The sequence below is a fragment of the Urocitellus parryii genome, chromosome Y, assembly GCF_045843805.1.
Source record: "Urocitellus parryii isolate mUroPar1 chromosome Y, mUroPar1.hap1, whole genome shotgun sequence".
In the NCBI taxonomy this organism is placed as follows: Eukaryota; Metazoa; Chordata; class Mammalia; order Rodentia; family Sciuridae; genus Urocitellus; species Urocitellus parryii.
The window spans coordinates 34,343,640-34,415,728 of NC_135548.1; the positions used below are offsets into that span (position 1 = coordinate 34,343,640).

Genomic DNA, 72,089 nt, shown 5'->3' on the forward strand with positions numbered 1-72,089 from the left:
CATAATCAAAAAAAATTTGAAATTTGAAATATTTTTGGTCCCAAGTATTCAGATAAGGGATACTCAACTTGTAAAAGGAATAGAAATCTTCCATACATAAGCAGGCTTATCTTCATGCATTGTATCTAATAAACTAAAATATTTTAAATGTACTTGACACAATTTTTAACTACCTTGTACTCTAAAATTAAAAAGCATTTTAATTAATTTATACCAAATCCCAAAGTACTAGAAATCAGGATACTACAGTGAAAGAGCCACATCAATGATTATAGCAGCTCAACTCACAATAGCCAACCTATGGAACCAAACTCAGTGCCATTCAACTGATGAATGGATAAAGAAAATGTGGTTTGAATACACAATGGAATATTACTCAGCCTTAAAGGAGAATGAAATTATGGCATTTGTGGATTAATGGATGGAGTTGGAGAATATCATGCTAAGCAAAATAAGCCAATCCCTAAAAACCAAAGGCCAAATGTTTTGTTATGCAGATGATGATTTATAATGAAAAAGCTAAGATAGTACAGTCTTGTAATAAATGATAATTCAAATGATACAGTCAAATACTCACATTCATTCAACTCACAATATTAATCAAGCACCTACTCTGTACTAGCCACAGTTTTTGGCACTGGGATTAAAAGACTAACAATAGAAATAAAACAGTCCACAGTCCAGTAGATGTAACATGTCATATACACCATGAGTACAAATAACATATGATATATGTACTTACAATAGAAACAGTTACAGGCAAAAGCAGTGAATATAAAAACAAACACAAATAAAATGCAATGGGACATCTATTTAATTTTGGAGACAAATATAGAATTGTTGCTTTTTTCAAAAACTTCTGACCTGGTATTTATTCTGTAACTAGCATAGAAAAATTCCTGTACTGTGTACATTTATTTGTCTATCATTTCTTTTCAAAAAAGATTAGGAAGTTTTTAGATGACATATTACCTCTGAAATACTATAGGAAAGAGTGGTGCACTCTTTCACAAAGCCATCTCCAAATGTCTGATAACAAATACTGGTTTTCCCATACAGAAAAACCTCAACTACCCAATCACTAAATTAATTATATCCATATCATTGCCTTATGACAGTATATAAATAACCACCCAGCAGTAGGTTTCTACAATCTCATAAAGGTTCACTTAGGTTCCCAACCAATCAGTACCCACAGCACATTTTACTCTCTTAAATAGTAAGTCTTTACAAATGTTCTTGATGTTTGCTCAAGGGGCTATAAAGTTCACTGAAAACATACAAAACAAGATGCATATGGTATACACATCTACACACACACAGATACAGGCACACAAAGAAGTGTGAGAAAAGAAGATATCGATCAAGGGAAGAATTCTACGAATATATTCAGTATATCAGACTATGACACTCATGGTTACCCATGACTTTGTGAAGGCAATGGAGAGGCTAAGGCCTAATTCAAAGACTAAAAATGCATGAGTTTAGCCTAATGTTTTTCATTTATATCTCAAAGTTCAAAGGCAATTACTAAAAAATGTTATTTTGGGGGTATAGCCCGAGAAGGGGAATAGCTGGGTCAAATGGTGGTTCCATTACCAGCTTTCAAAGAAATCTCCATACTGCCCTCCAAATTGGCTGCTCCAATTTGCAGTCCCACCAGCAATATACAAGTGTACGTGAGAGCATACTACAGGGACACAGCCACATCAATGTTCCTAGCAGCACAATTCACAGTAGCTAGATTGTGGATCCAACCTAGATGCCCTTCAACAGATGAATGGTTAAAAAAATGTGGCTTTTATACACAATGGAATATTACTCAGCACTAAAAAATAAGAAAATCATGGCATTTGCAGGGAAATGGGTAGCATTAGAGCAGATTATGCTAAGCAAAGTTAGACAATCCCTAAAAAAACAAATGCCGAATGTCTTCTCTGATATAAGGGAGGTGACTCAAAACAGTGTAGGGAGGAAGAGCATGAGAAGAAGATCAACACAAAACAAGAAAAAGAGGTGGGAGGGAATGGGAGGGAGAAGGGAATTGCACGGAAGATGGTTACACAAAATACATATGAGAAGGTGTGAGAGGGAAGGGAAGAAAAGAGAGAGAAATAAGTATCACAGTAGAATGGGTAGAGAGAGGTGATGGGAGGGAGGAGCTGGGAGGGGGGTGGATAGGGAGGGCAGCAGAATACAACTGACACTAAGATAGCTGTATGTATACATATGGATGTATAACCAATGTGATCCTGTGCCACAGTCCGGCTGCAGCAAAATAGCCGGGGGGTGACGAATAACTTGTGCATGTTGATACAGCAGGAATAGGAGCCCTTTATTGTAGGACAACAGAGCTATTTATACATTTTGCACAGCTTATCTTAATTAGCATAAACTAGATACATCAGTCAACTAATAAGGAATCTCCACACTTAATGGCTTGCTTTTGTTACTTCTCAAACCACTCCCTCTGGCATTTTGCCAGGCACCATCCAGACTTGTTTACGAACTCTAACATTCCCCTGGCAAAATACCAGGTGTTATTTTGACTTGTTTACAGACCTTAACAATCCTGCAATTTGTACACGTGGAAAAATGAGAATTCATACCCTATTTGAATCAAACGTATGATATGTCAACATCATTGTATTGTCTTGAGCAACTAATAAAAATGTTATTTTTTAAAACCCTGAGTTCTGTTTTTTTAATATTTATTTTTTAGTTGTATTTAGACACTCTATCTTTATTTTATTTATTTATCTTTATGTGGTGCTGAGGATCAAACCCAGTGCTTGCACATGCTAGGCAAGCACTCTACCAGTGGGCCACAACTCCAGCCCCCCCCAGTTTCTTCATAAAGAATGTCTTCCTCATCACCACCAAAGAAAGCCAAACTGTTAATAACAATATTGGAAGAAGGGAAAATGTAAAGACTAAGAAAATGATAGCTCTTAACCTGAAAAGGAACAGATTATCAAATTTGATAATAACTTGTAGCTATGAATGTGAACAAGTCCACCAAATGTTTGAGATTAAAAAAAAAAACAATCATTGAACTGATTCTCCAAATACTCCAACCTGATCAAAAATAATTCATAAAGTAAAATAAAACATTCACTAAAGTTGAAAAGAATATTAACATGTAGAATAGTAGTATATACAAGAAACATAAGACTCAATAGAAATACATTCAGAGCAAGTAAAGATTTGAACAAAAATCTTACAATGTTAAAATCTGAGGATTTGAAATGGTCTCAGAAAGCATGCCATGCAAATGACAAGTCTTCTATAATGTATGATGTTGTTTATGGCTCCAAAGGGGTTCTAAACACATTTTAAACCAATAAAATTCTTTTGATATGTACATTAATCCTTAAAGTAGCATTCTTCAAGGGACCTACTTTTCTATATTTAAAGCATCCATTCTCTATGTACAAACCTACAAATATCAGATGTCATATAAAGTCCAGCCTGTTGAGAGACACGTCCCAGTCAGAATGACACCTGGCATTTGCCAGAGGGAATGGATGAAAGGTGTTGCCAGTGAACCATTGAGATGATGATTTGAGTTAAGCTGTGTATAATTGCTGTGATGCTGGATTGATTGAATTGTATATTTGACCTTTACAGTTGGGCAATGGGGCGGCTCTTGCTGCCTCAGGCGCCTGCTACTTTGGAGTTCCCATGAGTTCTTGGGGGAGGGGTTCGGGGAGATTGGAAGGAGCCCAGTGGAGTGAGTGTGTTCCCGTGTGGTGTGTGCAGTGCCGGTGACAGTTGAGGAATAAAGCGTGGCTGTTTGAATCTACAAGGCTTTGTGGCGGCTCGGTTATTTGTGCCCAGCCAGACTGTGGCACCAGCGTCTTCCCAGCAGAATAAGGATATCCACAATCTGTCCCAGACTACTCTTTCTAGCTTCACTTTTCATAATCCCTACTCACACACTGTGCTTCAACTGATGCAATTAATCTTCAGATAGAACTGAACTTTTCCAGGTCCATGGCTTGCTATTTGCCTTTCCCTTTTCCTGCTAACCTCCCCCAACACCTTTGCTTTTCATATTCTACCAATATTCAAATTTGAGCCCACTAAGCTCATAGTAATCTCTCTGAAACTCAAGAGCATTTATTATCATTTAAAAACAAATCTCTACATGTAAATATCCTTTTATGGAACTTTTAGTGTTTAGTCAAAAGAGAAGAAAATAAGCACTTCAAAGTATTTACCATGTATTAGGCACTCTGTTAAACACTTTATATAATTAATCTCATTAATCCAGGATTATTATGTAATTATTTTCTTGCTTTCATTTAATTTTCCAAGTGTTTATGGTTCATTTCATCTCCAACCAGATTATAAATCCCCTACGAACATATATCTTCATTTATACATTCAATAGGAATTCATTAAATTCCTACTAATGTTGGGGTGCAGCGGAGCGTCAGAGGGAGAGACCGCACAAGAGACTCACTCCATGCAATCGCAGGGGGGAAGTTTATTAGGGATCCGTTCCAGCGCGCTGGGGCTCTGTGCTCACTCAAGAAGGGAGAGCAGCCCAGAGCCCAGAACGGAGGTCAGGTGGAGCTTAAGTACACTTTTTGGAGAGGGCGGGGAGGGGGGGGGCTTAGCATACATCAGAACAAATCATCATGAGGCGTGGGAAAATTGAACAACAATTCTGAAACATGATTAGTGCATACATTGGCGGGAACAGATTGGACAGGGGTGATTGGTGCTCCTAAGTGGGATACACATTCAAACTGATTGGTTCTGGGGCCTAGATGCTTACCTGCCAAGCTACCTAGAGCCCTTAGCTATTAAACAACCAGAAAGTCAGTGGAAATATTTACTGGGCAGTTCCAGCATTGTCCTAACAACTTTACAGAGATTACAGGTTCCGGGGATAGCAGAGGAATTGTAACAATAGACTTTTACAATTGTAACAATTGTCTTTTACTTTTTAGCCCAGGCCTTGTAATCTAGAAGCTTTACAATGCCCTAGTCTCTTACACTTTAACTCAGATTTTTGCAGCTTAGAATCAGCTTAGAAATTTTACCTTTACACTAAGTGCTTCCAACTTGGCTTATATTGAGGATACAAAACCAGAATTCTTGCACTTTATGTACTAGATTATATAGCTGTTATGCTCAGTAGATTCATAAACAAATACACTATTCTGTCCCCAAACATACTATCTTGCAATGTTGTAAATATTCAATGTTATTTGATCAAAAAGATAAAATTTTCATTGCACTAAATGAAGAAACTAAGACAAGAGTGTATAAAATATAAAAAAAATGAGTACTATAAGCTAAAAGCGTTTTTCCCACCTTTAAAGATTTGAAATTTTTTCAAATTCTTAGTTCTTTTGTTTACTATATAGGTGACCATAAAATGTGAATTACAGCTTCTTCTACTAATATAAAATAAGAAAAAAGTTTTAGAACATGAAAACCATAAATATTAAATATCCAGGAAAAAAATGATAAATAAAATCAGACTGAAAAAAAATTCTTTAAAAAAATTATAATGCCTAACCCCTTGAATGAAGACATTTAAGTCATTTTTTGTTTCATATATAGACAAAATCTTCGTTTCTATTTTCTCTGAAGAATATAAGCAACCAGTTGCCCCCTTCCACAGTAAAAAAATGCTATCCTTGGTGTATAAAGATATAATTGCTTTAATAATCTATATTAATAAAATAACTATAAAAATTTAAACATTAGGATTAATTCTGTTTGGGTTTCTTATTTTCCTACAGTCAAAGCAATAAATTAAAGTCTTTTATCTAATGATAAAGGTCAGAAAATTAGATGAGATTAATTGAGAAATTTATGTTTATGGAACACAAACTATATTGTGTGAAATATTAACAAGGATTAAGAGACTGAACTAGTAATTAGCAATCATCCCACATGCGAGGTGCAGGATGTATCATTCCCAGCTACTAAGAGGACTGAGGCAGAAAAACTCTTTCAGCCCAGGAGTTCTAGTCCAGCTGGGGCAATGTAGTAAAATCCCATTTTTAAATAATTATATAAATACAGATACCATCCTTTAAATTAATTGATATCATATGTGTGTATGTGTGTATATGTGTGTGTGCATCTATACATTTTGCAGTATACTGTATAGGACTTAACTATATATGTGGGAGTGACTAATAAACAATCTTTCATTATGATGATGAAACCCAGAAAAAAAAAAACTATCAATGCTGTACTTAAGAAAAATGGAAGGTGGTGATACAGATAAGCATGGGTTGTCATCTTCTAAATTATAGGAAAAAATATGACAAGTGCATAAATTATCTCACATTTGTTTTTATTTGATGTTATTAAATGTATAACTAGCCTTCTGATTCTGATCACAGGCTTTTTTCTTTATTTTTTAATACATTACGTATCACATTTTATAAGCAAATTTTCTAAAAGAATGTCTTAAAATTCAGTAAGATCCTGAGTTCAAAGCTAGCCTCAGCAACAGTGAGGCACTAAGGAACTCAGTGAGACCCTGTCTCTAAATAAAAATTCAAAATAGGGCTAGGGATGTGGCTCAGTGGCTCAGTGGCCCAGTGGCCCTGGGTTCAATCCCTGGTATCCACCATAGCTTCCCCCCCAATAAAAAAGAATGTCTTAAAATTCTCCTTCTGAAATAATCTATGTTGTTGTATACAAGGCTTAGAATATGACTTATGATGGCAGAATTTTCCAGGCCAACATACTAAAATTCTCGGATCAAGACAGTTGGACTGGGCTGGGGTTGTAGCTATGTGGTAGAGTGCTTGCCTAGCATGTGTGAGGCACTGATTTTGAAAATCAGCACTAAATTTTAAAAAAGACATTAGGACTCAGAAAAAGTTGGAGAAAGCAAAAATAAAAAAAAAAAACAAATTAGTGTGTGTGTGTGTGTGAGAGAGAGAAAGAGAGAGAGAGAGAGAGAGAGAGAGAGAGAGAGAGAGTTTTTTTTCTCTCAAAAGATCATATCTGGTATAATCAAAAGTTTAAGAAAGTAAGGAAAGTTGATTCCAGGAATTGGACTCGGGATGTGGCTCAAGCTATAACGTGCTCACCTGGCATGCACGGGGTGCTGGGTTCGATCCTCAGCACCACATAAAAATAAAATAAAGAAGTTGTGTCCACTGAAAAACTGAAAAAATAAAGATTAAAAAATTCTCTCTCTCTCTCTCTCTCTCTCTCTCTCTCTCTCTCTCTCTCTCTCTGCCCCCACCTCCGTCTTAAAAAAAAAAATCCCGGAATCATGTCCAACTGAGCTGCTCTCTCAGCCCCGAGAAACCTTTTGAGAGGCAGTGCAGGTATAGCCAATTAAACCTAGTTTAAATCCTTGCCATGTATTTAATAGATAAAAGCCTTGAGCTCACCTGTTATTTGCTATTTGTATTTATTTTCATAAAGTGGCCTATAATCTTTTTCCCAGTGCTTTCAAACTTAAAAGTTATTAAAACTACTACATTAATACTGTGTTTAATATTTTAGAACATACAATTACTTGATATTTTAAATATTGTCCGTCCTGTCACTGTTTTATGGATTCTGATTGAAACTTTCTATGATTTTTCATGTAATCATCCTTTATCTCTTATCTCTTCAGAAAGTACTTCTGCTAGATTTGAAGAGAAGATTTCAGGGATTGAACCCAGAACCTTAACATTCTAGGCAAGTGCTCTACTACTGAGCCACACACCCAGCCCTCTCTCTTCTTATCAAGTTCATTAAACTAGATAAATGTCTGCCAACTTAAATATAATTCCAGATATCTTTGCCCATCTATTAGATATAAACTGTATTTGTTTTTGCAAGAAACATTTGGAGAAAGCTTTAATACCTAAAATAAAACCAATACTATAAACTTTATTATTTTAGGTATGTGAGTTTAATTTTTAAATACAAATAACACATTCTACTGTAATTTTTTTTCCAAAGTCACTTTTGCCATTTTCGCAGACCAAATACCTAACATAAATTATACTGAAATATACTAACAAGAGGCAATGATAACATCTATCTTCTGCACTCTTACAAAGCAATTTCATATACCTATATTATGAATATGAATCTTTTCTGTTCTTCACAATAGTGATACAAAGTAGAAATCAAATTTCAAAAAAGTCAACTCAACATCTAGTCACTTTAAATCTTCCTTTGCCATTTAAAAATGGTAAATTATTTAACCTTGTTAGACTTTCATTTCCTTATTAGTAAAAATGGAATAATGCTCCCAAACTCACAATGTTACTGCAAAGATTAAACTAATTACTATAATGTATACAAAAGGATCTAGCACAGTTCGTTATTCAAAACATCTGTTTATATCCTACCTATGGGTTTGGGTCATGATCCTGAACACACAATCTGGAATGACATAATCCTAAATGCTGAAATCCTGAAAGACCAAAACTCCAAAAATATAATTCTGGAAAAAAACAGTTTAAAATTTTATTAAAACAGCAATTACATTTTCATAATGGGATTCAAGAAACACAAAACATGTCAGATTACTTCATTTTACAAATTATAATAGGCAATAATATATATTTTTTGCAAGAACACTCAAATATACTACAAACAACTGCACAGATAATGAATTATGAGCATACAAACTACTCAAATAGGTTAACAAGCTAAATGTACAAATGCATATCACTATAACTGGTAATTCTGTGTACCCAGAGTTAGAACAATGGTTGTATGAAATACAAAAATGAATAATCTAAGTTTCTTGATGAACTCAATCAAGACCCACAAGAGGTCATGACCTAAACAGTGGAGATTCTGATAGAGTTAATCTTTCATAAACACAGATGTACAAAAAAGAACACCTCTTCATTTACCAAGGAATTTTTTACATTTTTACACATTCCGTGCTCCCATACAGTCAATGTTGTGAAAATGCAAACAACAAATTAGAACTCAAAAAATTCTTTACACAATGTATACCTCCCGTATTAGAAATGATACTAGATGAAATACCCACCATAGCAAATTATTTAAAAATGCATTTCAATTTAAAAAAAAATATTATAAAGAAAATCTGACATGTGAAAAACAATGTATCACAAGAATAGAGAATTGGCAACTGCAAGAGGAGTCTATAAGATCTGACAATCTTTAATTATATTTTGAAGTCTTATATCATAATAATTAGCTTGTTTTTTCTTTTAGGGCACATGGTGTTCCTCAAAAAATCCATTCATGCTCATTTTCTAACTAGTACTGCTCTGTTTAAAAAATTCTTCTGCAATTCATTTATGCATGAAAGGAAGTCCCTATTAAATTGTCCCACCCAGTGTGCTATGCTTCTGGATCTTCTGATTCTAGTCCACTCAAGAATCTCTTACTAATCTCCACTGGAAATACCCTCACAGACACACCCAAAATAATGTTTCACTGGTTTTCCGATATTCATTCCATATATCATTATGCAGCTATCTCGTATACAACTGTAAAAGCACCAATCCCTTTCCTACCTATCATCAAATTTCTACTATTCTCATATAAATACCCCCCTACCCCCGTGTATCCACAATGGGAACTGTGGTTTTGAGAATTTCAACTTTTAGTATTTCGAAATTCAGAAAGTTAACTTTTGGGGATTGCCATTTGGGGGACTTTAGATGCTCAGAACTGGTATCAATTAACTTAAGGTAGGAGACCTAAAGATAAACCAAACTCCATTAACATACTAATAAAAATGATTATGCAACAGTATGTTTGAACTATTGAATAGGAAAATAATAATTTAACAAAAGGGGAATGTATTAATTTTTAGAAATAGAATGTATACTTGGAATACTCAGGAAATTAGAAAAATTTAAATACAATAATTTAACAAAATAGCAGGACATAAAACCAGTTCATATAACCAGCACTGTCCCTCTTATCTACAGTTTAGATGGTCACCTTCCAACAATAACAATGAAAGCAACATAAGGTAGCAAAATAGTTATTATAGTTCTCTATGCTAAATGCAGTCTGTTAAGTACCTCACTAACAGAACCTTGGAAAACTCAAGTTCAGGTATGATAGTCACGTATTTTGAGGCCTAAATTGTATAACAACTTATTTTTCAAAGCACTGATGTAGAATACAAGGGTGGGATTCTGCATGGAGAATATAAAGATTGACACAAATTACAAGAATTTTCCATGTATATTTGATACAATTCAAGCAAAGGAGATGCAATTAAACTGGAGGACATGAGGTTTGGGGTCACTGCACAGGCCCAATCCAAAACCAAATTTTTATCAGTGCATATTAATTATACAGAATAACAAGTTTCATTGTGGTATGTTTACACATGTATATTCATAATTGCCCTTTCTCACCCACTTTCCCTTCAATCCTTCCCCCCATGATGCCCTTTTTATTAATATTCTCCCTTCTACTTTATCTTTTTCCCTCTAGATCACACATGACAATACATGTGATATTTGTCTGAGTCTATCTTATTTCTTATACCATGTTTTTCTCCAGTTCTATCCATTTGCCTACAGATCACGATTTCATTTTTCTCTATAGTTGAATAATACTCCATTGTGTATATAGCCTCCATTTTCTTTATTCATTCGTAAACAGGCACCTAGGCTGATAGCACATAACAGTTAATGTGATATGTGCTGCAATAAACATAGGTATGCAGGTATCCTTCAGGTATATACCCAGGAGTAGTACAGTTAGATCATATGATATTTCTATTTTTAGGTTTTGAGGAAACTCCCCACTGGTTACCACAGTGGCTGTACTAGTTTACACTTCCATCAACAGTGTATAAGAGTTCCTCTTCTCACAGGTCCGTACCAGCATTTATTTTTTGTTTGTCTTTGTGTTTGTACTGGGGATTGGACACAGGGGCACTTTACCATTGAGCTGCATCCCCTATCCTTTTTATTTATTTTGAGACAGGTACTCAGTAAGTTGCTGAGGCTGGCCTCAAATTTGTGATCGTTCTGCCTTAGCCTCTCAAGTCACTGAGATTACAGGCATATGCTACAGTGTCCAGCTATTTTTTATATTCTTGATGCTAGCCATTCTGACTGGGGTAAGATGGAATCTTTTCTCTTTTTTTTTTTTAAGTTGTAGATAGACACAATATCTTTATTTATTTATTGTTGTGTGGTGCTGAACATTGAAGTGCCTCATATATGCTAGGCAAGTGTTCTACCACTGGACCACAACTGCAGTCTGGAGATGGAATCTTCTTCTTGTTGTTGTTTAAATATATATATATATATTTTTTAGTTGTAGGTGGACACAATACTTTTATTTTATTCTTGTGTGGTGCTGAGAATCGAACCCAAGGCCTAATGCATGCTAGGTGAGCACTCTACCACTGAACCACAACCCCAGCTCCAGCAAGATGAAACCTTAATGTAGCTTTGATTTGCATTTCCCTGACAGATATAGATGCACATTTTTCCATGTAATTATTGGACATCTGTACCACTTTTGAGAAGTGTCTGTTCATTTGCTGATCCATTGATTGGGCTATTTGTTTTTTAGGTGATAAGTTTTTTGAGTTCTTTATATATTTTGAGTTTTTTATATGGATATTAATCCTCTGTTGAAGGAGCTGGCAAAAATTTTCTTCCATTTTATTGGCTCTCTCTTCACTCTAATATCAAATTTTTGATTAATTTGACTTCCCAGGTTCTCTACAGTAGTACTTGGATATAGGTTATAAATATTCTAGTCACAAAAAGGGCAAAAGCCCCACAAATATTAAAATTAGTATTTAATCTCTTATAAGCTTAGTTAATAAGACTCAATTCCCTCAGAATCTGAAATGGTTAAGACAAAATAATAAAATAAAAGTTTTCAACCTCACAAAGCAAAAGACCAACCTGGAGGCAATGACAACTCTTCATCGCACATGTGGCCTGTCCACATTTCTCTATAATATCCTTTTCATATAATGCCATTTATTATCATTAGACACTTAATATACTTTATAGTAGTGATGGATAACAAATGAATCCACTGATTTTAATTTCATCAAGGACAAAAGATATATTTAAAGAAAATATTAAAATTCTAGAATAGTACTGCCAATTCAACTTTCTATAATAATGGGAATGTGCTCGATTTATGTGGCATGATATGACAGCCACTAGCCATAGATGGCTACTGAGTATTTAAATTGTGACTAGTGAGACTCAGAAACTTAAGTATTATTTTTATTATTATTACTTTTGATGGTATCGGAACTGAGCCCAAGGACTCACACATGCTAGGCATGTAAGTGCTCTACCATTGAGCTCCATCTCCAGCCTAGGAACTAAAATTTTTATTTTATATAATTGTGCTTAATTTAAACTTAAATAGCTTCAGAGAAATAAAGGAAGGGATCACTAACGCTCTTGATTTGTAAAATTTAACAAAGATAGCACCATTGAAGTTAATGTATAGATTTTGCTACAGCCTCTCAAGGCACTGAGATTACAGGCATATGCTACAGTGTCCAGCTATTTTTTATATTCTTGATGCTAGCCATTCTGACTGGGGTAAGATGGAATCTTTTTTTTTTAAGTTGTAGATAGACACAATATCTTTATTTATTTATTTTTATTTATTTTGTAAAAGCCTTTTGGGATAACTCACAGAACTTGATAGATTTATGAGAAAACTATTACAAAAATAGGAAATCCAAAGAATCCTAGGAAATAAAAAATAAAAGGAAAATTAACAGTGATGAAAACAAATACATACTAGATTTTAAAACATGCTAGAACAGCCCCTTCCCAAAAACTTACCAAAAATAAACATTAAAATTTTTTTTAAAAAACCCACAACATCAAGAGAGAATATTAAAAAAGACAAATGTCAAGTGATAACTACCTATTTTTGGAAGATAGAAAACAGATTCAGAAAAAGTCATTAAACGGGGCTTGGAGGCTCAGTTTACCAGAAAGGCTAAAATACAGTTCCAAGTTCAAGTGTTGGGAGACATGTCTCAAAATAAAATGTAAAAAAGGCTGGGCATGTAGCTCAGTGGGAGAACTCCCCTGGGTTTCAATTCCCAGAAATACAAAAGAAAAAAAATTAAATATTTATTTCTTTAGTTTTTAGATGGACACTGTATCCTTATTTCACATTTATGTGGTGCTGAGAACCAAACCAAGTGCCTCACACACTCTAGGTGAGCACGCTACCAATTGAGCCACATCTCCAGCCCCTGAAAAATTTTTTAAAAGGTCACTAACTCAGCAGCTCAGAAATCCAAGGGAGTTCCTAAAAGAAGCTAGTATATTTTCTCCAAAGTGCCTTAAAAGCTCAAAAGTTAGAAATATGAAATGCATAGATGAATCGTGTATTTACAAGACTTAAAACTTTTATATGAATGTACGTAAAGTAGTCTGATCTCCAAGGAACCTGCCTCACCTTGCAATGTCTCTACGAGACATCAGACTTTGGTCTCTGAAGAAACTGAAAGGAACATGCTCCAACTTAACAGAGTCAGGTATGGTATAGGACAAGAATGAGGCACATCACCAAGAAATAAATAAATAAAATGTTTTTTGGGGTGAGATCTATAACCTACTATCCACATAGGTTCCAATAATACCTATTATCTAAACTCCTTCTCCCAAGGAAAGTAATTGGAAAATATTTTTTCTGGAAAAGTGAATAAATCCAAAGAGGGGGCACTTAAACATGACTGACATCGAGGGCTCTCACGGCAGAATAGGGAATTCACATAAATCACACTGTCCAAGAGTGAAGGCGTGAACATCCTTTAGGGAAAAGTCCAGGGCAATCCACCAAAACCACAACTAGAGAGCTTTGGGTAACCTTCTTAGTGTCATGGTTTTAAAAAACTGTTCACTTATTGAACCCCTTAGACACTTGAGAAAAGGTTCCATCCAATAAGAAAGACAAAAACAACGATGACAAAACACCCACAACAGAAAATACAGACATAGAACTTCAAAAGATCTCTGATACCCTTAAAGAAAAAAAGCTAAAACGACTGAGTGCTTTCTGTGTACCAGGGACTTTTCTAAGTGACGTACTGGTATGATTGCTCTTAATTTTAATACAGCTCTTAAAAAAAGTCTATTGTTATCTTCATTGCTGAAATTAGAGATAATATCACATAAACCAAGCAAAAGGATGTTAAGAAATGTTTAAAGATCAAAACACTGAAATCAAAATGATGACAATCAAAACAGGAGGAAAAAACAAATCAAGACAAAATGAAGGATTCTCCTGAAAAATAGAACAAAAGGCAAAGAAAATGGAAAACAGATGGAAAATATGAAAATAAATAAATAAGCCTAATATCCAATTATAATCATTCCAGAAGGGGAGACCAGGGAAAATCAAAGAGGGGAATATCAAAGAAATAATGTTTAAAAGAATTCATAGAACTGAAGGACAGCCAGGATGGCAATTATCAAGAATACAAGTAATAACAAATATTGGCAGGGATGTGGGGAGAAAGGTATACTAATATATTGCTGGTGGCACTGCAAATTGGCGCATGGAGATTTCTCCGAAAACTTGGAATAGAACCACCATTTGACCCAGTAATCCCACGTCTCGGCATACACCCAAATAACGTAAAATCAGCATGCTAGAGTGATGTGGCCACATCAGCAGTTACAACAGCTCATTTCACAATATCTATGCTCTGGAACCCACCTACGTGCCTTTAACAGATGAATGGATAAAGAAATTGTGGTATAAATAGACAATTACTCAACCATAAAGAAGTATAAAATCATGGCATTTGTGGGTACGTGTATGGAACTGAAGACTATCATGCTAAGTGAAATGAGCCAATCCCTAAAAACCAAAGGCTGAATGTTCTCTGCTCTATGGGTGCTATCACGCAATAGGGGGCAAGGGAAACAACAGAAGTTCATTTGATTAGGCAAATAGGAATGAAAGGAAGGGAGGGAAATAGAATAAAATGAATTGGACATACTCTATACAACCATAAGAATGGAAAGTTATATTTCATATATGTATAATAAGTCAAAATACATTTTACTGTCATATATAACTAAAAATAAAATAAATCTTAAAAAAAGAACTGAAAGAAACAAATAGACAACTATATAAAAGAATAAGTGAAAATTTTTAAATGTATATCATCCAGAAATGTTAGATCAGAGATAAAAAGCTTCTAAAAGAGGAAAAAATAAGACAAATATAAAGTCAAGAATCAGAATAATATTGAAACTGCCAAAAAATATCAAGCAATGTATTTAGATTATATTCAACCTGAAATTCCATCAACTAATCATTTTCATATAGATTTCCAAATCTTATGTCCCAAATATCTTTTCTCATGAGACTAACAATATTACTAAAATGAAGGGATGGGGCTGGTTCAGGGGCAGAGAACTTGCCTTGCACACGGGAGTCAGTGGCTTCAATCCTTAGCACCACATAAAAATAAATAAACAAAATAAAGATATTGTGTCCATGTATAACTAAAAAAAATTATTATTTTTTAAATTAAAGGATAATCCAAAAAAGAAAACATGGGATGCAGGAAACAGGAGTTCTAAGAACAGAGAACAGCCAAAGGAAGTTCTAAGACAATGGCTGGGTATATACATATATAGTTTATGTATATGAGGCTTATATATTTGAGGTCCCGGGAGGAGATTAGCACAAATCCCAGAGCTTGGGAGGCGCTGAGCCAGGACTGGAGTCTGAGTGTGCTGGGTCCTGAGTGCCACAGCCCTGGGCACCAGAAGGCAGCCCAGGCTTCTGGGCCTAAGCTGGACGGTGCCAGGCTGCTGCAGAGCAGGGCCAAGGGCGGCGAGCAGGGCACAGCCTGCCAGGAGGGAGAGGGGTGTGTGTATGCATGTCTTTTTGTGGGCATGCATGTGCCTGTGCGCTTCTCTCTCTCTCTCTCTCTCTCTCTCTTTCTCTCTCCCTCCCTCCCTCCCTCCCTCCCTCCGCTATTCTGCTTCCTCAGCAAGCCTCTCCCTCCACCTCCACGCGGGTTTTCTTTCTTCTTCTCCTTATTCCTCATTGTAGTCTTCTTTTTTAATGAGACTTAATTAGCATGGAGTTCCTCCTTCGGCTCCCCATCCCCGCCCCCACCCTACCCCCCCTGCTCTCCCCCCTCCCCCCCTGCTCTCCCCCCTAATCCTGCCCTCCCCCTCCTTCCCTTACTCCCCCTCCCTCCCTCTCTCCCTCCTCTCCCTCATCCCCGAGGTACAGGCCAAGCGATCTGACCAAAGCACTTGAGAACAAAGCACCAGGCTAATTAGAGGCCTGCGCAGGAAGCAGGAGCTGAGCTGAGATACTGGGTCTGCAATAGCCCAGCAGGATCATGCTTCCTCAGCCTGGGGCCGCGCCGATGGGCGGGTGTCGGACATTGCTTGTCCAGGGTGGTTAGGGCCAGGCTTCGGCACCCAATCAGTCCTCTTCTGGCCTTCTCTGGAGCCTCTCACCTTCAGGGAGCCTTTCAGTCGTCAGTGAGGACAATCGGAGGGTCATCCAGGATCACACACTCAACTACAGGAACCCCACAGGTTAATGGTGAAGCTGAGGCCAGAATACCAGAAGTCAGGCTCCCTGGCTTCCCTTCTCCTGGCTTGGCCATGCTGGGTCCAGTCCAAGTGGGTGGGAGGAATGGCTGGTGGATATACAGAACAGGGCCTGGGATCCCTAGAAGATCAGGCAGAGCCCTCCAGGGACTGTTCTGGCATGTGGAGCAAGACAGAACATTTGCACCATGCCCATCAGTGGAACGGGTCAGATGTCACTTGGATATCCTCTGCCTTGGCTTCCTGCAGCTTATCCAGAGCTTAACACGAGACAGGCAGGAGGAGGGGCTAGGATGGGCAGGAATCCCCCTCTACAGGCCAGTCCTCCCAGCCTCCCTCCCTGCCCCCACTGACAAGCCCTCACCCTGATGCCAATCATGGCCTGGGGCCTGGCTGTGAGGATATCCATGAACCTTTACTCCTTGACCCAGTTGTCCAGTGGACTGTCCTTCCGAGACCCAGGTGTGAGCATGTGTCCACTTGGCTTCTCTCGTCCACCAAACCCGTTGCCTGCTCCTCTAGAGCCAGGCTCAGAGGCTCTTAGTTTGGTGGGGGTGTCCAAGAAACTGAGAGAAACCATGTCTGTGTGGTAACATTGGAGTCCAAGAAGTCATGGGAGCGGATAAGATGTCAGGGCTTGGCCTCAGGGAAGGCCTCGCAGAGGAGGTGATATGTGAACTAGGCTTTAACAATCAGTCAGGTGTAGATGACAGAGGATAGAAACAGGTTCCTTTCAAGCCCTGGGAAAGATGGAACATGATTTGCTGTTCTAGTGATTCTTTACAACTTTGGGATCCTGGGGCCAGAAGGAGGCACTTGCCAGACCAGGCACATGGGCTAGGCTGCACTTGAACACAGACCCCGGTTCTCTACCACCTGGGCAGTGACGGGACCTAAGACAGGACCATCAGCTGTTCCGCACCCAACTTCCCTATCCCTTTATCAGTCATGGGCCAAGACCACCTGATGTGACCTCAAGTTCCACACTGCACAGACTCCCAAGTCTTCCTTGGTTTTCTTTTTTGTTTTTGTTTGTACTAGAGATTGAACCCAGGGGCACTTAAACCCTGAGCCACACCCCAGGGGCCTTTTTGTATTTTATTGAGAGACAGAGTTTCAGTGAGTTGCTTAGGGCCTTGCTAAATGCTGAGGTTGGTTTTGAACTCACAATCCTCCTGCCTCAGCCTCTGGAGCTGCTAGTACCATAGGCGTGTGTCACCATGCCTGGCCCCAGGTCTTCCTTTGGTCTTCATTGTGAACCTTATCTCTGCCCATTGCTCCAATCTGTTCCCAACCCTGGACCCCACTCTCTAACTACAGGAATTCCAGAGATGGAAGGCCCTTTCCATCTTCACTTTTGCTTCAAATGCAGCTTGAAGATCACCTTCCTTTGGTGACTTTTCACCTCCTGAGCTGTTCCAGGACTTACTATAACCTTCTTGGATTATTTTTGTCGTAGGGACTCCAATGGCATCCAGTCCCGGTTTTCTGAGCATGCCTCCCTAGGCTCAGCCAGGGCCACTGTGGAGAGCAGTCAAGGTTGCAAACTGCACAAGGTTCGTGGCCAAGGGTGAGTGGGGGCTCCCTTCCCTAATACCCAGCTTGAGCCCAGCAGGAGAGCAGGAGCCCTGGCCTCCAAACTGAGTTTCCCCACTGACCTGCTGAGTGACCTTGCTCTTCTCATCTTTCTCTGGGCCTCAGTCTCCTCAGCTGTGAAATGGGCTCCAAGCAATCTGCCTTCCAAATCACCTGCATGTGTATGACTCAGGGCCAGGATGTGCTATTGGCTGGGCTCCATGGGAGGCCCCCATGTTTCTCACTGGTTGTGCCTGGCAGGGCCCTTGGGAGAAGTCAGGGCTTTCCAGGGCTGTGCCAGGTGCTCTGCATTGGGCATCGAGTGGGAATTCTTCCTGCTAAGGAAAAGCAGGTGGGGAAATCTTAGGCTATAAAGCTGTCTTCTTCCTCCTTATGGAGATTCTCATATAATGTTGTCATTTATTGAACACAATAATTTTTTATCGAGTATCTTCTATGTGTCAGGCATGTTTGAAGAAACTAAAGAACAAGCAGTGAGCAAAATGCAAGAATTCTTGCCTTCATGGGACTGAGATAATAGGGGATAGATAAATAGGAAACAGGTCACATTCCTTAATAAGCCAGTTCATCTGGGTGGGTGCATACTTGTAACCCCAGTGACTCAGGAGGCTGAAGCCAAAGGATCACAAACTGGAGGCTAGCCTCAGCAAGTTAGTAAGGTCCTAAGCAATTGAGTGAGACCTTGTCTCAATAAATAAATAAATAAATAAATAGGCTGGTGATGATTCTCAGTGGTGAAGCATCCCTGGGTTCAGAGTAAGGGCTGATGGCAGGAAGCAAGGCCAGGCATCTCTGGGTCATGCCAGGTTCTCTCCTCAGAGGGGAGCCCCTCTGCCCTTCCCCCACAAAAGCCCCTGTGCCCACACGAGGCCAGCCAATCTCTGTGTCTGGGTCCTGGAAGGAAAGATGGCCACATTCAGAACTGGGAACACGCTCCTCCCCTGCCCACGGTGCTCTACCTGTGTGGAAGAGAGATGCTGCCCTGTGAGGTGGCTCTGAGTGGGCCCCCATGTCTGTCCCGTGCTCCTTACCCACGTTCCTGGTCACAGAGGGACTGAGCTGCTAGGGCCCCTGATGCCTGAGAGACATGGTGGGAAGATTGAATGAGGGCTCAGATGAGCCAACTCTAACTTCTCCTTGCATTCACTCCCCAGCACAGAGGGGGCAGGAGATGGATCACTGTTCACATTGGTTGTCAGAAAAAGGGTGAATGCAAGGATGTAGGAGAGACGACTTTGCAAATGGCAACTCTTCCAGACATGAGCGTCTATTAGAGTCTGTCCTTGCATTTTCCCAGGTTCTTTCTTGAAGTGGGACTGGAGTAATTCTCTGTGGACTGAATCCTTACTTTATGCAGCACCCCCCGGGCTCCTTGGCCCAGAGCCCCTGGGTTCCCAATGCAGCTGGAGTGCAGACAGTCCAAAGCAGAGGGGGTTTGCTCTGCAGACTTGACCCTTTCTTTGGATCTGCCATTTGCCTTGTTGTATGTCCTGGGCCACAAGTCCATTGGCTTTCTGAAGCTCAGGGAATATAGAGCCATTTTGTACCCCCTCAAGGTTTAATTGGGACAATTATTCTCAGGGCCAGATTCAGGAAGGATCTGGCACAGCAGGAAGGGGACTTCCCAAGAAGAGCCAGGCCTGGTGCCACCAGCCGACCATCCATTCTGTCGTGGCTCAGCATGGCCCCCAGATGTGGGTTGAAATCCCTGAAAGTGTCAGTGGAGCATGTTCCAGATATCCCTGGTCACTCCAGGGAGAGGCGAGGTGAGGGTCATTCTAAGCCCTCACAGGGAGCACGAAGAGCAAGGGAGGGCAACTTGGAGAGGAGGCCAGGTCCGTAGCTCAAGAGAGAAGAAGCCCCAACCACTGAGACACAGAGAAAGGTCAAGAAATGGGGGGGGTGGATGTGAGAAGAAAAATGGCATGAGGTGTACAGACAAGCAGAGACTGGGGGAGTTGGGAGACTGAGCGAGGGATCAAGGCAAGAGAAGGATCTGGAAGAATGTCATGTACTGATATGTGTGAGACAGAGAGATGGAGACATGGGAACTCTTCGAGTCATTTGTCCCATGGGGAGTGAGCATGAGTGTGAATGTTCCCATAAACCAAAAGCTGAGCTCGGCACAGCTGTGCACACCTGTAACCCCAGTGACTTGGGAAGTGGAGGCAGGAGGATCAAGAGTTCAAGTCCAGCTTCCAGCCAGTGTCACAATAAGAAAATAAAAGGGCAGGGGAGGTAGCTTAGTGGCAAAGTGTCCCTGGGTTCCATTTCTTAGAAAAGATAAAACAAAACAAAAAGACAACAGAGTTAGAAAGCCATGATGATGACTCCTTTGGCCTGCCCCTTGGCGCAGGCCCGGAGCCTGGGTTCTGGGAAGCAGGCCTGGGCTGCGCAGGGCGGGGCCAGGTGGTGTGAGGAGTTAGATGTGGCATGTTGAACACTCCAAAATGTCAGACTCCCTGGTCAAGAGAAGCCCCTGGGACATGGGGTTGCATCCCACCACTGCAGTGAAAGATGGAGAGGGTGCTGGAAGGAAAACAGAGGTGGAAAGTGGAAGAGGGTGGAGCTTGGCACAGGTAGTGGACTCTGCAGGGTCAATTGCAGAGGTCCCTACCCCTCTGCTTGCAGGAATTTTGCAGGGAATGGGGCAATGGAGATTGAACCCATGGGTGCTTTACCACCAGACTACATCCTTAATTCTTTTTTTTTTTTTTTGAGCCAGTAAGTTGGTAAGGGTTGCACTAAAATGCTGAGGCTGGCCTCAAACTTGTGATCCTCCTGTCTCAGCCTCCTGAATGCCTGATTACAAGCTTGTGTCAGAGAGCCAGGTTCTGCTTGCAAGCTTCTTCAAGGTTGCTGGAAAGGGGTTGGGATCTGCAGCCAGTAAACCTGCTGCCCCTCTGGATGAGCTGAGGCTTCTTCTAGGCTTAGGGCTTAGCTTCTGTGGAGCACGGTTTCACCCCTGATTGACCACTTGTCCTAGCCGTACTGAAGTCAGTCGACAGGATCAGGGAAGATGGTGAGAGTTGGTGGTGATTGGCATAGTGGGTCAGGTGGGAGAAGCCGACAGCTAAACCCCAGCCCTGTTGTCCTGCTGCCAAGGAGGCCTGGAGGATAACCCAGCAGCTGTCCCTGAGTGCTCCTGACCAGGACAGAGGATCCAACACTCCTACTTTCCAGGTTCATGAACGGAGGCCACAGAGAGATCCCAGCCACACTCTCGTCATTGTCTTCATTTGGCAGGAGAAGGTAGTTCTGGTTGGCCAGGGGCCCCACTCAGAGCATGCCTGTCCCCCAGAGGCTTTGTTTCTAGAAGGTGCTGGTTCCTTCCCCTTGGTTCTCCATTTCCCCCGAGGATCCGAAAGAAAAGTTGGTTCTGCAGCAAAGACCAAGACATATGATAGTGCAGTTCCCAGCACAGAGGTGCAAACACTGCGTCTCAGGGCCCAGGGTGACTTGTGCAGAGTCACACAGCCAGTGAGAGCTACAGCTGGGACAGAACCTCTGTTTGTGTTGCTCCAAATCAGCCAGTTTTCTTTGTTGGTTGCTTTCTTTTGTTTCTTCATTTTTTTTGAAGGACAGAGGAAATGAAAAAAGCAATGCACACTTTCTATAGAGATTAGAAAACCACACACAAGAAAATAGAACCTAGAGTCCTACTAACCAGGGAAAGCCTTTGGTGACTTTGTTTTCTTTTTATTGGTCTGGGTACTCAAGAGTGCACTACTATTAAGCCACATCGCCAGACCTTTTCATGTTGAGACATGACTGTGCCAAGTCACCCATATTGGCCTTGGATTTGTGCTCCTGCTGCCTCTGGGGCAGCTGTAATAACAGGCATGTGCCAATGCACCCAGCTTAACTTATTTTTTTCTTTTTGGTACTGGGAGTATAAATCAGTACTACTAAGACAAGTTAATACTAAAGCAAATTCACTATTACATATCAATCAGGAAGGAAAACATAATATAGAAAGGCAATGTATTTTTTAAAAAAAATAAAATTATAGGGCCTGGGATGTGGCTCAGAGCTAGAGTGCTCTCCTAACATGCGTGAGGCACTGGATTTGATCCTTAGCTATATTACAAACAATTAACATGTTTGTAATTTTATTCTTTTTTAAAAATATCTGGTAACTGGTATGAATTACCAGAGACAATCTGAGGAAAATCAAATGGAACAGGTCCAGAAGTGGAGCAAAAGCAGATTGAAGTTGGATGAGCAGTGCCTGAAGAAGAAGAAATTACAAGTCTTGAGAGAAAAAAAAAAAGTATTTTTAAAAAGAATAAAATTACAAATATGTTAATTGTTTATAATTGTCAAACCCTTTTATTTTTTGTCATGCAAAGTTTTAGAGACTTGTGGAAAATTGGTTTGGTATTATTTACATAGGCATACCTAATTAGTCATCAATTCTACTCTTTGACACCAAAATATTCTTAATGTTCCAACAAGTGGCTGCCACTTCTGCTTTCACCACCAAAATAGACTGAATCTGCTATTACCTTCCACTGTCTATTCCCCTAAGTTAGGCCCTGGTAACCATGTTTCCCATGAAACTATGCCCAGTACCACAACAATATCAGAGAAAAGCATAGGGAACGTGGCATAGTTGAGAATCAAGGATCTAAAGGAGGATACAATGGAAGTAAAGTAAACTTGACAAAGAAGAAGAAAAACTAGTGAAGGAACAAGAGAATGGATCTGAGGAGAAAGAAAAAAAATGGCTAAGGGTGTATTAGATAAGAAAAAGGCTGATCACAAGTGGGAGAAGAGAGAATCTATTGTGGCAGTATAATATGTATGCCAGTGGCCTCATATATGGAAATTCCTAAAAGCCAAAAGTTAATGGTGTAATGGTGAAATCAAACAAGTATGCCACACACCTGGCTTCTTGATCTTAGAGTTCTACTGGAGATGTCACACTTTTTTTCTCTCAAGACTTGTAATTTCTTCTTCAGGCACTGCTCATCCAACTTCAATCTGCTGTTGCTCCACTCTGGACCTGTTCCATTTGAGCTTCCTCAGATTGTCTCTGGTAACTCATACCCAATCTCGTTTTTTTCCTTCAACCAATCCAACCAATCCTTATTCTCTGATAAAATTTTATAACTGAATTCTTAATGCCCAACCCATCTATATTCTGACTCCTTGATAACCCTCTGATTTGCTCCACCAACAAAGAATCAAGCATGATTGGTATAAGGTTTGGTTTTCTACACAACTAGCTGCATAATCTACCACCTTTTAAATAATTAAATGAATAGATGTTCCGACTTCTGTGTTTTGTTTTCTTTTAAAAATAATAATATTTATAGCACTTAGTTGGAAGAAAAAAAGTGGAAGATACCACTAGGGTGACTGGAGGGTATAGTGAAAACAAAAAGACATGAAGCTGTTCTATGTAGCATCATTAATATTCTATTTCTTAATAGAAATAGTAGTCACAGAGTTTATTTTCTTTGTAATAATTCATTGATCTGTATAGTCTTGATGCTGTTCAATTATTTGCATTGTTACATAATATAAACTTAATTTCATGAAAGGTGGTGGGGAAGAACATAAGGGAGAGACTAAAAAGGTACTAGAAAATACTTTGGGGTAATGAATGAATTAATTTATTATTGAGCTGGTCTTATGGATGTGTTTCTATGTAAATATATATAGTTTATATATAAAAGTATACACCTTAAATATTTATTGTAATTAGAGCAAAGGATATAGCTCAGTTGGTAGAGTGCTTTCCTCAGAAGCAAGGCCCTAGGATCAATCACCAGCACCATAAGAAAAAAAATTATATATATATATATATATATATATATATATATATATATATATATATATATATATATATATATATAGTAACTATATCAATAAACCTGAAAAATTTGTCTAAGTTGAGGTAAAAAAGAATTCACACTATTAAGAGGTAAATTCAAAATAAAATTAAGAACTTGTTAGCTAAATATCAGTATCAGTATTTTGGGAAAGGCAATTTTTATGGGAAGAGACTAAAGAAAAATACTGACAAAGGAGTAATATTTAAACATATTAACAGTGAACGCAGCATAGAAAGTATCAATAATACCAAATGTTGCGATGAGAACACAAACAAAATTAAAAGGGCTCTGGTAAATTTTACATGTAAAATTTTTATATTATTTATACATTATATAATTTTAACATGTATGGTATGTACAATGATGCTTCATTTAATGATGTGGATACATTCTGAAAAAATGCACCATAAGATGATTCTGTTATTTTGTTAATATGATGGGTACTAACACAGTCCTAGATGGTATAGACCACTACATATCTATATTATAATTTAGCCATTACTGTACATGAAGTCCATCATTAATGAAAACATTGTGCCACATATGACGCTAGGATTTAACATTATAACAATCAGTGTAGACCTTATAATGAGACAAATAATTAGCCTATGGAATTAAAGACAGAAAACTTAAGAAGGCTCTCACCATTTATACAATGATGAAAGACAGATACTTTATTGCCATAAAGGAGAAGAAATGATATCCTTTTCAAAGAAAGCTGCTAAGACAATGGAATATCTGCATAACAAAAAATGTCGTATCATTTCCTGGTAAGATATAATAAATCAATCATTGGTTAAAAAAATACCTTTAATATAAAGGAAAAATATAAGATATGCAAAAACTTTTACAAGAAAGGGATTTATACAGTTTATATAGTGGTGGGTGACTGTGATACCAGCTACTTGGTAATAAAAGTAAGAAGAATTGCAAGATAAAGTTCATCTTAAGGGCTGTGGCTGTAACTCTGTTGGTAGAGCACTTGTATAGCATGTGGAAGGCACTGGTTTTGATCCTCAGCATCACATAAAAAATAAATAAATAAAATAAAGTTATTGTGTCTTTCTACAACTAAAATATTTTGTAAATGCTTAAGCATTATAGTGAGATACTTACACTTTAGAAAGGACGCGATTGTTGCTGAGTAGTATGGCAAATCTTTCTTTAATCATCCAAAATAAAATAATAATAATAATAATAATAAATACATAAATATGGTTGTTTGTTTTCAAGTTATATAAAACAGGGAAATATTAAAATGTAATTTATAATTATGATGTGATACTATTAAGGGTACCAACTGAAGTAACAAATTAGGAAAAACTAATTGCCTCACATATGACAAAATATAAGCCTCACATATGAAAAGAGAGAGAAGGAAGCTAGGGCAAGAGAATCCCAAGTTTAAAGCTATCCTTAGCAACTCATTCAGACCATAAGCAAATTAGAGATATTGCCTTAAAATTAAAAAAATATAAAATAAAAAGAGGAGGGGATGTTACACAGTAGTTAAGCATCTCTGATTTAAAACTGGGTACCAAAAAAAGTAAATAATAATTAAAAGAATGTCAAAAACAGAGACCCCAAGGAAGAGAACATAAAGGCTATATATACATAGTAGAATATTCGTATAATACTAGCAGCTTGGGATACTCAGGAAGAATTGTGAGTTCAAATACAGTCTCAGAAATTTAGTGAGGACCTAAGCAATTAAGTGAGATTGTGTGTCAAATGAAAATATTTAAAGAGATCTAGGATATTTTTCAGTGGTAAGTACCTCAGGATTCAATCCCCAGAACCAAAGAAGAAAAGAAACAGATTTCAATATACATCTTTCAAAAGGAACATACGTATTAAATAATCATAAGATATATCAATAGCATTAGAAATTAGGAAATGGATAGCTGGGTGAAATGGTGGTCCATTCCCAGATTTCCAAAAAATCTCCATACTACTTTCCATATTTGATGCACCAATTTGCAGTCCTACCAGAAATGTATGAGGGTACTTTTTTTGACCATAGGAAAAATAGAGACAGATTTCATCTTCTTACTACTCTAAAATAAATTGCCTGATAAATTGCAGTAAAATTCTAAGGAACATTTAAAAAGTTTTATGCATGTATGCTTTTCAATTGTTGGCAAAATTTCAGATGCCTTTTGAAAATAAGTTTTGATATAAAACAAATGGCTAAATTTATATTTTATAGTTCAATGTATGATATACCAAGTAAAGAAATCCCTTAAGGATCATTTTTTAATTCAGCATAAAAATAAAATTTGAGATTATGAAATGTGCACCAACTTCTGAATTCTCATATCCTGTAGAGGTTCACAATAACACCTCTCTTAAGTAAAGTCTGCAATTTAAACATGCCACAGCTAAATTTCCACTTGCAGTTTGTTTTAACCTAAGAAACTACTCACACCTTGTTAGCAAGCCGTGGGATGCTATGGAAACAGTACAAAAATTACATTAGCAATAAAATAATAAGTGTATTTAAAATTAGTTCTTCTCTTTCTTCTTTTTTTTAGTAGTGGTTAGGATTGAACCCAGGGCCTTATGCAAGTGAGGCAAGCACTTTACCAACTGTGCTATATCCCCAGCCCCACAATTGAGTGTTGGGGTTATGCATTAGAATTTTTGTAATCTATATCAAAAACTTTAAAAATCAGGCTTTGTAAAAATCATTCATAGTATAATTTAACTTTATCTATTTCTTCCAGTAATTAAGAAATTTTCCCAAACTCAGTCATGGTATTCATCAGCTTAAAGGCATGGTGAGAGTCCTTTGAATTGTGTAGCTTCAACAAAAGTTAGAGAAACTATTATACCATGCATATTTCCTGGGGCTAGTGACAGAGATGTTATGGGTAATAAAAGCTGTGTGATGGCATTGGAAAGCCAGTATTCTTGGAGAGAAACTACTAAAATTACATTTTGCATACTTGGCTCTTTCATGGTGACAGAGAAATATCCTGCATAGCAAATGTGTTCAATACTTAAAATTCGACATATGTCATAATTAAATGTGAATAATGATAAAAGGATATTTTTCAGATGTTTAATATTACAACAATACTTGTACTAGCATAAATAGTTTGAAACAAATCCATTCTTCTTAATCATATTTTAGTAACTTAGATTGAGTTTGGAATGCATAATTCAATTGTTGAGTTAATTGAGTCTGTGTACATGTGGATTAACCAAGCTCTAATTGTTCTAAAGTTGAGTAATTTCAGAGCATTCATTTTACTTCCTGGGTGATATTTGAACAGTTCCCTTTATTCAAAGAAAGAATTCTGGGGAAATGAATAAAAGAAATCTCTAAAGCAAACTTAAATCTGAATATCAACAAAAGTTAGTATTATGTAAGATTAAAGATAAATTAGTCAAAATAAAAGCAGTCATAAGATGTGCTTTTCAAACTCAATGTGTGTCCACTAATACATTGCATGTAATGACATAGCTAATCTACCATAAATGAATGTCAGTGTCAAGAGAGGCCACATTTAAAAACCCATCCTCTTAAGGAAGATTTATAATTTGAAATGCACTTTGTGTATGATATTAATTGAAAGAATTTATCACTCATAGTATGCAGAAAGAATCATTCACTTCACCAATGAAACTTAAAAGTAAAGAAGTCTTTATTTTTATTTTTTATTTATATATTGACACCAGAATCATTAAAATTTTTATTACACATATACAGCACAACTTTTCATATCTCTGGTTGTATAAAAAGTATATTCACATCAATTCATGTTTTCAAAATGTACTTTATATAATCAAAAATGATAATCGCATTCCACCATCAATTATAAACAAGAAGTCTTATATCTAAGTCAAAATATTAATAATAAGTAAAAATACTTTATAATTATGATGTATAAATTCCTATTTTAAACATTTTATTTCAATAAATTATTTAATTATTCCAACAATATTATTAGATAGGTTAAAAACATTTAGACCATTTTACAGATGGGGAAATAGAAGCAAACAAAAGATTCAGTCACTTGCCTGAGTTTCAGAAGCTAAGTTCTGCAGGCAGAGTTTGAACTCAAAAAGTCAGATGGTGTTTGTAAATCTTACTGGAGACTCTGTGTTTCTTCAGTCTTAGCATTTGTACTGAGACTAGCACCAATAACAACAAATTGGGCAATGAAATTGGAAACCTGCTTCCTGACCATTACCAACAGGCCTTGCCAAATAGCTCTGCCAAAGCTTCTCTGCTTCCATGTAATAACTAGTATAGTTTTGCCAAGAATACTCTTAATGATAGGCAAATTATCTTCACTTTAGCTAGTATTATTCTGTCACCTACCACTCAGGTACCAGATCCAAGAACCTTTGCCAACACGTGCTCCTAAAATAGTCTGGACTCTGAGAGTTCTGGCTTTTTCTGGAGAAATCTTGCATCACTGAACATATTCTGGGAGGTAGAGGATTTGAGACACATCACTCTGCCCAGAGATTTTTTTTTCTTTCCTTACCCAAGAACACTGGTGTTATTCTGATTAGGTCAATGCCATTTATCCAAGACATATATTGTAATCAAATACTCAATTAAGGATGATGCAATTTGAAGATGACTCCCCATCTTGGACACCAGTAAGTATCACACCAGTATCAGTGGGTGGTCCACCCTTCACTTCTCAGAAATACAGAACTTTTTTTCAGTGATTAGCATGTTGGAAACTGAATATCATATTCTGGAAAGAAGGACCTTCCATTTATTTATAAATGAATGAAAACAAAGGCTACTTACTGATTTCATTGTCAAACATAAAATGATGGAAACAGTATATTTCTCACTAAAAGAAGTAGACTTTAAATATATTATAGCTAAAAACAAATAGATAATCATAAAATCAGTAATGCATACCCAAGTAACTTCTCCTTTAATTGAATAAAGCAGTGTAATAAAGGCCAATGAAAATGCTCATGTAGCATTTAAAATTTGAGGGTTTTAAATTTTTTTTTAAATTTTGCCAACACTTTACATTCTATTGAATATTTGTTGGCTCTAAGACCTGTCCTAATAGGGAACTCATGTGAGCCAGAGAATAGGAAAATGAATCAAACAAATCAGACATTATAGACAGTGTTTAAGTGACTAATTCTCCCTCCTTAGGAAATTCTGAATTAACCAAATGACAAGACACACCCAAATCTGGTTAAAAGACACCAAAAAAACCACAACAAATTAAAGTACACTTAAGTATATACTCCCTTTGGTCTACAAAATTGATAAGCAGATATATGACACTCCTGTAGATAGTTATCCTGCAATCCAAGCACAAATTTCTACATATATCAAGTTGCTAGGCTGACTGTTGGTAGTGTTCAGTGGAAATACATGAAATTATTGATTAATAAAGATAAGTGTAGAAAAATAGGTTCAATATCAATGTAAGTAATTGATTTATTCAGTATGGTTTTGGAAAGACTATGCTGAGCCTCACTATTCTATCTGAAAGTGTAAAGTAAATAATTGCTTCACAGTGTTATGAGAATTAAAAATAAAGTTGATTATCTCTTTGTTGAACACTTAGGTAATAATTAAATATCTGCCACATAAATAAGTATTATATAGAATTATAAAAATATTACATAAAAATGAATTAGGTTTTCATTTAAAAATATAATTTACACAAAAATTTGGTGCATATTGATTAGATGTTATGTGATACTTCAATACATTACAATGTGCATTCTTTTTTAAAAAATATCATTTTTTAGTTGGACATAATATCTTTATTTATTTATTTTTATGTGGTGCTGAGGATCAAACCCAGGGCCTCTAATGTGCTTGGCAAAAGATAAAAAATATAAAGTAAAATCAAATATAAATAGCAGAGGACACTAAATTGGAATACAGAATAAGAATTAAAGACTCTGAGAAATAAAGAGAAAGTAGATTTTATAAATAATGAACAGAGCCTCAGGATCCTGTGGGGCTGTAACCAGATCTGAAATTCAGGTCAACAGAGACTCAGAAAGGAGAAAGCACTCAGAAAAATAGCAGTAAAATCTTCAAAAATTGATAAAGGACATAAACCCACTAAGCTGGTTGAACTCCAAGCAGGATCAACTTAAATAAATCCACAAGAAAACACACCATATTAAAGTTTCTAAAAAAAATAAAGACAAAGAAAATATCTCAATGTAGCAATAGAAAAATGATACCTCATGCATTTGGGAAAACCATTAAGAATGTCAAGTAGGTTTCCCATCAGAAACCATAAAAGTTAAAAGAAAGTTTAACAATATTTTTAAGGAGTAAGAGAAAAGAACAACCATCCCAGAATTCTATTTACAACAAAAAATATCTCAGAAACTAAAGAAATATCAAAGTCAATTTAATTGAATGAAAGCTAATAATTATAGCAGTGATAAAATCATCAGCAACAGAGCTATTCTAAAAGAATGGTTGAAAATAGATTTCAAATGAGAAAAGAAATGACAAAAATAATCTTAGAACCTTAAGAACAAACAATATAAAATAGATTTATGTGTAAACACATTACATCACCTCCTCCTAATTAGTATTCTAAATTATATTTGATAATTAAAACAAAAATAACAATATCATCTGCCATATTCTTAATTATATAGATATTAATTAAAACATGTTATTAACAATGGAAGTAAATCCACATAATGAAGGTAAGATTTTTGAAATTCATTTGTAGGGATATAATATCATACCAGTTGAATTTAATGTTATGCATATATAATATAAGCTTCAGTACAAGAAATATTAAAGCTGCATCTAGAGAACACTTAAAGATGTTACAAATATACCAAAATGGAATTCTAAATAATATTCAAGTAATACATCAGAAGTCAAGAAACAGAATCAAAACTAATGATTGCACAGCAGAAAAAAATAAAATGGCAGCCCTAATAAATAAATTAATGATATAAAAATATACTAAGTATGTCAACTAAATCGAAGACAGAGAGAGGCAGAATGAATTTAAAACATGATATAATTATACTGTTGTCCTTCATAATTTCACTTCATGTATGATAATATAGATTACTTGAAATTAAAAACATTGAAAACCCCATATAACATGCAGAATTTCTTGAAAGGAGACAGAACCAATAAATCCGAATGTGAACAGTGGAAAATTTGCAAATACTAAAATCTTATCCCATGGCTTATCATCAACATAAAGTAGAGATTAAGAAGCAGCTCTTGCTGTTCAAAGGACTGAAGGGATCTGTGCTGAAATGGCATCAGTTGCATCCTGCCACCTCCATCCACCCGCATTCACTCCAAGTACACTATCATCACAACCAATGGTTGGAAGGAAAATTTATAGCCAGTAGTTTCTAGAAGTGAACACTTATCCCATTGATATTTGAAAACCTAAATAGACGATAGCAGACAACATTGCAAGTCACACATAAGTTAGAAAATACTAAAAAGAAGGACAAGATTGTCTTGCATTGTTCTGTAACTAAGCAAAGCTGCTGCTTGAGGTGCCTAGATGTGAACATTAGAGTGGAATAGGGATTTGTAGATCATATGGGAAGATAGGCCAGGGAGGAAGGCTATCAACATCCTGTAACATATTCCATGGTACATAAATAAGAGACAGTTCTAAGGCAGCCATTTGAAATAAATTGCACTGGGGAAAATATGTTTTAAAAATATAAAATAAAATTTAGATGCTTATAGATGCTTAATGGAAATGGAGGGTATTTCAAAGTTTTTACCCTGTCCACTATAGTTTAAATTCTTAAGCAAAATAAACAAATGTCATTTGTGTAATAGTTAATGATTTCCAAACCATGGTCACTTACATATTTCCCTTAGTCTTTGTCACCACGGTGAATAACATCACCATTATATAAAAGGGGAGGCTGAAGCACTGAAAACTTAACTGAATTTACTGAAACCATATGAGTTCCAAGAACTGGTAAACACACTATAGCTGTCTCAGTCTAAACGTCCATAATTAATTCATGTACCATGCTAACTTTCATGGCCATATAAATCTATAAAGAGAATAATGTTTTATATTGGCACATTCACTTTTACTATGATTAATTTCATTTTGATAAATGATTTTCAATGACTGCCTCATTTGGACATCTTAATGAGTGTCATTCCAAAAAAAATTGCATTTCTAAGTAGAAATAAAATGAGTTAAATCCTTCTTTGTGTTGGTAATTTAGTGTCAAAAGGGAATGTCATTATACAATAATAAGGTTCTTATATTAATGTACTTTCACAGCATTGGAAATAAGAATATAGCTTGTCTTTAGTGAACAAAAAGTGTCACCTAGGAATAGCCTTGATGTGCATAATTCCTAATAAAAGCAATTAAAAGGTAAAACATTGATTTTTTGATAAAACTCTCCATTATGTAGTGTCATCAAATTACCCTGACTTAAAAATATTATCTTTTTAATGTCTTTCAGTATCTTGTAATATGAAAATATATTAGTTTTTTTTTGCAATTGATATGTAATAATCATACATATTTGTGGAGTGCAGTACTGTGGTATTTCAATACATGTATATAATATGCAATAATCAAATTAGGATAATTTCATACCCATAACCTTAAATATTTAATATTTTGTGTGTTTGGAACATTAAAACTTCTTTTTTCCCAACTATTTTGAAATGTAATGAATTGTTGTCAACCAGGGCTGGGGATGTTCCTCAGTGTTAGAATGCGTAACTACTATGTGCAACATTTAGAGTTCAAATTCCAGAGCTGACAAATAATGGTAACCACATTGACCCTACTACACTGTAGAACAGTAGAACTTATTCCACCTAACTAATTGCATTTTTGTACCTGAAAAACTTATTCTCTCTAAATAATATTTCTTTGTGTAAATAGGTAGGTAGAGATATTGTGTTATTTCCTCCCTTCAAAAAGACAAACTAATAAAATATTTATTACTCACAAGCCAAAATTGAGCATGAAAGAAATAGGAAAAATCACCATAATTAGAAAATTGATCAATCTGGGTATTCCCATGAGAGGCACACCTCATTTCTTCTTATAGCTACTGTCAATTATTTCTGATTTCTGTTTTTTGCTTATGTTCCATTTAGGTAGGCAGTTGACAACTAGTTTGAAACTAACATATAAAAAATTACATAGTCTAAAAGTTGTAGTCCTTATTTAATTTCTTTACCAAATATTAATATTTTAAATACATGATAATTATTCTATAAAATATTAGCACTTTGATTTTTTAAAAGAAAGGAACTAATCAAAAATCCACTGATTCTTTCTAAAAACTTCTCTATCTTGACCTCTTTCTCTCTCTCTCTCTCTCTCTCTCTCTCTCTCTCTCTCTCTCTCTGCCTCTCTCTCTCTCTCTCTCTCTCTCTCTCTCTCTCTCTCTCTCTCTCTCTCTGTCTCTCCTCTCCCCCATCTCTGTTTCCTGACTCCACCATGAGCTGAGCAGCTTCTCTCTTCTGGGCCTTTCCCCAATAATGTACTGCTTCACCTTGAGCTAAAAGCAATGGAATTGGCAATCTGAGTCCACTGAAACCATGATCCCCAAATAAAGTTTTCCTCCTTAAATGTGTTCTTTTGGGGAAATTGCATCACAGTGGCAGAAAAGTTGACTAACAGAAATTGGTACTGAGAAGTGGGGTCCTTTCTATAATTAACATGACCATGTGATTCAGAAATCTTTGGAACTTGTTTGTGGGAAAAAAATAATAGTTTAGTGATGCAAGCTGGAAAAGCTTTAGAAAACTCAAAGTGGAGCTGAGTGGGTAATTCTAGTGGGAGCTCAAAAAAACATAATGTTGATGGAGATATGGACTGTGCTTATGACTTTTCAGAAGGAAATGAGGACTCTGTTGGGAATTGGAGTATAAGACACTCAAGTTATATTCTGGAAAAACAGAAAACTTGGTTATATTTCCACATGTTCTAAATCTTTGTGTAAGGCTGAATTTAAAATTGATGGATTACTAATAAAATTGAAATAAAACAGAAATCAATGAGAGATTTTTCTCAGAGTCTTACCATCTCATCAAATTCATTACTTGTGGTTTTATATTTCATTCCACGCATAAAATTTTTATATGTTACAGAGATATTGTTGGTCTAATATTTTTATAATACAATTTTTCAATTTTATTTCAGATTCAAAAATTACTTTTCTTTTCATAATACCTCTGTATCTTTTCTTGTACCCAAGTCTAAATACTATAATTGCTAGCCTGCTGTTATCCTTAATGTACTAGTTACTTTTTCTCTATTATGTTCCTTTCTTAAAATTTCTTAGTATTTTTTTTTAACAAACAACAATTAATACATATATTCTGATACAAAGGCAAGATCAATCAACTCTTTGGGGGCGAAATATATATGAATCTATCAGATTGTTTTTATATATAACTATGTGCCAAACACTGTGTATGTAAGAATGTGATATGGAGTGAAAAAGATTAATAAAATCATGTATTTGCACATGGAGATAAAAAAGAAGAAGAAAGAAGCACCACTTCAGACAAAAGTGTCCTTCACTAAAGGCAGGATGGTGACTCTGAAAAATCAGTATTTTATAAACATCAACATAAACATCAGTATTTTATAATAAAAAAGACTATTGTCAAGTTACCTCAAATAAAATAATAGGATTTATATAAGAATATGTTCCATTCCCAATGGGTATATATAAATTAATAATCATTTAAAATTATGTTTATTATTAATAGGTGAAAGTCAATACATGGATTTCTTCTGGTATGGAACAAATGCAAAAACTCACATTCTTTGCATTTCAACATGTGACATATGGCAAAGATAAAATAGTATGGTAGAATGTGCAGAAGGCACAGTTGAGTTACAAGAGCAACTTTTTCATGATGAAAGTTAATATTTAAAAATTTATATTTTCTCTCAAAAATTTCTCACCTTATGAAAATTAAGAAGCATTGTTGTATTTAACATTTCACTAAATATTAGCTTTGAATATATGATCAATATTGTTAAATATATATCTTCCTTTACCAATAAGATGCATTGAAAATCTAAACAATATTAAGTAATTCTGTGCAATGCTACACCAAGTGTTTTCTTAATCTTCACATCAGTGGGTATATAGTTAGTTTATTTTAGAAAATTCTAATGGAAAAATTAGCACTTTGAATCTTGGTATTCTACTTTTGGCACCATGTTTAACTTTTCATGAACTGTCTGGTTGTTTTGCAAATATATAATTCAGCAAGTATGTATAAATTAAATGAGTCCATGCATAAGTTAATAAACAGAACACTCTATGATCTTCTGATTCAAATGTTGTATAATTTCATCCAGGACTTATGGGTATAGAACTACTGATTCCATCTGAAATTTTTAAAGGTGCAAAAAGTATTATAGAAAAAGTTTATATAAAACTTAACTAAATATGTGATTTTTTTCACTCATTTTTTTATAGTTAGGGAAGATTATTATATAGTATTTCCCAAAACCAATAAATAAATTTGTCATTGTCCATGTATATTGATTTGATAAATTATAGGTATACTGAGAATGGTTTACAAAATTGCAATCACAAAGCAGCTGTTAATTTATATAAGAATATCATTCACAACAATATTTCAAAATATTTATGTTTTTTCTTTAAAGATATTTACATAACTTACTTATCATAATTTAAAAATCAAACATGATTTCAAAGAGAAAATTTTAGAGACTGTGAGAACATAATTGAAAATTAAAGTAAAATAATCAAGATGTAACCCTTAACCAAGTTAATAAAATAATTATGATGATATCTTTGCAACTTTTTAAGTTTTAGTCATATGTGAATTAAATAGAGAAATGCAGATGTTCATTATCAGCATGTGGTTTTTCAAATGTATATATATTCTTTTCAGATGCTTTGGTCTTTAAATAGCAGTCTCTTAAACTTAGGGAATACAAACAACCCTTAAATTATATGCCAATTTGCTTATTATGTGGAAATACTATAATCCATATGGTAAAAGAGATGAAGATATTTTTGTTCCTTTAAAAAAATGCTTTCAGGGGCTGGGGTTTTGGCTCAGTGGCAGAGTGCTTGCCTCTTTAACCAGGTGCTAGACAACCTGCCTTGCTCTGTCATCAACAGGGAGAAAATCATCTGAAAGGAACATAACTGAAAAAAGGTCTATGAGTGCAATTAACTACAATAAAGATACACAAATAAGATTCACTTCTGTTTGGAAGGTGTAGGAAAACATTTGGAAAGGAGAGGTATAAAAGAAGAGTAGGATAGAATTTCAAATAGACATAACAATACAGATCAGAGTGTAGTTAACGTTGAGGAAGCAAATTTTTTGTACGATAAAATTTTCTTTAAAAGTTTTATTTTAATTGCCAGAGAATTTAATGAGTGTACATTTCCCTCCCTATGTGACAACGTAGGAATAGAATTGAAATATTTGATGAACGATTACAGTCAAAAATGTCATGAAAATTGTTCTTAAATAAAGTGGAAAAATTCTCATGTACACATGTGGTTGTACAAATAAATATCAAAAGTTAATGCAAAGCAATATTTTATTAATTTTAACATAATTTTTCTGTAAATAATATATTCAGTCACACTTGAAATAATTAGAGTGAGAAATAGATAATTCTGTTTTTGAACTATAAAACAAGAAAACTTTTACTGCTCTGATAGATGAGTAATATAATTCAAAATACTATTTTCAAACAGGTCAGTGAGTTTGTGCTGGGTCCTGCATATATTACTGTCTAATTCTTCATCTTTCTTTCTTTTCTTAAAATTTTAACCAAACAAGATTTTGAACATGGCTTTTTGTTAGTATATTAATTAACCTGTGTGAATAATAATCTTTTTAAATGGCATATCTGTGTTCTCTACATTATGCAAATTAGCTGGCTTTCAGAAGCAATTGCACTTATAAAAGACAGAATATTAAATACAAAGTACCTATTACTAGATAAATCAAGTTACCTTCAAATATTTTTTATTAAAAAGAAGGTTTTGATTTAAACGAAGAACATGTGGAAAGAGTATAAAAAGTGAATTTGAGGATGTAGACAAGAGTCTATTAGGGAACTTTATAGGAGATTATAAGGCTTTTGTACATTACTTTTGGAGACTTGAAAAAAATTTTTCAAAGCATTTTAAGTTATGATCAGACAAAATGACATTTGTATTTCTAATATAAAGTATGGGGATGGTTTGGAGAGTAAATTATAGGACTAATTTGGAATTAGTTAAAAGGAAAAACTAATAGAGTTACAGGTTCAGCAAAGATGCCAGTTTAGGTCAGGGTGGTTGACATGAATGAAGAAAAAATATATCATTTAAGACATTTGGAGTTGCAGGTAAACAGAAATTCAAATGTGATTTGGCTTAGTTGAATAAATAGTGTATTAGCTTATATTTTACTACCAGAGATATTTTCAAATATTAGGAAAGTCAATAAAATGTGAAAGCACAATTTCCCAATTTGCCTTTCTTTTTCTTTACTACCATAAAATAGGTATGGAGTGTGTTCCCAAAGTTTATATGTGGGTTTCTGTATGGACTCAGGCAGAAATTCAGTTACATCAGATTCTTTAAACTCCTTCAATCCTGAAATTGTTTTTTTCCACGATATCACATGCATAATAGATTATTATACATTAAAGTTTTTAAAACATTTTAAATATCTCTTATGGTTCTTGACAGCTGAGGACAAAAAAGATTCTTCTCCAAATTATGACTAAGCCAATATGTACAAAACTTTTCTGAGATTTCTGTAAACTCCAACTAATATCCATTTTCTTTATGCTACATTTGTGCATTCAAGAGTGATGTTTTCCTAGGTGGCTTCTGTCTTCCAAACTCATTTATCTGATTGTATTAAATGAAAAATGATGAGTTTTGGGGGGTGAACTTAATATTTGGCACATTAATAGCTAACTTATTATAGATTAATATGACCTTAACAATACCATATTTTTTCTATTTTATTTACTTCTCAAATAAGAAAAAAAAAGACCTTATGGGATAAGGACAAGCTGACCTTAAATAAGTTACATATTGTAAGTTTCATGTACATATATAATATACACATGTAATTCTTAGAAATTCAAAATGTATGTGTAGTCAGACTTCTAGATCATAATAAGGATCCAACTTTGATTTTGAACATTGGATAGGCTTTATTGTTTTGCTTACATAAAATAATAAATAGTATTTTTTATCCAAGTGGAAGTGAGTTTTGCCTAAAATAATTAAGTAAAAATGCAAATGCACTATTTTGTGTGAAAAAAGTAGATGAAGAGAACACAGTTATAAATTATATTTCTTTATAAAATACTATCTTTTTATACCTTTTATTTATTTATTTATATGTGGTGCTGAAACCAGGAAACCAGGTTCCTCACATGTGCTAGGCAAGTGCTCTACCACTGAACTACAACCCCAGCTCTAAAAGGCTACCTTTTAAAACTACATTAAATAATGCTTTATAAGATTGTATTAATAATTTCAGAATATATACATAGATATACATTGATATATATACTAATATAAATTCATAAATAGGCTAGTGTTTTTGGGTAAATACATTCTCTAGGACTTATCTGGATATACCAAAAAAATTTGTAAGCCTAGAAGCCACTGAAGTGCTCTGGAAAACTCCCTCTAAGAAAGCAAGCATCATGGCTCTAAATTCAGGATTAATTTTTCAAGCCCCTAGACCTGTATCAGTTATGAGTTCCAATAACAGTGTTAATGAATTAAAAATTATTCTGATTAACATTTTTTTAATAACAAGTAAATATAAAGCTAATGAAATTTGCTTTAAATAATCTTAATGGTGAAAGTATATCCAAATCCCTGCAGCTTCTTTTCTAAAAATTCATTATTCTAATTTGTTATATATGACAGCAGAATGCATTGCAATTTATATTACATTTGTAGAGCACAATTTGTCATCTCTATGCTTGCATGTAAAGCATATTCACACCACTCATGCCTTTTTCATACACGTATTTAGGGTAGTGATGTCCACCTCATTCCAACTCAGCCAGTTTTATAGAAATGGAAAAATGAAATTATTTGTCTACCTGCAAAACTGCACAGTTATTAACATGGGTTTTTTATACAAAGTAAACATCTAAAGAAAATTTTTGCCCATATAAGAACTTTTACTTTTCCCCATATGATATTAATTTTCAATTTCCAAATATTTTAGGTTTGAAAAAAACTTTTATGACATCCTCCAGGTTAGGGGAAGCAGCTGGTGGTGGTTGCTAATATTAACAGTGGAAAAGAGGAGTGTGGCCAAGAACATAAGGACAAATTACTTGCATAAAAAAATCCCATAAAGCTGAAAAGAAAAAAAAATCACTTCAGCACAGAGCTTTTAATTCTACAATATTAAATAAAACTATTTTCTAAACCTGTGGAAAATTAAAAATAGTATTATTATGTTGACCTTAATAATATAAATCAAATACTCATGTGATTTCAAAAGTATCTACTGAAGAGTTAGAATTTCATGAGACCTTACTTAGGTAAAATGATGCTGTTTTGTGTAGAGCTAATTACAGAGAGTTGTGGCTATATAGTAGAGCTAGGAACAAAGGTCATTCCTCTTATGGAAGATCTAAGAAAACAGCACTTCCTTTTTCTCTGTGCCAGTTAAATACAGGAGTGTAAAACAAAAATTAAAAAAAATAAAAAAAATAAAAATAATACCATGCCACTAAAACTTTAAGGAATCTATTCTGAGAACCTGGGGATTCAGTTCAGGGCAGTGACGAACAGTTGAAACAGAAGTAAAGGACTAGTGTAAGCTCAGGGAGAGAGTAGGGTAGGAAAATGTGCTCTTCACTTCACAGGAAGCCAGGAAGGTTTTCCAGATATAGTAATATTCAAGATGAGACCTAAGGGATAAGTATAAAAGTTGAGGAAAACGCATCCTAAGTAGGGAGACATGATTGTTTAAAAAGTACTTTATTATTATTTGCTAGCCATTCCTTCAACAAGTATGTATTGAATAAGAGCCATTTTAGCATAGATGTCTTAAAAAGCTCTTCAAAATCTGGGTTCAAGAGTTCATTGTTTGAATTGTTCTGAAATTTATGTGCAACAAAGTTCTCTCATCTATATCATATTCTTTCCTCTTTTCCTCAATGTAAGAATTTCCCTTTCCCCCCTTAGGCCCTAGATTAATATATTTTATAATCATATGCAAAATCATTAAATATATAAAATACATTACAAATGGACTTGTTGTTCCACCTAAAAATAAAATGTTTATTCATCATAAATTATAAGATAAATAATCTAAATCAAACAATAATTGATTCCTGAACATTCCTTCTGAAGTTCAGAGCTGTGAATAAGAAATCATAAAAGACTCATTTTTCGAATAATTATCATGATCAATAAAACCAATGAATAAGATTAACAATATCAGACAATATGAGAAAGCAGGAATTTTTATGTTATATAAATTTTAAAATTGAAAACAGAACCACCTTTTATCAACAAGCTTTTCCTTTAAAAATAAAAATAATACCATGCCACTAAAACTCTAAATAAAGAATCTAATCTGAAAACCTGGGAATTCAGTTCAGGGCAATGATGAAAAGTTGCGACAGAAGTAAAGGACTAGTGAAGCTCAGGGAGGGTGTGGATAGGAAAATGTGCTCTTCACTTCACATGCTTCCATATGGAGAGATCAGATCATATTTCAGGCCTCTTGTCCAACTTTATTCAGTTTGGTCCAGAAGAGTAAGAGAGGCTCACTGAAGAGGGATTTGAGGAAATCCCAGACAAAAATGGCTTAGTCTCTAGCTAATTTTCTATGCAGATTTACTGAACAGAGAGTGTTTTCTGGATTGTTAAGAAGCCCATAATCTTACTGGTTAATTTTACTCTAATGTGAATGCTAGGAAACCACAAATACATCAATATCTATTCTCTGACCTTTTACAACTAAGTCGTAAAAGTTGATATTTGACCTCCATTTGTTTTTGAGTTTTGAACTTGCCCCTCACTACTTTAATACCATTACTGAGTTTGCAACCTTGCACCAGACACTAAACCCATCCTATCTTAATTTACTCATGCGTGAAATGAAGATAATTTTTGAAGTTCAAGTTAGTATTATTAATACGTAGAAGTTCTTAACCTCATTTAGTACATAGTAAACACTATTTAAATGTTATAAATTATTTTTATTTAATTATTTCTTTTACAAATCCAACAGTGAGGGCTAAGACATATCTTTGGTTTGTCTCATTTAGGTCTTTGCTATATAAAGAAAGAAATTTGGAATGTACTAAAAGTATAACAGTGACTAGAGTGTGAGGCCTGTATTATGGGGAAATAGAAGGAGGAGTTAGACAGCAGTTGCTGCAGTCTGGAAGACATGAGATGCTGATAGGAGCTAAATGAACAATTCTGCCAAGATACAATGAATATGGCAGAGAGATTGCTTTGGGCAATCTTTCTAATAGTTTACAACACTGGTCAGGTTTTCATTGTAGTCAGATTACTCTCTCAACAACCTCTAGGCAAACTCCATGTCCTCTCACACAGGTGTCTTCTACCTCGAGTGGATGGAATGGTGGCTTTCAATGTATTGTCTCCATGTCCAAATTCTGGAATCCATATACATTTCACTGTTAAGGAAAACACCATCTTTGTATGTTTGACAAAGAAAAAAGTCTTGAGATAAAGAGATGACCCAGAATAAGAGATAAGAAGAGAAAAATTGGTGACAGACAGAAGAAAATACATGGAGAAGAACTGATGTTTTCCAATGTTATCAGCTATAAAAGAAATAATACAGAGATCCTGAAGGGCCAGAAATTATTAATGTGACTTTAGAATTGGATAAAAGGCAAAGGCTGGGAGAAATTGGAGAATCACGATTAAAAGTCTAGATTTTTTAAAGAGACTGTTGGTAGACATGAATTCCAAAACTGATCTGTTGAGAGCTTAGATAGAAATCTCTAGTGCCTTAGAAGATACACATATGCCATAAACAGAATATTAGTATAACTATGAGTATTAATACACAGCAGGATTGGACCGAAGGGGAAAGTGAGAAAGATATAATTGGGAATGTGATGAAAGATAACTCTATCAGGGAAGACCTGGGTGGGTGAAGGTTGTCTGCTCTCCCCCCAGCGTCCTCCCTCCCGAGAGGCCGCGTGGAGAGGGAGTTTCTGATGGCCTTGGTGAGTATGCTGGTGGAGCATTTGCCCTGGCCAGAAAGGGAGGGAAAGGAGGCAGCGAGGGCCACCACAAGCACGGGAACGCGTGGAGAGCCTGCGCAGGTGCTGGGCCACAGTGAGCCACTGGTGGCCATGCCAATGTAGCCGCTGTTGCTGCCCCTAGCATGGGCCAGGGGCCCTGTTGACAGGGAGCCGCCGGCTTTGGCTGGCCCTGGGGCGAAGCCGCTGCCCTCCAAGGAGAAGGCCTGGACCAAAAAGCCTCCCCAGCACTAGTCCCCTGCCTCCACCTGGCAGCCGAATCCTGCGCTGGAGACCCAGCAGGCAGTTATAAAAACAGGAAAACTCAACGAATTCAAGTGAGGCCAGTGATTTCAGCGATATGGCAAACTGGCCAACACCAGGAGAGTTAGCATTGAAAAAACCTTTTTGCAATCTCAAAGTGTCATCAGCCAAAGAAATAAGAAGCCAAAAATTACAAAAGAAAAAGAAAAGAAGATTGAAAAGAGGAGTAACGGTGAGATTAAGAAAATTGGGAAACAAAATTAGATGGTCCCATTGAAAATGTCAGTGACGATGAGGCCCAGTCAAGCACTCAAGGAAAGAGAGCCAATAAACACAAGTGGGTATTGCTGCACTTAGATGATGTAAGACCAGAGAGTCAGGAGAGATCTGGATCCCAGAACAGCTCTCAGTGTCAACCTGAAGCAAACAAGTCTTCCCATAATAACAGGAGAAATGACACAGGAAGTTGGAGGCGAGACAGAGAAAAAGAAAAGATAATGATCAGGATAAAGTACACAGTGTGAGGAGTGAGTGGGGTAATATCTGAGGTTCCTTCAGAAGTTGAGGAAGAGGACCAAAATGGGAACAAGATGAGGCAGAAGAAACTCTTGAGTGAACTTTGATTATACATATGGTTAATGACAACATGGTGAAAGGACAGATCAGCCATTTCAAACAGAAATTAATGCTAGTATGATGTATTACTATTATGACAGTATGGGTGTACAGGTGTATCCTGTGGAAGAAGCATTTCTTAAAGAGTATATTAAGCATTGAATTGAATATTATTTCAGTAGAGTAAACTTGGAACATGACTTTTTTGTCAGAGAAAGATAAATGAGCAAGGTTTCTTGCCTATTTCCCTTATTGGCTCTCAGAACAAACTTTAACCTCATTTTAGAGGCCGTAAAGGACAGCACAGAAATAGAAGTTGCAAGTGAGAAAATGAGGAGAAAGAGAACCAGAAAAATGGCCAATCCTGGGCCATTCTCCCAGCATTGTGCCATAGACAAACTTCTCTTGGCTGATGAATTGTCCAAAGTCTGTGCAAGGACAAGCCTTTTGCTCACAGACACTCAGGGTGATGATCTACTGATGCCCTGAATGTCATCTGATGAGGATGTGCAGTAGAGCAAGTGGCTCACTGAAATGCATTGTAAATACTGGAACAAAGCATGCTGTAGAGATGGAAGCCACCAGACTGCCTTCTGTGTTAGAGTGTCCACTATTGACCCCTCGGCTGCATGACAGTGGAGATGACCACCTGAGCCATGACCCAAGACAGAGCTGGGGACCACTGCTGACATTCCAGGAGCTGCCTGCTCTTTCCTGTGTGGCTGGACTGAGATGGCATGTCTACTTTTACTTGAGGGGGAAGCTAATTGTTATCACTGTGGAAATACTTCAAGGTTCTGTCTTTTGTTTCCAGGCATATGTACTTGTGTCCAGGTGAATAAAGCAGAGAAAGAGGACTGTGTAGATTTTCTCAGCTTGACAGGCCTTTGGCTCTTGGTCTTCCCTTTGCCATGGTGAACATTGCATAACTCATGTGTTAAGATGTTTCACATGGACTGTAAGATTTATTAATTGAACATTTAAGGGGTAAGAAATTGAAGAAATAAACAAGGGTATTTTTTTCATTTTTCTTCAAAATGTATTTCTGATACATCAGTATAAGTCCTGCCCATCAGAAAAGCGTTAATGATGGACACTTTAACAAATTTTTATCTCGTATTTCTTTGTCAGCCATGTACTTCTAATGCAGCAAGCAACTTATTTTAAAAAGTTGAATAAATGTGACATTGTTTGTTTGCCTTTTTATTGATTTTGTTTCTTATTTATATATAACTGCAGAATGCATTACAATTCTTATTACATGTATAGAACTCCTTTTCATATCTCTGGTTGTATACATAGTATATTTACACCGATTTCTGTCTGCATATATGTACTTTGGATAATAATATTTGTCACATTAAACCATCATTAATTACCCCATGCCTCCTCCTTTCCCATCCCACATCTTTGCCCAATCTAGAATTTGTCTATTCCTCCAATTCTCCCCCTTCCTATCCCACTATGAATCAGCTTCCTTATATCAAAGAAAACATTTGGGATTTGGTTTTTTAGGATTGGCTAATTTCACTTAGCATTATCTTCTCTAACTCCATCCACTTACCTGCAAATGCCATGATTTTATTCTCTTTTATTTCTGAGTAATATCCCATTGTGTATATATGTCACTTTTTTAACCATTTATCTATTGAAGGGAATCTAGATTAGTTCCACAACTTAGCTATTGTGAATTATGTTGCTATAAACATTGATGTGGCTGTATTCCTGTAAGATGCTGTATTTAAGTCTTTTGGTTATAGATTGAGGAGAGAAATTGCTGGTTCAAATGGTGGTTCCATTTCCAGTTTTCCAAGAAATCTCCATACTGCTTTTAATATTGGCTGTACCAATTTGCATTCCCACCAGCAGTGTTTGAGTGTACCTTTTTTTCCACATCCTCACTAACACTTATATGTTTGTGTGCATAATAGCTGCCATTCTGACTGGAGTGAGATGAAATCTTAGAGTGGTTTTGATTTGCAGTTCTTTAATTGCTAGTGATGATGAACATTTTTTATGTGTTTGTTGATTTTCCTGTTTGCTTGTTTTTTAAAGATATAATGGCTGATTGTAAAGGTTAGATTTATCTTGGTCCAAGATGACAGTTTTAACTAGCTTATGAACAATCATTGGTAAGATGGATAATATAGAAAATTCTTTTCCACAGGATAGTTAATTTAAGTCATTCAAATTGGTGATTCCATTAGCCATTTGTGTTATTAATAAAATTATAAAAACAAAATTATGAAAAAAAGACTCAAGCTGGTTAACTTTATGCTGAAAATTTTTGAATCATAGATCTGTTAAAAGATTTTTATCAGAAGCCAAAAATAGAAATGGTGATATCAAAAAAAGCTCAGTGGAGCACTGTCCTTTCTAATAATGTGTATCTTTGTGATGCATACAGACAGACAAGTGGAGTTTTGAGAATGGTTTAGTACAGAAATACAACTGATAAAAACAGATTTTCTTTTTTTGTGTGGACTGACAGAAACAGAATTCAGGCATATATTAAAAATCTTTAGATGTCAAAATTCTTTAGGCAAGAATTAAGGATGTTGAGCCATTATGCTGCAAATATGTGTGAACCTTTAAGAAAAAAGCAGAATGAACTTTAAGGCAGATGCTGGTGGAGCAAGGGGAAGAGTGAATAAATAAATGGAATCTGAGGCCTGGGGGTCGATCTTTGACTCTAGCAAGGAGAGTTGCAAGTCATAGATTACCCTCTAGGCCTTAAAACCTAACAGAATTTTTATTGCTAGATTTGAATTTGAGACTGGTGAACCTGTCTTACATATAATTTCTTTTTGAAATGGAACATATATATGCTCTAACAGTCCTACTATCATAATTTGAAGGCAAATAATTTGCTTTCTAGATTCATAGATCCACAAGTGGAAAGGAATTTTACCTCAGTTTGGATCATATCCAGAGTGTCACCCATTTAAATCCATTAAATGTTGAGATTATGACTTTTGAGCTTATGATACAGAGATGATGATTTAGAGATGATGATAAAGAGATGAGATTCTGGTTGAGATTTTTGGGGACGTCTGGATTGATATATTCAATATATATTGAATATATTTTGCAAATAAGATGAATTTTAAAAGGCCAGAGGATGACTATAGTAGGCTGGATTGTCAATTCCATAAATATATTTTCTTATCTCAAACCTTGATATGGTAAATTTTAACTTCTTTGAGAAAAGGATCTTTGCATATGTGAAGACATTGAGATTTTTCTATTAAGAAACCATTTGGAATATCTTAGTCTGGCCTAAATCCAACAAAAGTGATATTATATGGGTATGACAGAGGAATCTTTGATATAGCAGAAAATGAGAACATAAAAAGAAGGGAAGATGTGATGTGAACAAAGAGGGATACATAGGTATAGTGTGACTACAATCCAAGAAAGATGAGGAATTTCACCCAAGACATTATCCTAGAGTAAAATTGAAGTTTTTTCCCTTAACTTCAGAGGTGTAGAGTTATCCTCTAGGCACTCAAGCAGGCAGTAGCAGCCTGTTACTTACAGCCCCTATAATTTCCTGTTCCCATTTATTAAATCTTAGGCTTTTCTGCAAGTACATGACTCATATGGAAGTCCTTCTGCCAATCAAGAAAGACAACTTAAAGGAGCTAAAAATTAATATGAAAATCTTGATTGCATGAGGCCTTGATAAATTGCTAACTACATGTGGAATTATATTTTGTAGAGTGACATTGTGTAGCAGAAGCAGCAGAAGCTTTGTTTCTATCTTTTAGTTGAAAACTGTTTCATATTGACTGGCTTTCCTTTAGTCACCAAAGAATAAACAAAGTTCAGAAGCTCAGCCAAATTGACTATCTTTTATCTTTGCCTTTCTTTCTTGAGAATATTTTAAATAAGTCAGTTTATACACACTGGCTTCATTCAAAACTTTCATTCTCTGGATAATTTCACATCTCTTTTCTTCTCAGTGATGCTTAAAATGTGAGGACTCCAGAATCACATTCATATAAACACATGTAAATACCCCAGCCTGCCCTTCCCGCTACAAACCACATGACTACTTCTGTTAGTTTTCCATTGCTGTAATCCACATACCTGAGAAAACAACTTACAAAGAGAAAAGATGTGTTTTGGCTCATGATGTCAGAGGAGTTCATGGTCAGTTGTCTCCATTGCTTTGGTGCCTGTGGTAAGGCAGAACAACATAGCAGGGAGGGTGTGGTTGGAGCTTAAAAAGCAGTTACCTCCAAAACGTAAAGGATCTAAGCAGTACTAAACTGAAAGTGATACGGCTAAGTCTGGAGACAGTTTTGATTGCCATGACTGGGAAGAAGGAGGGCCCTATTGCTGAGGTTGTGAAAACCTCCATTAAAGGAAAATTTCATAGTAAATAGCAGTTTTATTCATTATGTTCTAACTCCTGCTGTCAGCAGCTTGAATCTTTTTTCCCTTTACTTCAGGAACAAAATAAAGCCAGGTGTCAAGAAGCCCAGTCTTTTTTCCACTGTCTCAGGACATCTCATTGCAGAGGTGCAAGGGAGTTTAGGGAAGGAAGTGCCAAGGGGTGAAAAATATGTACTTGGACACGCAGGATATACTGTGAGGAGACCCTGCCCCTGTTGCTCTAGCATGTTCCCAACCCCGCTGGCCTGGGCTCTCTCTGGGATCCTAATGCAGCAGCCAGCGCCCATCCTGGCACCTCAACTTGGCAGGCAGGCAGTACCTCAGAAAGTTCCAGGAGGGGCAAGCCTGGGGGGAAAGATTCCCCAGGCACCCTGAACTGGGCGCAGGTTCCCGGTTGCTCATGGCTCCTGAGGCATCAGGAGCTCCGTGCATGTCCCTCAAGCCCTGAGGTGGAGACTCAAAACTCCTAATGGCAGGAGACACTGCCCAGATGCTGGAGGGTTCTGGAGCCTGCACTAGAGTTTATACACACAGGCTAGAGTTTATACACACAGACTGATGGTGGTGAGGTGGCCCACCTGGGTAGGGGAGCCTTATCTGCCAGTGGCCCCTGCTTTGCATATTCACAAGACTGAGCTCCTCCTCCACTCCTGAAAACAGCAGAGAAAAACTGCATTATTCATAAGGAAGCCTCTCAGGCCCAGGAAGTCCTAGATGATTATTCATGAGGAAGTGTGGCCTGCCAGGAAGGCCTATATGATTATTCGTAAAATTGAGGGATGCAGTTTGGGCTGGAAAAGGCCTCAGGTGCCCAGGTGAGAGGGAGGCATCTACCAGCTCAGGTGAGCACCATCCAGAGCCCAGGTCTCTGGAGAAAGGGCACTTGGGCATTGTTAGTCTGGAGCTCTTCATTTTAACAGTTTTCCACTCTTACTTGAGACTTTAATTTTAAAGTTTTTCCTTAAAGTCCAAAATTTTCTCAGGACAAGCAGAAATGCCAGTCTGAGCAGGGGGCAAAGGGGAGGCTGTAGGTAACATCATAACCATAATGTGTGGAGGAAAATCTCCACACATTACAAGAAGGATATGGTGAAGAAAACAGAAATGCAGTGTGTCACCTGCATCCCACTGTCTAGCAGCTTTAGGATTCATTTTGAGAAGCTATGGGAATGGGCCTGGGTGAGGACTGAGCAGCATAATTAGTCCTGAGGCATGTAGCCAGGGACTCTGCACTAGGAGGAGGTGCCTGTGGAGGTTTGGGCATTTTCTTGACCTGTCCAGGTTCTCTCCAGTCAATGGCATGTTCCCACCAAAACCAGTACTTGCTGCACACCAAGAAATGAGCCACCAGTCCCCCCTGGAATGAACTGCACTCCTCTTTCACCTTAGAGAGGATTTGCCCTCTGTAGAAGTCAGTCATCCAAACAGGCCTTGTTAGCAAGTGTAGTGGGACTCAAGAGTGGCCAATCACCAAAATGCGTCAGGTGTACAGAGCACTCACTGGCTGTGCTCATCTGGTGAAAACTTAAGAAGAGCTTTTTAGTTGTCCCTGAAGGGGTTTTAAATCTTATTAGAATGAGAATCCATGCTTTCCTCTGTGGACTCTGAGTCCCTCAGGTTTTAATCCTGCAGGATGCCTAGCACATGGCAGTTGCCTAGTGAATGCTGAATGAGTAATTGAAGTTGCTTGAAAAAGATCTTTCAAGACCAAGAAGACGTGTGGAACACATGCTGGTAAAATCATTTCCTGCATTTTCATATTTTATCATTGACATAGTCAATCACTAACCCTAACCCAAGCCCTCCTAACTGTTGTCCACAATTCATGATATTATTGGTACAACTGAACCTTCTGTACAAAAAATACAGTTAGACCATATGAGGCTTTAGGAATTTTGACGTTTTTTTTCCATTTTGATTGGTCAGTCTTTCCGAACTAGTGACACATTCATTTTACTTCTTATCCATGTATCCTCAAGAGTAAAAAATGCACACTACCTTGCCTCTCCTCACAATGAAACCTGGGTCAGAACAAGTATTACCCTGTACATATATATTTTCATGTTGGTTGGTACCAATTCTTTACCACAACCCTCAGCATAAATTTGGACTGAAATAGAAATGCAACCTAACCAGACCTCCATCACTAAATCAGTATATGCATGAAAGCATATGACCTAATAAGAATAGTTATGTGTAGCTTCAATGCTATCAATTAAATTACCCATGACATATACTGGTGTTACTTTAGGATAGACCCATGTTTCATGTATGTACAGTCCACAAATTATGAGATATTGAATATATGAGTAACAGTGTACTCAGAAGAGCAATGAAAATGTGCATGTATGTGAACTCTAATGCATATGTTTACAAGTACAATAATAGTAATTTTCACATTTCCTGGAATACACAATCATTTTCTCCTACTCACACATAACCCATTCAATATCAAATAGTTACCCTAAATTTACTGCTGTCACTATACCTAGTTTATGCACAAATCTATATTCTTATAAGATTATATGGGCTTTTGATGTATACTTTACTTATCTTTTGCACATTGGGCTTTAAATTATTTTATATTCAACATGAGATATGTCCATTGAGCCCCCATGTAAAAAAATGTGTAATCTTATGATTGCCTGTACACTAATTCCTGTTTAGGAATATTCATATATGTTGCCCTATTCATTTGTTTTTTGTCCTACTCATGAACATTCTGTTAATCATACATAACTTTTGATAAACGTATAGGATCTCTCAGCAATACCCCCCCCAAAAAAACTTATTAGGCAATACTAAACCTAATATTACCAAAGATTAACAGTTCTTTGGAATCTGTGCCTATATGTGAATATCAGATTCCATGTATATTTAAAATATGTTTACTTTTCCTTTATCAATTTGCATAAAATATATTATGTATTCTTGCTAAGATATCCTCATGCATCAACTAGGTCAAAATCGGTATACATAGAACACAACCTATGTCTTTCCCTATCAAAAACACTAAAATGTTTTAAAAGGTATGATGAAAAATTACATGTTATCTGATATACATATTCATTTCAAAACAATAAAGTTCTGACAAAGAATTAAATTTGAATCCTGAACTTATGCTGATACCAAATTCAAATTTGTGGAAAAATCCAGTATTCTTATGAACTCCCGTGTGTTTTTGAATAAACCATTGAGTATTCAATGGTAATGGTGCCAAAGTGAGAGCCTGAAGCATATATATTTCACCCACGTTGGACCCATTGAACCTGATGCATGAGGCCTGTTGGATATGATGTGGAAAGCCCTCAAGCATGATTTCTATAGATGTAAACAGCTAGACAAGATTGCTCACCACTTCTTGGGCCCTATCTGAATACAAAACCTACCTAGGTGCCTACTTCATTGTTGACATATGCCTATGCCTACATCCTGAAATTTATCTAATTCCCATGAGGTAGAAGCTCTGAAGCACCTTAGGAACTCTCTCTGCTCATCATGACAAAATAAGAGTGGGACTTCATTGACTGCAAGTTATTAAAATGCTGGAGATAACAGATCCAGTATGTTTGAGACTACTGATGATGAAGCTGGGCCAGGAGAGAGTAGGTGTTGGCCAAGAAATATGTATCTCTGGCACTGGCTTCCAAACAATGGCACCAACACAGATGTTATCACACACCTGCACTCCACTGCTCCAGGGCCAGTTGCCAATGGGCTCAAAGTCACTGGCATCTCTGTTATACACTATTTTAATGAAGTCTAGTCAAAAAAATCCACTGTCTGGGTCATAATGAGGGAGCCACAAAAGATCCTAAGGTTCTCCAGTGCTTCCTGGTAATGGGAATTTCCAGAAGTTAGACCTCAGTTTCCAAGGGCACCTCTTCTGCTTGACCTCCTAAAATACCAACAAAATTCATGGCAATACTTCTCTGAGGTCAGTTCCAGAACTCAGTCTCTAATGGGAATCACATCAGAGTTCAAGCTAAGATTGACCCAGTCATCTCTTCCAACCACCATACAAATGACCACAATTCAAACAAAAACACTCCCACATGGCCTTCATCCTCTTCCATATAGGCACTCATAACGTTCTGGCTGAAGTTTCCATACGGGGAGAAGTCCAAGATGGTGTCCAAAGTAAACTCCCATGCCCCTCATTTGCCTAAAATCATGGGGCCTGGACACCCTTCCTGAGAACTAGGATAGATAAAATGGGCCTGCATTTAACTGCTCCATTTCTCAAATTAGAGGCCGTCTGACTGCTGGGAGTAGATTCTTTATGAGTACTAGAGTCATGAAAACAACCAACCACCTATGTACTAGCTGCTGCTGGGATTGGAACAACTTATTTAACACAAAGGATCCCTGTTCTCACTTCATGGAGATCAGGAGAATTACCAGAGGAAGGGGAGAGATTTATCCAAAGTTATTGTTCTTTTGTGTCAGTTTTGTTTTAGATGGACACATGGGATCTTTATTCAGTTACATGGGGTGCTGAGAATCTAAGCCACAGCCTCACACAGGGCCAAGAGGCTGCTTCATACACATCCCTTTATAAATCACATTACCAAAGAGCCACAGGTGAGGCCCCTTTGTTTTCAATTTAAAACTGTTTTCTTGATGCTTCACAAAGGGTTGGTCTGAGGCAAAGACCTTCTTGACATTCAGAGGAACAGAATGATAGGTCAGAAAAAAAGCCTGGGGACAGACATTTCTACAAGATGAACACTATGGCACTCACAGCTCCTGATCTTGCTACTTGGGTTGCTATATAGCCAAGCAGGATTTCTCTACTGTGAGCCTTAACAGTCACAATGATTTCTGAGTTTTCTGAGATGCTTGGCATTTCCTCATTTCCTTTTTCAATCCAGTACATGGCCATGTCCCAGAGCTCGCAGGTGGAACACATCTTGGACACAGAACCATGAGCCCCTTATGGAGAGTGGCCAAAATTCAGGAAGAATATAGGAACTTAGGAACATAGTAGGTGTTGCGCATTTGCAAGGCTAGCAGCAGTTCATTTATAAATTGGCCAGCATGATTGCTGGAAAGCTTTCCACCAGACAGGACACATCCACTGATGCATTCTTTTTTCTACTGTCTATGATCACAGACACAGTGGTATCGATCAACATAGAAACTTTGACATAGAGCTTTCCTGGCATTTGGCAATGTCCACATAAGAAGATACTAAGAAAGAATGACTCTGTCCTCGGTAGATCCAAAGAAGTGAGCCCACTGGGATCCAGGAGGATCCCACACTCAGAGAGTTTCATCACCAAGAAAGTGAGGTGAGGTCACTTCCTTCAAGAAAGGGAATGAGGTCACTGCCTTGGCAACCACTTTGTTCTAACAGATGCTTCCAAGAGTCCCATGAGATGGAGGCTGCCCCATTTTCCTGTGACATTTTTACAAGATGGAAAGGTATATATATATATCATAGTCACCTGGGGTTAAGCTATGCCCACAGGCCTGGTTTGGTCCATCTTTCCTGCATAGAGGAGAGAGAGGCTGATTAAGACACATCCTTTCATCCTGACCAGGTTGTTTGCCATGGAAGATGACTTTTGGTCTCTCAGGTCCTACATAGCTGCCTACATCTCCTCCAGGGATCACTTCTGCTTCTATTTTTGAGGTTCTCAGCAGGTGTCGGATCCCTTACATACCTGTCTTGCAAGATGAACTCTGTCTCTGCTCATATGTAAAATTAGATTGAGGGAACAGTGTATGGTTAGGGTTAACATCATGTTTTATTTTGGTTAGGAGTCATTCTGCTGGATGAATACTGCTATTGGAACCTGGGATGTTTATAAGAAAGTATAGGTTAAATGTAAGTATGAAACCAGAAAACTAGGTAATATTTGAAGCACAGAAGGGCATTAGGCCCTTGATTTAGATACATATTTTTGAATTAGGTTCTGCACAGATGTATCATATAAATCAATATACAATGGCATGGGATCTTGTACCTCAAATCTATTATTGAATGTAGAAGAGAACATCCAGTGAAATAGGAATAGTAGTTAGGATTGCAGTGTAAGTTTAGGAATAAGAGTGAGTATAGGATTTGGACAACAAGTCCTTTTGCAATGGGGTTTATGTTAGAGAGTGAATGTAAATGTTAGCACACATGAAGGGTCAGTCACAAGAATGTACTTGGGAAAATATGTAGGAAAATAGATATCACTGTAGAAGTTAAAAGATCAGGCAAATTATCAAGTGAGTGATGGGATTGGAAATATTTTCAACAGGGGGGTGGTTGAATATAAAATCTTAGGTAGAAACATATGTGTAGTCATGAATAGGATTGAAATTTGAAAGCATTAGGCAACATAGATCTCGATGTTTTGAGTAATCCATGCTCTCCTTAAATTTAGGCTTTGGTAGAATCATACGGGTGAGCTTTGAGTTTTGTGTCCAGAATGTTGCTCTGATGAAATGAATATGCATATCAAGTGACATGAGAATTTCTTCCACCATTTCTGGGAGCAATGTTTTGAAGGTCTATAATTTCGTATTTGTGGATACACATAGGTGTACCCTGTGTCTATGAATATAGAGATGATGCATGAATAGACCATACTGTGAATAAATAATATAACTGATTCCAACTTTAAATAATGGATTGAATTGATATCTTAAAATATACATGATATCAGGTATTTATATACATACATTTATTCCAACTAGTTATACATCTAGTGGTAATATTAGGGTTACTAATTATCATGAAGAGTGTGTGAGTTTTGCTTCTAAAATTATTAAGGAAAATGAAAATAATATGTTTGGAAAGAAGTCTCATAAAAAAGGAAGTCAAGAATCATGGAGGAATATGTGTTCTGATGCAGGAAGTGATTGAATGTGAATCATATGCCTATAAATTTGTGAACTCGTGGATGAAAGGATATATCAATATATCTATATCTATATATCTATCTATATCTATCTATCTATCTATCTATCTATCTATATATATATATATATATATATATGAAATACTAATGAACCAATGTTGAATGAAAATTAATGTCAAAAACCACATCATGTCCCATATGAATCTGCTTGCATTGAAGTGAAACTGGGGTCGTTTACTGTAGAAATATTAGGATTCATGCGCACTACTCACTGAAGTTAGTTTTCAGTACTAGGAAACAAATATGTATTCTGGGAAAATGAATATTTTTTAGAATAATCTTGTTAAAAGTTGATTATAAATCCACATACATGAACAGGAAAAAATCAAGGTAGTGTATAATAAGACATATATATTTTATATTTTCAAAACTCTGGAATATATACACATACACACACACACAAACGTTAAATAGTAGCAATATATAGGCCAGTCAAAATTTATAATGGAATAGATATCATTCACAAATCAAATTTTTTTTCATTTGGGGAAACATGGTTTTATGTATAAACTGTTTAAATATGGAGCTCACCATAGGTTGAATTTTCATTTTTCTCAGGGTTTTGGTGGAATCATCTGCCCATGGAGTGTGTATATGCCAAAGTCAGAGTACTCACAAGAATGTATCTGTGATAGCTGGAGGACTATATATATATATATATATGTATATATATGTATATATATATATATATATATATATATATATATATATATATATATATATGACATAATCTGACTTAGGCTTCAGAGAAAGGGAGTCAGGAAATTACACATTTAATTAACTTTGTAATTTCATGAACAAGTATTTATAATGAAAATGTAACTAGTTTTATAACACCTACCCTTGATAAAGGCAAAGGCAAGTCCAAGGATGCACCATTTCTCCTAAGAACTGCCTGTATGCCTTTTCTGTTAGGTTTATTTTTATCCCTCATGTTAGGATTCATAGTCAGATTCTAGTAGAGTATGGGATAGTGCCAGAGATTCATTATTTAGAATAAAAATAGAAAAATGAATACAATGTGTATGCGAATATGTGCTACACAAAAATCTTCCCACTCTCATCCAAAACTGGAGGAAATGGTTTCTTATTTTCCAATAAACATGAGGCAGCAGAGTTGAACCCTCTCTTGGTAGGTAAACTGTGGCCAATGGGTGCTGAATGTCTCCTCATGTGGGTTGTGAAGGCATTGGGTCATCCTCCACTTTTCATGGTGTTTCTTGCAGCTGCACTGGGAATTTGGTATTTGCTTTATGAAATACAAGAAGGTCAACTGGGACACAGTGCTGGAGGGAGTTCTGTCACATGAGGTCATTCAGGGTCTGCAGGAGAAAATATCAACCGGGCTGCTATCCCATACATTTTTACCCCTTGATTGGAGCAACCTGATTCTGAGCATTGCCCCAAAACCTCTCCTCATAAAAAGATGCCGTTACATATGAGGTTCTTCTGGGTGCACCATGGCAGTCACATCTCCTTTGGAAGCCATTGGCAGATCTACATGGCCCAACCACAGAGGTTTTATCACACACCTGCACTCCAAAGCTCCAGGCCCACTTCCCATCAGGCTCCAATTCACTGGCATCTCTGTTCCACACGATTTTCATGAATTACACTCCATCAAGGCACTGTCTGCTTCAGTCATGATGAATAACAGGAGACACAAAGTTCCCCAGTGCTTCCTGGTCATGGGAATTTCAAAAATTTCACGGTATTGGTCTAGCTATATTTCAAGGATGAATTAGGTGGCATTGGGGGTTTCAATTCTTTCAGGATCCCTTAAGTGGTGAGGAATCTCTTTCAATGAATGCTCTAGAGAACTCACCCTGGCAAGGCTTCCCAAAGAGTGACCAAAAAGTCAAATGAAGCCAGACACATTGGGATCTAAAATGTGAGGTCCTTGTGTGTTATGACTCTCAACTATGGGTGCCAAGGCTTAATAAGAAAATCATGTGATTTCCTGGCAGAGATTCCCAGTGCTGAGGAGAAAGCCACCCTGGGCCTAGATCTCAGTTTCCAAGGGCGTCTCTCATTTTTGGCCTCCTAAAATCCCCACAAAATTCATGGTAATACTTCTCTGAGGTCAGTTCCAGAACTCAGTCCCTAATGGGAATCACACCAGAGTTCAAGCTGAGGTTAACCCAGTAATCTCTTCCAACCACCAGAGGAATGACCACAAGTAAAATAAAAACACTCCCATATGGCCCTCATCTTCTTCCATATAGACACTCATCATAACATTCTGGGTGGAGGTTTCCCTATGGGGAGCAGCCCAAGATGGTGTTGAAAATAAGCTCCCATTCCCTTCTATTGCCTAAAGTCATGGTGGCCTGTTTAATTTCCTGTGAACCAGGTTAGATAATATGGGCCTGCAGTTAATACTGCTCCACTTCTCAAATTTGAGGCCTACTGACTGCCAAGTGTAGATTCTTTATGTGTATTTTAGTTATGACAAAACCCAAGCACCTATGGCCTAGCTACTACAGGGCTTTGAACAAGTCATTTGACCAAAAGGATCCCTGTTCTCACTTCATGGAAGTCAGGAACCTTACCAGAGGAAGGCAAGAGACTTCATCCAAAATGAGTGTTCTTTTTTGTCATTTTTATTTTGGATGGACACATGGGATCTTTATTTAGTTACATGCCATGCTGAAAATCTAAGTCAATGCCTCACACAGAGCCAAGAGGCTGATTCAGACACATCCCTTTACAAAGCAATTAACAAAAGAGCCACAGTTGAGGCCCCTTCATTTCCATTTGGAAACTGTTTTCTTGAGGCTTGCTAATGGGGTGGTGTGAGGCAAAGACATTCCTGACATCCAGAGGAACTGAACAATAGGTAAGAAAAAGCCTAAGGGACAGACTTTTTCACAATATTAACACTATGGCACTAACAGCTCTTCCATGCTACTTGGGTTGCTATGTAGCCAAGCAGGATTTCTCCACTGAGAGCCTTACTGGTCACACTGATTTCTGAGTTTTCTGAGATGCTCAGCCTTCCCTTCAGCAATCCAGTACATGACCATTTCACAGAGCATGTAGGTGGTACATATTTTGGACACCAAACTAAAAGCCCCTTTTGGAGAGTGGGCCAAATTCAAGAAAAATACAGGAACTTAGGAACATAATAGGTGTATCCCATCTGCAAGTCCATTCATAAATTGGCCAGGATGAGTGCTGGGAAGCTTTCCACTAGACAGGGCACATTCACTAATGCGTTATTTTTTCTACTGTCTATGACAACAGACATAGTGGGATATGTCAACATAGAAACACTCACCTTGAGCAAAAGGACTCACTAGTAAACAGTCCACTCTGAACCGAACATTTGTCTTTCCTCCATATTCTCAGAACATGAGACAAAACCACAAATTCAACCGTGCACCCATAAAGAACCCCCCCCCCCCAGAGATAGTTTGCATCTATCCAAAGTGCCCTGTGACTGGTGGGTGAATCTATGTTTGCCAGCAGTGGCGTGACCTGTCTCACATGTAGTCTCCTTGGCCAACTCTGATAAGTTGTCATGATCTGGTGATAAGCCAGTACATGCTTTCTCAGGAAAGGCCCCTCTTCAGTGCTTTTCTGGAATTTGGCCATCCACACATCAGTAGATGCCAAGAAAGAATATCTCTGTCCTTGGCAAATACAAACAAGTGAGCTGACTTGTACGGGGACTGGATCTGAGTGCCTGGCTACCTTGATGACAAGTTCGGGGTATTCAATCACCAAAGAAGTGAGGTGAGGCCACTTCCTTCAACGAAGTGAATGAGGTTGTGTTAGACCACGATGAAAGAAAAGACCACTGACTCCAATTAAAATCAAATTAAAGCAAGCTTACTTTTTCAACTGGCCAGGAGGCCTTTCCCATAAAAATTGTGCATGCCAAGGACAGCCCCACAGCTTTCTTGCAGCCCAGCTTTATATCCCAAAAAGTTACACAAAGGGGGGGGGGTTACAGATAATAAATCTCTGAGGAGAATAATACACAAAGGTTGGTTTACATTTTTTCTGGCCCCAACATCAGAATTTATGAAGGTAATTAGAGCCTCAGAGAGGGTTTTTATCTGGTGAGGGAAGGCCAGGATTTATGAGGCATCACTAAGGTTTAGGAAGGGGTTATTATCTGGTCAGAGAAAAAGGGGCATGGGTGAGTTCAAGGCACAGGCAGGCATTCCAAGCAGTTTTACAACATCAAATTGTGGTCAGGCTATACAGACATCCTAATATTTTTTTTTTTTACAGAAAACAGAAATGAATCCTTCATAACATGTGGCAAACTGGCTTCTGATCTAAAGAGAGAATTATGCTAGGTATATCAGTCATTTTCTTGTCATCCATTTTGTCCTGACAGTTGTTTCCAAGGATCCCCTGAGATGGAAGCTGCCCCATATTCCTGTGATATTTTCACAAGTTAGAAAGGTATACATACCATATGTGCCCAGGATCAGCTATCCAGACAGCCCTGGTTTGGTCCATCTTCCCTGCATTGAGAAGAGAGAGACTGATTCTGACACATCCCTTCATCCATACCAGGTTGTTTGCCATGGGAGATGACATTATTAGGTCTCTCAGGTCCTACCTAGCTGCCGACATCTTCTCCAGGGATCATTCCTGCATCTACCTTTGAGCTTCTCAGCACGTGTAGGATCCCCTACATACCTGTATTGCAAGATCAACTCCATGCATGCTCTTATGTGAATTTATATTGAGGGAATAGAGTAAGGTTTTGGTTAATATCATGTTTTATTTGGGTTAGGAGCCATTCTGGTGGATAAATATTGGTATTGGGAACCTGGTATATTTATAAGAATGTATAGGTGAAATGTATGTAGGAAAACAGAATACTAGGTTAGATATGAAACATAGAAGGTGTTGGGCTAGTGATTTGGACACATGGTTTTGAATTAGGTTCTGCACAGACATATCATATAAATCAATATATGATGGCATAGGATTGGGTACCTCGGATAATTGAATGTAGAAGACGACATCCAGTGAAATAGGGACAATAGATAGAGTTGCAGTGTAGATTTAGAAAGAATAATGAGTTTAGGATTTGGACTAAAAGTCTTTTTGTAATAGGGATTATGTTAGAGAGTGAATGTGAATGTCAGCACACATGAAGAGTCAAGCACAAGAATATCCTTGGGAAAATATGTAGGAAAATTGTTATCAATATAGAAGTTAGGTGATGGGGTAATCAAAAGCCATATGTTGGTAAAATGGACTTAAAACAGGATTACCCTGCACAAAAGACAACTCAAAGTGAATCAAAGATATAGACTTTAGAACAGAAATTTTTGAATTAATAGATAAACATGGGCTCAACATATCAACATATTTGTGTAGACACCCACTTCCTTAAAGACTGCTAAAGTTCAAGAAATGAAACCAGGATCAATGATTTGGACAGCCTCAAATTAAAAAGCTTCTATACACAGCAAAGAAAACAGGGGCATGAAGATGGACATTAAAAAATGGGACAAGATTTTTGCCAGCAGCCTTTCCAACAGGGAATTAATATCCAGAATATACAAACAAATCAAAAATCTCAACACCAAAAAAAAAAAAAAAAAAACAAACAACCCAGTCAGTAAATGGGAGGTAAAACAAAAGAGACACTTCTGGAAAAGAGATATACAAATGGCCAAAAAAAGATATGGAAAACAAACTTCAGTATCGTAGAAATCAGGGAAATGCAAATCAAAATTACACTGAGAATTCATCTCATCTTTATTGAAAATGACAATCATCAAGAATACACATAATAATAAACACTGGTGAGGATTCAGGTAAAAAGAGACACTCAGGGCTGGGGATGTGGCTCAAGCGGTAGCGCGCTCGCCTGGCATGCATGCGGCCCGGGTTCGATCCTCAGCACCACATACCAACAAGGATGTTGTGTCCGCTGAGAACTAAAAAATAAATATTAAAAACTCTCTCTCTCTCTCTCACTCTCTCTCCTCTCTCACTCTTTAAAAAAAAAAGAGACACTCATACACTGTTGGGTTTGCAAATTAGTACAACCACTTTTTCCTGGAGAGCAGTGGGGATATTCCTCAAAGACTAGGAATAGAACCACCATATGACCCATATGGCCCAGCTATCCCTCTCCTTAATATTTATCCTAATGTACTGAATTCAGCATACTATAGCAACACAAGCAGATCAACACTTAGAGCAGTGCAATTCACAAGAGCCTAGTTATGGAACTAGCACTGGTGGTCATCAAAAGATAAATGGACGAGCAAAAATGAAATATTATATATATATATATATATATATATATATATATATATATATATATAGAGAGAGAGAGAGAGAGAGAGAGAGAGAGAGAAAGAGAGAATGAATAGATTTTTACAAAGCCAGAAAAAAAGAATGAAATTATAGCATTTGCTAGTAAATAGATTAAACTGAAGAACATTATGCTAAGTGAAATCAGGCAGATGCAGACATCAAGTGTTGAAATGTTCTTACTTGGGGAAGCTAAAATCATAAAAAAAGAAGAAATCACATGAAAATAGAATGGATATAAGTAGAATGGAAAAGGAAGAAAGAGGGGGAGGGAATATAGATGGCATAAGGGTGGATCAGTGGAATAAAATTGACCAAATTATGGTACATAAATACACAAACAAACTTCAGTGAATTTCAACTTTATGTGTGTCTTTTTATTTTTATATTTTCAACTTTATTTTATGTATTTATTTTTATGTGGTGATGAAGATAGAACCCAGGGCCTTGCATGTGCTAGATAAGCATTCTACCATTGAGCCACAACCCTAGCCCAAACTTTATGTATATATAAAATCACAAATTTAAAATATATAAATGAACAAAAGGCAGATGAGTAGAATAGAGTTAAAGGGACACTGGGAAGAAAAAAAATGAAGGCAAAGAGAAGTACTGGGGACCAAATAGCAATAAATTACATTCTATGCATATGTGATTATGTCAAAGTGAACCAAAATATCACCTATAGCTATGATGCACTAAGAATACCATTAAAACAAAAAACTTTAAGTAAAGACTTAAAAAAGGATGTAGAGAGAGAACTTATGACATAGGTAAAAATGCTTGCCACCTATTCCTCAGACAGAGGATTAATATCCAGAATACATTAGGAATTTGAAAACTTAACACTAAATTAACAAATAACACAGTGAATAAGCATGGAAATGAATTAAACATACAAATAAAAAATATAAATGTCCAATAATATACAAAAATTTAAATGTATGGCAACATTAGCAATTAGGAAATGTAAATCAAAACTACAGTGATGTGTTGGGGTTATATCTCAGCAGTAGAGCCATTTCCTAGCATGTACAAAGTACTAGGTCCAATCCTCAGAACCACATAAAAAATAAATAAAATAAAACGTATTTTTAAAAAACTACGCTCAGATTTCATCTTCAGGCAGAATGGCAGCATTACAAATAATAATAAGTGCTGGAGAGGACGTGGGGAAATGAAAACAATTTTACACCATTAGTTGGATTGTAAATTAGTAGAACCACTCTGGATATCAGTATGGATATTCCTCAAAAGACTAGTAATGGAGGGCTAGGGTTGTGACTCAGAGGTAGAGCACATGTCTAGCACATGCAAGGCATCCTGGGTTTGATCCTCCACACCACATAAAACAAGATTAAATAAAGATATTGTGTCCAAATACAACTAAGAAATATATTTTTTTAAGAAAGACTAGGGATTGAACCACTATATGACTCAGCTCAACAACACCTTGGTATTTACTGTAGAGAATTAAAGTCACATGCACAATGTGCTATGTGTGTAGCCAAGTACACAACAGTACAATTCACAGTAGTCAAACTATGGAAGAGCGCCGGTATTTGCCAATGGCAGAATGCATGAAATAAATATTGTATACATGACAAATGGGGGTTTTTTAGCCATAAAAATGAAATCATGTCACCTGCAGGAAAACGGATGGAACTTAGAACATTATGTTAAGGAAAAGCAAAACTCAGAAAGTCAAGGGTCATGTGTTTTCTCTCATTTGTGGAAGCTAGAAAGGAAGAAGGAAAGGAAAAATGGTGTGATTTCATGAATAGTGAAGGGAGAACAATAGAACAGAGGAAAGGGTTCAGGGAGAGGGAGGAAAGGGGTAAAAATAAACATATTGGGGAAAAATATCAATCATATTATACCGCTTTATCATATTCATATGTGAATATATAACACAAATCCCCTACTTTGAATAATTGTAATGCACCAATAAAAAAAAGAAAGATAAAAATAAATTTTTATATAAAAGGGCAAAAAACACCCAGTGTAAGGGAAACCCACAAATCATACAGGTTTCATATTCTGTGTCTTGTGAGGCTGCATTATAACTCCTTAATGTACCTTCTCACCATGACTGAATTCCATAGTCCAAGTGCTAAGGGAAAACTTTGCTTTTTCTTCATCTTTGCTTCCTGGTTTGGGACCATTACCTTGGAGACCTGCTTAGTTTTATCCATCAACCTGATACTCCTGAACTTCCCCAATGCACAATTTGTGAGAAACCCTCTCTTGACACCCCCTTTATCTATGTTATATCCCTATAGATACTAGTTTGGACTTCCTGGAGCTTTGCAAAAAGTATAGGGCTCAAGGAGGACTCCTTACAAATTATTGGAAGACTGCAACTTGCCCATTATTTACATGACCAACTCACAGTAACACTACTGGCTCTTTGGTCCACTTCCCAAGAATGTCTGTCCCTTTGTCATTTGCCTCCACAAGAGCTTTTCCAGAGGCTCATTACTGATAGCAAGTCCTACAAATTGACAATTGTGAGGGATGCAATACATCAAAGCATCCCATTCTTATTGATAGCCACACTTATAGACAAAAGCAGACACAGTTCACTAAAAGGACCCAGAAAGTTGTCAGAGATATCTGGCAGTGTGGCAGAAGTAGGGATATGCCCCAACCTCTGTCTATACAATGTGCAATTCATTCAGAAAAATCAATGGAATGCTTCAAATACCTCTGAGTCTGTCACTGTCATTGTTTCCTTTAGAAAACAATATCACAACATGGGAGCCTCAGTTTCAACACAAAGGGCTGTACTTTTATGTTGTAAACAAATGGAACAAGGAGGCTGGGTTGTGCCTCAGTGATAGAGCACTTATCCAGCATGTGTGAGGCATTGGATTTGATCTGGAACACCAAATAAGTACATAAATAAATAAAGTTACAACAAAAACCTGAGACAAGTATGACCCTGATATCTTCAGGCAAAAGTGCTTCATTTTCTATTGAAATACTGCCTGGACACAATATAAGATGGGATATGGGGAACAATGGCCCCACAATGATTGCCTAAATTACATCATACAACTGGAGTTTTTCTGCAAATGGTCCAATGGTGTGAGATTCCATATGTGCAAGTCTTCATGACATTTTATCAAAATCCAGACATATCCTGAAAGACACGTGATGATTTTAAGACAATAGAAAAGCCAGATCTTCTAATTGATCCCTGCTTTGCAATTCCCATTTTAGCTCCAGGGAAAGTTATATGCCAGATAACAAAAGAACCTCCTCATAGATCATGGGGTCCCCAGACCCCTCCTCTGTATGTTCCAAAGTACTGTACTGGGTATGATGTACTGCACATCATACCCAGAGTGGCCTCTTACCATCCAATTACCAAATATTTGGTTGACACTCTTGCCCATAGAGGAGGTCACCAAAATGAATGAAAAAATTCAGTATCTACACATATTTCTTTGTGACTGTAAACTCCCCCTCCAAGAGAAGACATGGAAATTGCTCCAAAGTTTCCTCCTGCTTTATCAGTAATTTTCAAACACTCACTCTTGCCTTCAATCTTGGGTGGAGGGATGTTTATTTAATATTTACTATCAGCTGCACTCCAGATATGCAAAACATAGTTTTATTAAAAACATGTTCAGAGTTGGGGCTGGGGCTCAGTGGTAGAGTGCTTGCCTGGCATATTGAGATTTAATTCAATCCTCAGCACCACATAAAAATAAAATAAACATATTGCATCAATCTAATATATATATATATATATATATATATATATATATATATATATAGCCGCCGAGGGAGAGCAGGGAACTATGGGTGGAGGTGGGAATGGCCACCCAAGGACAGCGGGGAACTATGGGAGGAGGTGTGGCTGGCCGCCGAGGGACAGCAGGGAACTATGGATGTAGGTGGGACTGACAGCCGAGGGACAGCAGGGAACTATGGATAGAGGTGGGGCTGACTGCTGAGGGACAGCAGGGAACTCTGGGTGCAGGTGGGGACTGGCCGCTGAGGGACATCGGGGAACTATGGGAGGAGGTGGGGGCTGGCCCCTGAGGGACAGTGGGGAACGCTGGGTGGAGGTGGGGGCTGGCCGCTGAGGGAGATCGGGGAACTATGGGTGGAGGTGGGGATGGCCCCTGAGGGACAGTGGGGAACGCTGGGTGGAGGTGGGGGCTGGCCGCTGAGGGAGATCGGGGAACTATGGGTGGAGGTGGGGGCAGACCGCTGAGGCTCAGCTGCGAAACATGGGTGGAGGTGGGGGCAGACCGCTGAGGGACAGCGGAGAACCATGGATGGAGGTGGGGGTTGACTGGTGAGGGACAGCGGGGAACCATGGGATGAGTGGGGCTGGCCACCGAGGGACAGCGAGGAACTGTGGGTGGAGGTGGGGGCTTACCGCCGAAGGACAGCAGGGAACCCTGGGTGGAGGTGCAGGCTGGCCGCCGAGGGACCGTGGGGAAATATGGATAGAGGTGGGGCTGACCGACGTTGGACAGCGGGGAACCATGGGTGGAGGTGAGGGCTAAGCAACGAGGGACAGCTGGGAACCCTGGGTGGAGGTGGGGTTGCCCACTGAGGGACAGCGGGGAACCCTGGGTGGAGGTGGGGCTGGCCACTGAAGGACAGCGGGTAACCCTGGGTGGAGTTGGGGACTGGGCGCTGAGGGACAGCGGGGAACTCTGGGTGGAGGTGGGGTTGGCCGCAGAAAGAGAACTGGGAACTATGGGTGGAGGTGGGGGCTGAGCAACCAGGGAGAGCTGAGAACTATGGGTGGAGGTGGGGCTGGCCACTGGGGGACAGTGGAAACCCTGGGTGGAGGTGGGGGCTGGCCGCTGAGGGACAGCGGGGAACCCGGGGTGGAAGTGGGGGCTGAATGCTGACGGACAGCGGGGAACCATGGTTGGACGTGGGTGCTGGCTGCGGAGGGACAGCGTGGACCCTGGGTGGACGTGGTGGCTGTCCGCGGAGGGACAGCGGGGAACCCTGGGTGGAGGTGGGGGCTGACCGCGGAGGGACAGCGGGGAACCCTGGGTGTAGGTGGGTTGGCCGCGGTGGGACAGCGGGGAACCCTGGTTCGAGTTGCGGGCTGGCCACTGAGGGACAGAGGGGAACCGGTGGTGGAAGTGGAGGCTGGCCGCTGAGGGACAGCAGGGAACCGTGGGTGGAGGTGGGGGCTGGCCACGGAGGGACAGCGGGGAACCGTGGGTGGAGGTGGGGGCTGGCTGCAGAGGGAAAGCGGGGAACCCTGGGTGGAGGTGGAGGCTGACCACCAAGGCATAGCGGAGAACTCTGGGTGGAGGTGGGGGCTGAGCAACTAGGGACAGCAGGGAACTCTGGGTGGAGGTGGGGGCTGAGCAACTAGGGACAGCGGGGAACTCTGGGTGAAGGTGGTGGCTGAGCAATGAGGGACAGCGGGGAACTCTGGGTGGAGGTGGGGGCTTACCGCGGAGGGAGAGCGGGGAAACCTGTGTGGAGGTGGGTGCTGGACGCCGAGGAACAGCGGGGAACTCTGGGTGGTGGTGTGGCTGTACGCCGAGGGACAGTGGAGAACTATGGGTGGTGGAGGGGCTGGCCGCCGAGGGACTCCAGGGAACTATGGGTGGAGGTGGGGGCTGACCGCTGAGGGATGATGGGGAACTATGGGTGCAGGTGGTGCTGGCCACTGAGGGATGACGGGGAACTCTGGGTTGAGGTGGGAGCTGGCCCCTGAGGGACAGCAGGGAACTCTGTGTGGAGGTGGGGGCTGAGCACTGAGGGACAGTGGGGAACCCTGGTGGAGGTGGGGGCTGACCGCTGAGGGACAGCGGGGAACTATGGGAGTAGGTGGGGGCTGAGGGCTGAGGGACAGCGGGGAACTATGGGTGGAGGTGGGGATGGCCAGTGAGGTACAGCGTGGAACTGTTGGTGGAGGTGGGGTTGGCCGCTGAGGGTTGGCGGGGCACCATGGGAGGAGGTGGTGGCTGAATGCTGAGGGACAGTGGGGAACCATGGGTGGAGGTGGGGGTTGACTGCTGAGAGACAGCGGGGAACCATGGGTGGAGGTGGGGGTTGACTGCTGAATGACAGCGGGAACCATGGTTGGAGGTGGGGGGCTGAGTGCTCAGGGACAGCTGGGAACCATGGGTTGAGGTGGGGGCTGAGTGCTGAGGGACAGCGAGGAACCATGGGTGAAGGTGGGGGCTGAGTGCTTAGACACAGCGGAGAACCATGGGAGGAGGTGGTGGCTGAATGCTGAGGGACAGCAAGGAACCATGGGTGGAGTGGGGCTGGTCGCAGAGGGACAGCTGGGAACCATGGGTGGTGGTGGGGCTGACCGCTGAGGGACAGCGAGGAAATCTCGGTGCAGGTGGGGGCTGACCTCCGAGGGACAGCGGGGAACTCTGGGTGCAGGTGGGGGCTGATGGTGAGGGACAGCGGAGAACTATGGGTGGAGGTGGGGCTGGCCACCAAGGGACAGCGGGGAACTATGGGTGCAGGTGGGACTGACCGCCAAGGGACAGCAGGGAACTATGGGTGAAGATGGGGGTGAGCACCGAAGGACAGCGTGGAACTCTGTTTGCAGGTGGGGGCTGACCGCCGAGGGACAGCGACGAACTATGGGAGTAGGTGGGGGCTGAAGGCTGAGGGACAGCGGGGAACTATGGGTGGAGGTGGGGATGGCCACGGAGGTACAGCGGGGAACCATGGGAGGAGGTGGTGGCTGAATGCTGAGGGACAGCGGGGAATTCTAGGTGCAGGTGGGGGCTGACCGCCTAGGTACAGGGTGGAACTGTGGGTGGAGGAGGGGTGGCCGCTGAGAGATGGCGGGATCAATGGGTGGAGGTGAGGATGGCTACTGAGAGATGGCGGAGAACCATGGGAGGAGGTGGTGGCTGAATGCTGAGGGACAGCGGGGAACCATGGGTGGAGGTGGAGGTTGACTGAAGAAGAGGAGTGGCCAGTGGGATGGCCGGGAGAGGATGATGGGCAGGAGAGATAGAAATCCCAAGCTTGTCCTGTCCAACTGCAAGGAAGCAGTTTAAGGAAGGTGTGGAATACCCCCCCTGACAGGTGACAAGCCATCAAGACTGATCCTGGGTTTGGTCATGCTTGACCTTGACAAGGGCAGTCTCCACCAGGGGCTGCAGACTCCTCAGTGCTGCCCTCACTTTGCAGTCCCTGGGCCTCTTGGAGGCCCTCTACTCCTTCAGCCACATACGCCAAGGGCAGCTGTCTCCTCACCTTAACCTCTGCACTCCTGGGACCCTGCACTCTGAACTTGACCCTAACCTTGCCTCCTGAAGGCACCCCCTCTCCTCATCCCTCTGCACTCTTTCTTTTGCCACCTGGATACTTACGGTTCCTTGACTCCCCCATTCTCCCTGAAGAACCATCTCCAGGTCCTTCCCCCTTCTCAGACTTGGCCCCCAGGCCATTGCAGCCCACCAACAAATACGTGCTTCTGAATGAAGTCCATGTTCAGTGTTCAGGTAACCAAGCCCTGCTAGGGATGCTCAGACCACTCCCAGACATACCACTGCCGGTTCACGATGCCCCAACCACCTGGCCCCGTCACTCCTGCTCCTCCTGGCCCTCCTCTTCCTGGTGGGCAGACAGCTCAGCTCAGCCCCCTCAATCGTCTCCCTCCTACAACCATGAGAACCCCTTCTCTAACTTTCTTCTTGACCAGCAGAAACATTTTTGCCAACCTACAAAATGTTTTTAGGAAACAGATTCTAAAGTTTCCAGCCCAACTCAATGGTTCCTAGGTACCCGGTCAATGTGAAGGGGAAATGATTCATTTTGGACACCAGGGATGACCTGATTCATATTCTGTCCCTCAGTCAGACCGAGAAGCCCTGCCAGTGGGAGATGGATGGCAGAGGTGAAGGGTGTTCTCCCCAGACAGCTTGGTGCTGCCTGCACCGAGATCGTAATGGGGCCTCCTCCTTACACGGGAGCTCACGGTCCCCTAAGAGACACTCAGGGGCAGGCAGGGCCACTGCTTTCCCCAACTAAATATTCTTTAATATTTAAAGAATTCACCTGCCCCTGGAGTAGTTCAGATCGATCCTCCTTCTGACCCAGAATATATGGAGAATACGATAGCTTCCAGTGAGATTCTTACAATGTAAAACAGGCCAACAGCTCACTAAACACTCAAAAGCCATTGTCACCTCTTGGGGTCTTTGTTGTGCCCACCGTGAGCGAGGTGCTCCCGCAATACCCTAGTTACACCACAGACTGCACTGTCCCTGGCTGGGTGGTGCTGGTAAAGCCAACATGGTTTCTGCCCTCGGGATCTCATAGAGAAGAGAAGCTTTAAGCAAACAAGCTCACAAATAAAAACGTAACTGTGAACAGTTGAAAGTGCTGCAAAAGAGAAATAAGGTGTGTTATGGGTCGAATTGCTCCTCCCTCACCAAAAGAAGTTCTGCTGAAATGCTGATCCTTGCACCTCAGGGTGTGACTCTGTTTGGACACAGGCCATTGAAGACACAAGTCAAGATGAGTTCCTGCTGGAGTGTGGTGGGCTCCTGATGCAATATGTTGGCATAAGTAACAGGGACACAGAGAAGTCATATGGACACACATGCGGAGAGGGAAGGCGGTCATATGTGGACGACGGAGACTGGAGTTATGTTACTATGAGTGAGGAACACCTGGGGCCACCAGAAGCCAGGAAGAGATAGGAAGGATCAAGGCTTTGGAGGGACCCTGCTGGCAGCTGGGCTTCGGACTTCTGCCTCCACAGCCTCTAGAGGATGGATTTCCATTGTGTTGAGCTGCCCAGTTTGTGGTACTTTGTTGCAGCCACCGGAAATACTATGGGCTCTCTGAAAGAAAGACAGTTGGCCTAACTCAAACAGCACATCCGTCCCTTAGGCTCCTTTGAGGAAAAGTGACAGAGGGAGCTACCAACTATGTCACATATGAAACCTACTCAAAGGAGATGGGGAATCATAGAAAATCAAAATAGGTGCGGCATAGCTAAGCCCTGGGAAGGACAGGACAGTTCTGAGGTCTGGGGCAGGAACATGGAGATTTGTCAGGGTGTGACATCAAAAGCACGAAATGCATTCCCACAAATACACTCCCTTGGAGAGATCTGACCAAAATTCACATTTCTGGGACAGAGAATCCGATTGGCTTAGTGCCAACTCCTTGGAGGGCTGGCAATCTGGGTTGGGGGAACTGAACTCCTTGACAGCCTGCACCCACCAAGACCGCTTGATTCTCAATGGAAAACCAGAGCACGGGTACCAACAGAGAAGAAAGATCAGTAGACAGAGTGACTCTCTGCGGGAGCGCCTCAGCTGGCTCTTGAAGCAAGAGGAAACATGCAGGTGGAGATAGAGGCCAAGGAATGATGGCAATGAGCTCAAGGTCATCAGAAACAACTGACATCTTCCAGGGACCAGCAGGCCAAGACGGATGTGACGTTAACTGAGACGGGAAACCTGGAAAGTGACCACGTTTAGATGAGATGATCAGGAGTTTGGTTTGGAGGTGATCTTTGGTTTGAGAAGGAAGTTGAATACTTAAGTGTTGACCCAGAAGAGAGGTCTGGATGGACCTGCATGTGGAGGGGCTGGGACACACAGGTGGAAATGGTTGTGGTCACCAAGCATAAGAGAAGTGTTTCCCAAAAAGGGAGTGGCTGCATCACATATCACTGAGTGCTGTAGCAAAGCCAGGGCTGGGAAGAGTCTTTGGGTCTGGAAACATGGCAGACATTGGCAATTCCAATGGGAGCAGTTTCAAAAGTGAGTTGGAAGCCAAGCCAGCCAGTGGGCATGAACTCATCTAATTGTTCCCACTGCCCTGCAAGGTGGGAATTCTTACCATCACTTGCAAATGAGGAGATCAAGGCTCAGAGTTTTAAAAAAATGTGCCTTTCTTTTTACACTGCAGGGAGAAGAGTGAAAATTTCATACCAAGCCTGCCCAGATTTACAGTGTTCAGATTCATCCATTAAGGGAACTAATAGGTATAAAAATGTCATTAAGTAGAAGCAAGAACTCGGTGAAGTGGGGACAGCTGCTCGTAAATAGTGGGCTGCTGGCCACAGAGCATTCTGGGAATCCCAGTTCAGGAGAGGAGAACAAAAGGGTAAGAAGGCAAGGGTCCTCAGCCCAGGTCTGCTCAGCATGAATCAAGTTCCCCCATCCTCTAACAGGCCACTGAGCCCTGTGGAGTCCTGTTCTGGCAGAAGGTCAAGTTCTAAAATCAGTCCAGGAAGCCAAAATCTTGCAGAGTGGAAGTGGCCTTTGAAAGGTCTTTCCAGTGGACACCAACATACTGTCTCAGGGAGTCCACCTGATGTCCCTTCCTCCTGCAGGGACAGAACGTGCTGAGAGGAAACACCTGCCCCGTACCAAGGGGCCAGGTGGTATGAGGACCTCAAGGCTCTGAAACCATCAAAGGGGCAGCAGATCCACCTGCTCCATGCACATCACTGGGGCACATGCATCAGGTGGACTAACCCCTGGTGTTTAAAGTGTCCTCACTCATGTCTGACCATTTTGGAATAATAAGGATCAGACGTTCCCTCCACCATAAATGACCAGAAAACTGGACAAGCTGTTGTCAGACACTGAACCGAGAATCGACACTTCTCAGGCTTTGAGCCACAGCATGGGACTGTGAACCTAAAGGAGGAGAAACAAAGGAGGTGAGTCCCAAGATTGCCTGCTTCCTGTCCAGAGCGCAAGTAGGGGACAGAGAAGGGTCTGTCTTGGTAGAGAGGCCAGAGCTGGAAGCTCTGGCATCTGGAGGTTCAGGACTGAGCTCTGGGGAGGAGGACACTATGCGATCAGGGTGCTCCATGGATCTGTGCAGGTGTCCCTGGGGCTCTGCTGATTAGGTGCAAAGACTAAAATCCCACCAGACCAAGCAGAGAATGACCTGAGAGCTGAACACCCGACGTTCCCAGAGTGCACATAAGAACAGGACTCTGAGCCCTACTCCATCCTGGCCAGACTGGGGAGTGTGCATTGGTTACAGGGTCATCCAAGGAGCCCCCACTCATGTGGTGGGGTGCAACTGTCCTTGCAGGCCATTCTAGTCCTTCCCAACAGAGCTCAAAGGATCCAAGGGGTCCCCAAGGAACTCGCCCACAGCCAGCACCATCGGGAGGAGGAGAACACAACGCAAGCTGAATGACATGCTACAAAGTGGGAGGAGATCCTGCTGCACATGTGGCACCCTCTGAGGTGGGTGTGGTGAGTCGTGGGCACAGGGTGTGGCGTGGGAACGGGGTCCTGCAAGGTCGCCTGACTCCACATTGGCTCTTGGCCAGGAGGTGTGCTTCAGACCCGCCTCTTCCTCTGCACAGAGCAGCGCCTCACCCTTCACACCCCTTCTTCCTGGGACTGTGCTGAGGAAAAAATCAGAACATCTAAATGTCCCAGTGACTCACTTTCC

The 72,089-nt window shown here is 38.9% G+C and overlaps 1 pseudogene; it reads left to right on the plus strand.

Moving 5' to 3' along the window:
* Positions 1 to 42,529: 42,529 nt before the first annotated feature.
* LOC144251189 (la-related protein 1B pseudogene) lies at positions 42,530 to 43,549 on the plus strand (annotated as a pseudogene).
* The last annotated feature ends 28,540 nt before the right edge of the window (positions 43,550 to 72,089 follow it).